The sequence below is a fragment of the Meriones unguiculatus genome, chromosome 5 (genome assembly GCF_030254825.1).
Source record: "Meriones unguiculatus strain TT.TT164.6M chromosome 5, Bangor_MerUng_6.1, whole genome shotgun sequence".
In the NCBI taxonomy this organism is placed as follows: domain Eukaryota; kingdom Metazoa; phylum Chordata; class Mammalia; order Rodentia; family Muridae; genus Meriones; species Meriones unguiculatus.
The window spans coordinates 119644378-119716466 of NC_083353.1; the positions used below are offsets into that span (position 1 = coordinate 119644378).

Here is a 72089-nt window from a genome sequence, read left to right on the forward strand (position 1 = left end):
TCTGGCCCTGGACTTTTTTTAGCAGGGAGACTTTTGATGGCTGCTTTTAGTTTCTCAAGGGAAATAGGACTATTCGTTCTATTTATCTGATCTTGATTTGATTTGGTAAATGGAATCTATCAAGAAAAGTGTTCTGTCATTTAGATTTTCAAATTTTGTGGCATATAGGCTTTTGTAGTTGGACCTAAAGATTGTTTGGATTTCCTCAATGTTTTGTTTTGTCCTCCTTGTCCTTTCTGATTTTGCTGATTTGGATAGCTTCTCTCTGCCTTTTTGTTAGTTTGGCTAAGCGTTTTCTATCTTGTTGATTTTCACAAAGAACCAGCTCTTGGTCTCACGGATTCTTTGAATTGTTTTCTTTCTTTCTAATTCATTGATTTCAGCTCTGAGTTTGATTATTTCCAATCCTCTACTCCCCTTGGGTGTGTCTGCTTCTTTTTTTTTTTTTCCTAGGGTTTTCAGGTGTGCTGTTAAGTTGCTTATATGAGATGACTCATACTTTTTTTCTGGAGGCACTTAGTGCTATAAACTTTCCTCTTAGCATCATTTTCACTATGATCCATAAGTTTGGATAAGTTGTGCCTTCACTTTCAATGAATTTTAGGAAGTCTCTAATTTATTTTTTTTTTTCATTTCTTCCCTGACCAAGCTGTCGTTGAATAGAAAATTGTTTAGTTTCCTTGTATGTGTAGGCTTTTTGTTATTTCTGTTGTTGATGAGGTGTATTTTAGGCCATGGTGGTCAGAGAAAAGGGTTTATATTGATCTTGTATCTGTAGAGGCTTGCTTTGTGACTGACTATATGCTCAATTTTTGAGATGTTTCCAGTAGGTGCTGATAAGAAGGTATACTCTTTTGAATTTGGGTGAAAAGTTCTGTAGACATCTATTAGCTCCATTTGATTTAGGACCTCTGTAACTGTCATTATTTCCCTATTTTGCTTCTGTTTAGATGATCTGTCCCTTGATGAAAGTGGAGTGTTGGGATCAATGGGTGATTTCAGCTTTAATAATGTTTCATTTATAAATGCAGGTGCTCTTGTATTTGGAACATAGGTATTCAAGATTGTGATGTCCTATTGGTGGATTTTTAATGAAGTGGCTTTCCTCATCTTTTTTGATTTTGGTTGAAAGTCTGTTTTATTAGATATTAGGATAACTACCCCAGTTTGTTATCTGGGTCCATTTGATTGAAAAACAGTTTTCCAGCCCTTTACTCTTAGGTCGTGTTTATCTTTGAGGCAGAGGTGTGTTTTTTGGATGCAGCAGAATGTTGGATCTTGCTTCTGCAACAATTCTGTTAGTCTGTGTCTTTTTATTGGAAAGTTGAGTCCATTGATGTTGATTGATAATGGTGACCAATGAATGTTAGTTCCTTTTATTGTGGAGTTGGTGTTACTATTAATTTGTGTGTGTGTGTGTGTGTGTGTGTGTGTGTGTGTGTGTGTGTGTGTGAAGTTATCTATATCCTGTGTTTTCTTGGGTGTAGTTATTTGGTTTGATTGGAGTTTTCCTTCTTGTATATTTTGTAGGGCTGGATTGCTGTGTAGGTATTGCTTAAGTTTAGTTTTGTCATGGAATATTTTGTTTTCTCCATCTATGTCGATTCAAAGCTATGCTGGGTTTAATAGTGTGGGTTTTGGGTTGGTATCTGTGGTCTCTTATAGTCTGCATGACATATTCCCAGGCCCTTCTGGCTTTCATAGTTTCTGTTGAGAAATCTGGTGTGATTCTGATGGATCTACCTTTATATATTACTTGCCTTTTTCCCTTGCTGATTTTAATATTTTTTGTTGTTGTTGTTCTGTAGATTTTGTGTTTTGACTATGATGTGACATGAGGAGTTTCTTTTCTGGTCTAGTCTATTTGGTGTTCTGTAGGCCTCCTGTATGTTTATAGACATCTCTGTATTTAGGTTAGGAAAATTTTTCTTCTATGATTTTCTTGAAAATATTTTTGACCTTGGAGCCTAGAGTCTTCTTTTTTGTCTATTCCCATTATACTTAGATTTCGTATTTTCATGGCACCCTTAATTTCTTGAACGTTTTGTGTTTCAAACTTTTCTGATTTTATTTTATCAATTTCTACAATTGTATCTTCAGTGTCTGAGATTCTCTTTTCCATCTCTTGTATTCTGTTGGTGATGCTTATCTTTGTGGTTCCTAATCTTTTCTCTAAGTTCTCTAGCTCCAAGATTTTCTCTGTTTGTATTTTCTTTTGTTGATTCTAATTCTGTTTTCATGTCTTGCACCGTTTCCTTCTTCTGTTTGAATGTAGATTCCTGTCTTTCCATGATGGCCTCTATTTTTTTTTGTTCATTTCCTCTATGTATGCCACTACTTGCACCTCTACTTGTGCCTCCATTTGTTTGGCTGTAATTGCCTTTATTTCTTTGAGAGATTTGTTCATTTCCTTTACAGGTTCCTCTATTTGTTTGGGTATATTTGCCTGTATTTCTTTGAGAGCTTTGTTTGTTTCCTCTTTATGTGCCTTTAATATCTGGGTAAGCATATATTCAAGATCATTTTCCTGTGTTTTTGGTGGATTAGCATATCCATTGATTTGGGGGGGTTGCTGGTGAAGCCATGATGTCCTGATTTTTGTTGGATGTGTTCTTATGCTGACCTCTAGGCATCTGCTTATCTTCAACATTTGGAGTCTGTACTTCAGACTGGGTCCATCTTTCTCTGGAGTATTCTTCGGGAAAATGTGAGGGGTCCATTGGTTTGAGAGTGGATGTTGGTGTTTCAGCTGTAACTATGGGAGAAGATACAAAAGAAGAAATTGATACACTGGTAAAGAAAATGTCAATCTAAAAAGCTTCTAACTCAAGACATTCAGGAATTTGGGACATTATGAAAAGACCAAACTGAAGAATAATAGAAATTAAAGAAAAAGAATGTTGCCAGCTCAAAGTCCCAGAAAATATTTTCAATAAAAATCATAGAAGAAAATTTCCCTAACCTAAAGAAAGAGGTGCCTATAAATGTAGAAGAAACTTACAGAAATCCAGGTAGATTGGGCCAAAAATAAAATTCTCCTGCCACATAATAATGAAAACACTACATGTACAGAACATAGAAATTATTTTAAAAGAAGCAATATCTGAAAGGCAAAGTGGCTTACCTGCTGGAAAAACAGAATCTCATCCTATGTGACCTCTGGAGATAAAACAGGATGAATAGATAATTCAGATCAAAATTATTCAATATTCCTATAAGAAAATATAACCTCCGGAGTCAAACTTTCATGCACAAGTGAGTTCATCAGTCTCTAAGATACTTCTGGAAAGGAATTGTGAGATCCAAGAGCATGTGAGGTTTCAGTTGCTTGTTAGCCTCCAGCTCAAAACATAAAATCTTTTTATCCTCCCTGCATATCTATAAACCCAACTGCTCCCCTTTCTTAATTATACTGCACACCTGAAGTCACCTTGGGAATATAGCTCACCAGTTTCATGAATACTGAGTCCTCTCAAGAGAAAAATGACATTTTACATATCATACAATGTCATGGATTCTGCTTTAAGCATATTAAAATCTGAAAGTGGCCTGTGTAAAAATATGTAGATTGTGCTTTGATATCTTTACTTCAGTGTTAGAATGTTAAATTTATTGTATTTCAATATTTTTGAACTAAGACTGATGTTATTATATGCTTGTATCTTGCCTTTACTCTCTAGCAAGGCTGGCTTTATTTACATGATTATGTCAATAGATTCTCACCCACGGATTTCCATTCCCTCCTCAGGTCCTCACCTTACCCAAACCAGATCTTCTGACACCTGATCCCATCCTGTTACCCCCACCCCTTCTTCCACACAGCTTCCTCCTTCCATCTACTTCAGACATGTATTTAATTTCTTCTTCTTGGTGGGATTCAAAAATTCTCCTGTGGGCCCTCCTTGAGTTCTTTGGGTCTACAGGTTGTAGCATGGTTATCTTGTACATTACAACTAATGCCTAATTATAAGTGACTATACTTTATGCTTGTCTTTCTGGATATGGTTATTTCACTCAGGATGATATTTTCTAGTTCAATCCATTTGCCTGAAAATTGCAAAATGTCTTTCTTTTTACTAGCTGAGTAGTATTCCATTTTGTAAATTTAATGCATTTTTTCTATCCACTCTTTGGTTGAGGGGCATCTACATTGTTTTTATTTTCTGGATATTATGATCAAAGCTGCTATGAACATATTTGTAAAAGTGTCTTTGTGATATGGTGGAGTGTCTTTTGGGTATATGCCCAAGAGCGGTATAACTGGTTCTTAAGATAAATCTATTCCAAATTATCTGAGAAACCTCTGAATTGATTTCCAAAGTGGTTGTACAATTTTGCAATCCCACAAGCAATGGAGGTGTGTTCCCTTTTCTCCACATCCTTGCCAGCATGTGCTCTCACTTGAGTTTTTTATCTTAGCTATTCGGATGGGTGTAAGATGGAATTTCAGAGTTGTTTTGCTTTACATTTCTCAAATGACTAAGAACACTGAGCATTTCTTTAAGTTCTTTTCAGGCATTAAAGATTTCTCTATTGAGAATTCTCTGTTTAGCTATGTATCCAATTTTTAATTGGGTTATTTGTTTTATTGGTGTTTCATTTTTTTGCTTCTTTATATATTTTGGATATTAACCCTCTCCTGATTTCACCCAGAAGTTGATAGAAACAGATGCAGACCCACAGCCAAACAATAGGCAGAGCTTGGGAGTTTGTGGGAGAGTGGAAGGACTGAGGGAGCTGGAGGTGTTAAGGATACCTGATGGTATAATGTTCTTGTAGAATGTATACAGTTTACCCTTGTTCATTCAAATGCTGATTTCTCTACCACACTATCAGGACATTGCATTGCGATGCTTCTCTAAGCATCATCTGTCTCAAGTTTATGTAAACATGTCACCATTTCTTCTCTGCTATTTCAATAAAACAACTAGCCAATGCTGAGCAATTGAGAGAATAGGGTAGGACATCCTGGTCTGGAGGGGAGGAGAAGGAAGTGAGTGGAGGAGTCAGGAGGGGAGAGATAGGCAGGAGAGGACTTGGAACAACGAGGAGAGAAGACTGGACTTAAGATATGACTAAAATCAAGTATAATGTGAGAAATCTGAATGGGAGGAAACTATGCAGGCTTGGAGGTTTTGGATGAAATAACTATTGGCCAGCATTGTGCCCTAGATTAATTAAATAAATCCTAGTCTCTGTGTGGTGATTTGGGTGTGCAGCTGATTTAGGAATAACCACTGATTAATTAAAAGATAAATCAATAATAAATATTAATAATCCACAACAGATACCACAAAAAAAAAACCTACAAAGTAAATTAACCTGGGCTCATGGGGGATCACAGAGACTGAACCACCAACCAAAGAGCTTGCATGGGCCAGACCGAAACCTCCTACACATATGTGCAGAATGGTCATCATGTGGGTATCCCAATATCAGGAGTAGGGCTGTGTCTGACTCTCTTGCCTGCCTTTGAATCCCTTTCTCATAGCTGGGTTTCACTGTCTGGCCTTAGGGAGAGAAGATGAACTTGGTCCTGCCTTGACTTGAACGCCAGGGTGGGTTGGTACCTTTTAGAGGTTTCCTCTTCTTTGAGAAGAATGGGAAAGGGGACCGGGGGGGTGGGGGTGGAGGGAGTATAAAGGTAGGAATGGGAAGATAAGAGGGGGGATGGGCTCATAATATAAACTGATTAAATAAAATTAAAATTAGTAAATTAAAATTTAAAAAAAAACAGTTTTATTGACTGTCACTGTGAGGGCTTAGGCTGGTCAATATAGCCTTTGAAAATATTATGTCTCTAAATTATGGACTGTTTTTACAGCACTCTTCTGTGCTGCTCTCTGATTGATTTTCAATGTAGAGGGTTTTCTACCAAATCCTGATTTTTTTTCTCCATTTCTCTCATGAATTTTGTTTTATTTCCTGTCCTGAATTAATTTCATTTTCCCCATATATTCTATTTATTCTTGTACAATCCCTGAATTTAGCATTCTGATATAATTGTTAATGTTACCTGCCTTACCTTATTTCTATTCTTAATTTGGAACACAAGATATCCTGTGTACTGTCATTCCTTTTTGAATACATAGTCGGATAGCTCTTCTATTTCTAGCTCTTTGCTTCATTATACCAAGCCATTCATACTTTTTCAGCCTGTTCATACTTTTCTTGGATAATGCAAATTAGTTAGAAAAAGGCAGATGCCTCTATCATTCAATACATTGTAGAGAACTTCATGATGTTCAATTTAGTGCAGGATGGTGGTATGTGAGGGACTATAGATCAAGGTAAGGTTACTAGGGCATTGTGGGAGGGAATCCCTAAGGAGTGTCTCTTGACCACTGTAAATCACTCAGTCTGGAATTCTTCCTATGAAAGTCAAAATGTGCAAATTACTACAGAAAGGCCTCAACCACTCTGTTAGCCACTGATGATGCAGTAAAGTCTGACAATGATAGCACAATTCCTCTTGGCCACATGAGTGTGTATTCTGAAGGGTACAAGCTAGTACTTGGAAAATCTGCTCCAGTTATGACTTCGTAGTTCACCCTAAAATTAAGGGTGTTAAGGGAGACAGAGAAGGTGCTTTGTCCTGGCAGCTTCTTCTATTTAAGTCAGGGCAACTTATATTTTCTCCACTTAATTGAACCTGAGAATGGCCTGAACTGTCTTCAATGCATGGCTTAGGGATGGTTTCAATTGGAAAAGGGAGGGAGAAACTGCAGGGGGAAGAGGCAGGCTGCATGTCTCATATTTTGTTCTCCAGGAAGGAAAAGTCCTTGGTGGAAGCCAGCCTTGAATTTGGCTTGGTGTGTCCAGAAACAGAGTATCTTCTGCTGACTGTCAATAAGTTAAGATTACTTTCCTGACCTTCTTCAGTGTCAGCAATGAGTGAAGAGGGTAATGTATCATGGGAAAAAAAATCACCTCTGAACTCAATGAACATGGAAAAATCAGATTACAAATGAATTGAGAAGCAAAGGTATTAGGGAGGAACAGGGGGATGAAGAATGAAGTTACTCATCATAAACATTTTGCTCTGCTTTAATTTCATGCAATTATTGTTTCATGGAATGTTTATATTTATTGCTTGAGATTTCTGTATATGTATATACTGAAGTTTGATCAAATCTTCTGCCTTTTTTCTCCTCTCTAATTCCCACACTACCACCCACTGGTAATATTTTCATAATTTCATGTGCTCTTTTTTGAAATGTGCAGTGGTGTAGTGTTAGATTATTTAGACTAAGACGGTGATGCCAGTTTTTAGCCATTTTCCTGAAAATGACAAAATTTTATTCTCTTTCCTTATGCTTTTTACATAGTATTTTATTCATTCAAAATATGGCTTTTCTTGTGCTATATTCATATGTACATATCACTGTTCTTTTATCATATGCATTACTGAAACTACCTTCTTTCATTCTTCCTAATAGCAATGTTCTCTTTCTATGCTTACATGATGTATATGTGTGAACACGTGCATTTGTGCTTGTTTTTGTTTGTGTTTGTGTGTAATCAAGAACAATTTGTGCCACTCAAATATTCCCAAATCTGTAGGTTTTTTTTGATGGAAAATGGTAACTACACTCTTAGACAAAACTGACCCTTCCTTTCCCAGATGTTAGAATTTCCAGTATGTCTGAAGGTAGGGATGGAATTTTGTGCCCTACACTCCCCATTTTATGCTGGGATATTGTTCATTAAACCTCTGACTTTCACAGGAACATGCTGAAACACACTCTTTCATTTTTAATTTTATTAATTTATGTCTTTTGTTAATTTTTGTAGTCATTTGCTTGAGTGCTATTTTTTTTTCTATTTTGAGACAAGGTTCCATGTATCTGTGGCTGGCCTCAAACCCACTATGAATCCAAGGATAACCTTGGACTTTTTAATCTTCTTCCTCTGCATTCTGAGTGCTAAGGTTAAAGTTTCATCATCAGAGATATTTTCTATTGCTAGTTATATCTCCAAAATGATAGGTCAATTCATTTATATAAAAATGTTCCCTAAAGTAGCAGGACCTGGTACAATAAATTCATTGTCAGCAAAGGCAGAGGTTTTCTTTCACTGTTCATCCTGGTAAACCCTTCTTCAATTTCCAACCACACCAGGGAGTAATGACTTGAAGTATAGGATATATTCTACGATTTGAAGCATTTGAAGGGTTTGCAACTCTTCCAAAACAGAGATGGGTAGCTCAGATCTAAGATTTGAATTTTGCAACTTACTTACAGCATAATTGGAAAATGGAAGATGATTCTAAGCAAGAACTAGATCTAGTCTAATCTTCACTTTGAAAGGACAACTCTGGTGCTTGTGATGAGAACTGATAATCAATGGACTTTAAGGGAAGAATAATACCATCCTTACTTGGAGTAAAGAAATTTTTTCTGGAAAGGGAAATAAAAAAGAGGTTATAAAAGTTATATATTTTGAAGGTAAAATCAAATTGATTGGCAAACAGATCACACATGTGGTAATAAAAATTAAAATGTCTTTTATAACTAGGCAAAAATTGTGAATTTCAGAGAAAAGTTGGGGAAAAAAGGATCTAAACTGTGACTATATTTAGTAACAGCTTGGGAAAAGTGATAAAATTCAAGACTTTTAGAGGAGTCATAACCTATTCTGAATGGTCCTTTTAAGACTCTGACATTTTAATAAATCAGAATAAGAATATTCCTGCATAGAGAAAAATAGCAAGAAACACAACTCTGGACTCTAAGAATGGACACCTTTGAAGAAACATAATTTTCTTCCAAAGAAATCCTGTGAATCCAATGTAAAATGGAAATTATACTTGTTTTCACTTAGTCTGAGGGATTGCACATTTTTGGTTTGTTTCACTTTACTTTTTTTTAATTTTTTTTTTTTTTACTATTAATTACACTTTATTCATTTTGTATTCCCCCATAAGCTCCTCCCTCTTTACCTCCCAATCCCACCCTCCATCTCATTTCCTCATGCATGCCCCTCCCAAAGTCCACTGATAGGGGAGGTCCTCTTCTCCTTCCTTCTGATCTTAGTCCAACAGATCCCATCAGGAGGGGCTGCATTGTCTTCCTCTGTGGCCTGGTAAGGCTGCTCCCCCCTCAGGGGGAGGTGATCAAAGAGCAGGCCAATCAGTTCATGTCAGAGACAGTCCCTCTTCCCATTACTATGGAACCCACTTAGACACTGAACTGCCATGGGTTACATCTGTGCAAGGGTTCTAGGTTATTTCCATGCATGGTACTTGGTTGGAGTATGAGTCTCTGGAAAGACCCCCGTGTTCAAATTTTCTGGTTCTGTTGCTCTCCTTGTGGAGTTCCTGTCCTCTCCAAATCTTACTCTTTCCCACTTCTTTCATAAGATTCCATGAACTCTGTCCAACAGTTGGTCATAAGTCTCAGCATCTGCTTTAATAGTCTGCAGGGCAGAGCCTTTCAGAGGCCCTCTGTGGCAGGTTCCTATCTTGTTTCCTATTTTTCTTCTTCTTCTTCTTCTTCCTCTTCTTCTTCTTCTTCTTCTTCTTCTTCTTCTTCTTCTTCTTCTTCTTCTTCTTCTTCTTCCTTTTCCTCTTCTTCTTCTTCTTCTGATGTCCAACCTCTTTGCCTTTCAGGATGGGGATTGAGCATTTTAATAAGAGTCCTTCCTCTTGATTAGTTTCTTTAGATGTACAGATTGTAGTAGGTTTATCCTATGTTATATGTCTATATGAGTGAGTATATACCATGTGTGTCTTTCTGCATCTGGGACAGCTCACTCAGGATGATCTTTTCCAGATCCTACCATTTACCTGCAAATTTCATGATTTCCTTATTTTTCATTGCTGAGTAATATTCCACAAAGCCCAAGTGGATCAAAAACCTCAACATAAAACCAGACACATCCAATCAGTTAGAAGAAAAAGTGGGGAAGACCCTAGAATACATTGGTACAGGAGACAACTTCCTGAACAGAACACTAACAGCACAGGCTCTAAGAGCAACAATCAATAAATGGGACCTCATGGAACTGAAAAGCTTCTGTAAAGGAAAGGACACCATCATTAAAACAAAACAAATGCCCACAGATTGGGAAAGAATCTTCACCAACCCTTTATCTGACAGAGGGCTAATATCCAGTATGTATAAAGAACTAAAAAAGCTGAAAAACAACAGACCAAGTAATCCAATTAAAAAATGGGGAACAGAGCTAAACAGAGAATTCTCAATAGAAGATACCAAATGGCCAAAAAATACTTAAAGAAATGCTCAACCTCATTAGCCATCAGGGAAATGCAAATCAAAACGACCCTGAGATTTCACCCATCAGAATGGCCAAGATCAAAAACTCAAGTGACAACACATGCTGGAGAGGTTGTGAAGAAAGGGGAACACTCCTCCACTGCTGGTGGGAATGTAAACTTGTACAACCACTCTGGAAATCAATCTTGCACTTTCTCAGACAACAGGAATAGTGCTTCCTCAAGATCCAGCCATACCACTCCTAGGCATATATCCAAAAGAGGTTCAAGTACACAATAAGTACATTTGCTCAACTGTGTTTGTAGCAGCTTTATTTGTAATAGCCAGAAGCTGGAAACAGCCCAGATGCCCCTCAACTGAAGAAGGGATACAGAAATTGTGGTACATCTCAACTTTACTTCTATTTTGTTTTGTTTTTGACAACCATAGTAAACTCAATCCAGAAAAGGTAGAGCTATAAGAGAGGAAACAACAATTCTATCTGAGGCATGTTGACTTTGAAAGAGATTTAGAAGACAAATAACAGTTAGAGGACACCCTGCCTCTCCTTAGTACTAAACGGCCAGCTCCATAGTGCTCATTATTTCAACACACACACACTAACTCATTTTTTTCTCTCAGATTTAATCTAGATTCTGTTTTCACTATCTCTGATGAGTTTACAGCTCATAATTCTATTTCATGAAACATTTAAGCTCTTCATTCATTGTTGACAGTAGAAAAATTCCTGGTAAGGACTTCAGCTGAGTGAGGCTTGGCAAAATCAAATGCTCTTTTGTAAACCAGGAAATGATGGAGTGTGACGATTTCCTCCAGCACTGCCATACCAAGGTCACCCACATAACATGAGTGAGTCTGCCTGACTCTCTCATTTGGCTCCTTTCTCTAGCTACTTTCTCACTTGAGTCCCTGGTCAAGATCACTCATTTCCAGATTCCCTCCCAGGTGCTATCTTGGACTAAGTGCTTATATTCTATCACCTGACAAACTCATAAATATGGGGAGAATTTTCACTAAATTTCAACAAAACTTAACTAAACATCCTGCCTGTGCTTCTGACCTCCACTGTCTCATGATCCTTTATTCTTTGTTCCCCTTCCCCAACCTGTGATCAATTCTGACAACTCATTGAGCAGTTTCTCTTTACTATGATGCCACAGGACTTCCCTCTCACTTGATCCTGTTACCTCACTTCATACCAGTGCTAGGTGTAATGGAGTGAGCAAAGTCCTCTGAGGTTTAGCCTCTGTTTTTATAGGTTCTCTGTAGAAATCACTTTTATCTACCTGTTTCAATTGTCATCTGAAGCTTACTGCTTAATGATCTCACCCTTTCTTGTTCTTCCTGAGCTCTGGGCTGGCTGGTTCAAGTCTTCACCTGTGTCTCATTCAACCTCTCTCTGTAAAACTCTCCCAATAAAACTACTTCTCTCTCTTGGTATTGCCCTTATATAGCCTCCATTTCTTCTCTTTTCTCCTGAGAGTTGGGCATGCTAACCCTAACCCTAATATATTTTATTCTGTCAAGTCTTTCTCTTATTCATCACCTTTTCTGTGACTTTCAAAGAGAGTGTTTCGATCTATTAACTATCTTTACCTTCATTGTTTGGAATTGAAGGCATGTACCACCATGCCCAGACCTAAGCTTTCCTTTACCTGAAACTTGCTCTATACCAGGTTGGCCTTGAAAACTCTGATCTGCTTAACTCTGTCTCCTGTATTAAAGGTGTGTTTGAATTTCAGGAGGAACATGCAGATCTTTGAGGTCTATGGATGCAGTCATGTTCTAAATTAAAATTCCTGCACAACTTTCTACTTTTTGTTTAAGCTAAATAGTGTACACAGTTTAACTTCTAGGATAGAAACAATTGTCAATCCCACTTAGCAGTCTGAATGTCCTTATTAACATTCATTCAGCTATTGATGCGATGGATGATCCTCCATAGTTGCAGTCCTGATCATCTGTCCTTCAGCAACAGCACATTTCAGCATCAAGGTTTTCCAGACTCTTTTCCTTGAATCCTGCCTTTCATTTGGATTTATTTGATCTTTATTTAAATTGGATCTTTATCAATCATGAGGCAATGTATAGTCTTTTGTCTCCTGTGCATACATAGGCAAACTACCACCACCCTGTTCATTGTAACTCTATAATTTAGAAAAAAAAAACCTAATTTATAGAGATCACCTGTCTCTGCTGGGATTAAAGGCATGGGTTTCCAACACCCTGCTAATTTTTTTAGCTCCAAATTGTTCAAACTTTTAGAGATTTAGAAAACAAATTTGAACTGTGGGAGGAAATAGTTCATCATACATCTTGATCATTCAGTTCAAAGTAACTTATAAAGACTAAAGTTTTCTTTTTAAATAGAATTGGGTATTTTTGTTGTTAGGTATTAAAAACAAAGGTAAGAGATTTAAAATGTTTTAGATAAATTCAAAGGGTACTACAGTTCAAATTTGAACAGGGTGATGGTAGTTCTCACTTTTTAATCCCAGCATTTGGAAGGCACACTCCTATAATCCTCCCCCCCCCCAAAATGATGGTAAAGTTAGTTTGTAGAAAGAAGCGCCCATGTTAGAGGGTGATGTTTAACTGAGTGGCAGAAATATTGACTCAGCCTTTAACAACAGGAAAATCATGAAATTTTTGAGCAAATGGATAGAACTAGAAAATATCATCCTATGTGAGGTAACACAGACCCAGAAAAGCACACATGGTTTATACTCACTTTTTAGTCAGAAGTACAGGATAGACATACTGCAATGCAGAGACCCCAAGCAGGTAACCCAATGGGCATCTTAGACTTCATGTGGGCTCACTAGTTAGGGGAGTGGGGGATATCTCTGACATGGACTGTGTAGTTCACTTCCCCATGATGGGACTACCCTACCAGGCCACAGGGGGAAAGACAGAACTCAGTCCTCATGTGAATAGATGATCTGAGGTTTCTGTATAGGGGGCTTCCCTATTTTCCAGAACAGGGGATGTGAGAAGGAGGTTTGGACTATGATTGAAATTTGAATTTAATTAATTAATGAAAAAAATTTAAAAAACTAAGAATTAGCGATTAATCAAAGAAAGATCTAACAGGTTAGAATATGCCCAACTCTCCTGAGAAGAAAGATTAAAGGGAAGGTACTTAAGGGGCAATGCAGAGAGAGGGGAGGCACTTTTACCCAAAGAGTTTTACAGAGATAGGGGGCAGTTTTATTGGGACACTAATAGGAAAAGGTTGCAGAGAAAGAACACAGGTGAAGACAGCATGATCCAGAGAATGAGATATAACCAGAGATTAAAGCAGATTGCTTGAATTAGTTTAAGGCCAAGCAGATCCATTCAGAGGCAGAGAGAAAAGCATAATTGAATCAGTTAGCTGGGAGACGAGTTTGAGCAAAACCAGCTGGTTGCACCAGCCAGTCCAGAAAACTGAACAAGAAAGGGTGAACTTTTAAGCAGTAAGTCTCAGAGGCTGAATATATTCTAGGCCTAGGTTAGATGATACAGAGGCTAGAAGCTTTCAGAACTACGCCTAGGTGAGCAGACAGAGGCAATAATCCTCTGAGATGACAATTACAACAGGCAGCTATAAGTTTGCTTTATATTCCTCTACTTGCTGTGCTGAGGACCAGTTGCTACCTGTTCACAGGCTAGTTCATTATTTCCTGTTGTTCCCACTTCATTTGTGAACAGTTGGAAGCACACCGGGTCTCTTACTCACAGATGCTGGCTGTTTATTCTTTGAATTTAAAACAATTGTTAACATGAAGGGTCATGGAAATACTTCCAAGGGTTTCTAGGTTTGCTGTCTAGTTAGTTGTTCAATCAGTTTTAAGTGATCTTTTAAAATACTAAATAAACAAAATTTTGTTGTCAGTGCATTTCTATAATTCCATGGGAATAACTTTTACAGTTAAAAATCACTTCACTGTTGATTTTGCTTTACCTCTCTGGGCTAGTTAGGCTATCTGTATACATGTGGAGGTTGTTTAACTTGTGGGTTTGGGGGGACCCCTAACGGTATGTACAGCACTATCTGACTATTTTGCCTGCTCATGAGACCATTTTATTCCTACTGGGTTGCTTCACCCAGCCTTGATATTAGGGTTTGTGCATCCTCTTTTGTTTGTTTGTTTTTCCATTTATTTTTTTCTTTTTACATTTTTATTTATTATTTACTTTATTTCCTGATAGTAGCCCCTCCCTCTTCTCCTCCTGTTTCCCCCATCCCCACTCCCCTACTACTCAGAGAAGGGATACTTCCCCACTCTCCCACTCTAGCACATTATGTTGCTTCAGGACTGAGTGCATCCTCTTCCCCTGTGTCCTAGCCAGGCAGCCCTGCCAGGGGAAAGTGATAAACAGCAGGCAACAGGATCCATGCCAGAGTTAGCACCCCCTGCCCTTATGAGGGACCCATATGAATACCAAGCTGCCGATTGTCTACATGTGTGTATGGGAAGAGGTTCAGTCCATGTATGGTCCTTGGTTGTTGTTTCAGTCTCAACAGGACCCCTTGGTCCAAGGTAGCTAGCTCTGCTTTTCTTCTTGTGGAGCTCCTGTCCACTCCAGGTCTTTCTATCCTTCCCAGCACCCTTCCACAGGACTACCTGTGCTTTGCCCAATGTTTGGCTGTGGGTCTGCATCTGCTCCCATCAGCTGTTGAGTGGAGCCACTCAGAGGACAGCTATCCTAGGCTCCTGTCTGCATAGCAGAGTATTGTTAACAGTGTCAGATGTCTGCTCTCTCCCATGGAGTGGGTCTCAGGTTGAACCAACAAAGGTCAATAGAGAGGACTTTTGTTCCCACTCTAGGGGTCCCAGGTAGGAAAGAGAGGGGGGGGAGAGGGAGAGAGAAGGCTGCCTGGAATTGAGGAGCAACAAGCCATGAGGAGGTGCCCTGAGAACAAAAATGAAGTAGGAGCAGATGGTGTGAGACTAGGTCACAAGGAGCTTGGAGCACATGACTGGGACATATCCAGGAGAGTATACTGATAAGAGGAAATCAATATCAGCCCAGCTGTAGTGCTATAAAGCCTATTAATAAAGGAAATAGGTCTCTACCTCATTATTTGAAAGATAGAGCAGGCAAGAAAAAATATCTTTAATCTAATACCATTCTCTTACTAAGAAGAACAGACAACAGTCATAACTTCATGCACAGAATTTTACTGGAATAGTATGAATCAACAATGAATTAATGAATCAACAGGGGTTCATTGGCCTACGTGTCTGGAGGACATTTTCTTCTCAGGCACTCTCTGAAACAGAAAAAGAAGGAAAGTTATTGAAAAACTGAGACATACCGGAGGTTCCTCAGTTGCTACTGGTACCACATTATTGAAAGAGATGCAAGCCCACATCCTCTTTTGAAACATCTCCTCTTTCCTTCCTCATTTTGTCAGATTTAGTCTTGTCAGAACAATAGAACTAAGTTGCTTCTTTGTAGATGAAAGTAATATATCCTGGAACCTATTAAATCACATGGACTTAAATGGATGGACAATCTAAGAACACTCATACACAAACACACACACACATACACACATATATCACCACCAGCAAAGCATGCAATTGGAAGACCCATGCAGTTGTATGAAGCTATGAGTTTATATAAGAAATGTGTTTTTTGAAATAATAAACCTAGAGGTCAATATAGAATATCAGACATGTAATTTTTAATTTTACAATATATAAACACTCATGTACACAAACTAATATTTGTAAGAGAATTTAAAAAGGATTAAAAGTAGTGGCTTCCAAAGACAAGAATGAAAATTGGGAAAATACATAGCCATAATATTCAGCCATGTTTCCTCCTGGAAAGGCAGATTCTGAGCAACTAGGCTATACACAAATTTAGAATAACTTTTTAAAAGTGTGGACAAGGATTGAGTTGTCTATAAGGAATCACTTAGAGACAAAGGAGCTGTGTCCCTGGTGTGATAGGGCAGAATGTACAGACTTAAGATGAGAGGTCAGTGAGGTTGAACACAGAAGGATGTTGCTTCTGTCTTTCTATAAGCCAAGTCAACTCAACTCATTGAGAGACAGAGAGAGAGAGAGAGAGAGAGAGAGAGAGAGAGAGAGAGAGAGAGATGGAGCTATGTTCTTCAAAGGCGGGAGCCCTGAAGAGAGCTTATCCAGGGTTGTTCTATTGCATCACAGATAGCTTTCCTATCTGAATGCAAAGATTTGAAATGGGGCGAAGGACAATGTCTCATATGCTCCCAGGTAACTCGTTTTCACAATTGATTTGAAAATATAGAAGAGAAAGGATTCATGTTTCAAAGTGTGACTTACGACTGTTATTACTTCTATACTACTAGGATGATCAGCCTCAAAATCATCTTACCTAACCAAACCGATACAGTATTTCATCCGTGAAAAAAGGTTGGGCTATTTTATTTAACAATTTTTTAAAAGTAAGTGATGGGTGTTCTTTGCCAGAAGGAGGAGATTGAGGAGTTTTCTGAACTTCCGCAACAGAGGAGTACTGCCACAGTCTTCTTTGGGGGGCTCCTTTTGGTGCTTTTTCGGGAGTAGAGACACTTTGCTCTGTAGCCAATTGTACTTGATGTTTCTGCTCTTGACTATCCAGTGCATTACCAGCAGTGGCAGAATTCTCTTTATCCTCTCCTACAGATGGTTCCATAAGTTTGCTCTTCTTTTCATTCCCATAAACATCCGAGGAGTCTGAGGCGAGGCTCTGTGTTCCTTTTTGGAGATCTGCATAGGTAGGGCCAAAATATATTAGCACATTATTAAAAGATATCCCTCTTGTTTTCTTTCCTTCATCTGATCACAAAATTCTTTCTCTCAGAACCTGTCTGCCAACTTCTAACTCCCTCTTCCATACATGCTCAGTTTGGGGTTTTATATTCCACAACCCAAAGATTCAGAAGGTTGTGTGTTTGCATTCTTAACACTAATATATGCCACTACATCTGTCACTCAAGGCTCGCGACCCCATTTTATTATGAGTTATCTGCAGAGACAGAAGGGGAGCACTTTAAAAACAAAAACAGATCAACGGCAGGAGGGTTGCCAGTTGTACTTCAGGACACCATTATGAACTCTCTCCATGTACAAGGGGTTCTAGGAACGGTTTCTGAACCCTAAGATGTAATTTGAGTTAGCTGTTCAACACCTTACACTTGCACACTGAAACCCTGAGAGAAATGAATAACAAGGGTGATCTCCACCAAATTCAATAAGTGCATGTTGTCATTTGTTTTTAATCAAAGACAGTTACATAGTAAAAGGGAAGGGAAACAAAAAAATAGAAAAGCCAAATATTTTCCTATCATATACAAGAAGTCCTGTAATTATATACAGAAACACCAAGAAATGAGAAAACCATAGGCTTTCTCACTACCAGAGGAGTCAATGACAAGGCACTTTGGGATTTTGCTCCATCTCCCACTGGTCATTTTTTGGGGGAATCAATTTTTCTTTTTGTTTGTTATGAAAGCTAGGTTTCTCCTTCATTTAGTTTGCTGAACTCAATCCTGTACCCAGCATCAAGGCTGGGCCTTGTCTATTTACATGTTTAGAGAAAGTAGAATTCATTCATTCCTAAGACAAAAAAAACAATATGATAAGATGATACACTAAAATAGGCAATTAAGCAGCAAGCAAAGATGATATATTGGGTTTTGCCTGCTGGGACAAAGAAAGACTCATCATTCTTGACCCCTAGAAATAAAGCATAAGAGGAAAATAATATTCAGATCACAATCTGTGACAGCTCATAGACATCCTACAAGAGAAAGTGACTCGAAGACTCACTCAAACTTTGAAGCATGAGTGAGCTCCAGAGTCAGTCTCCTAGCAGCTCCTGGAGAGACTGGGATGCAAAAGAACATAGAGTTTCCCTGTGCTGTTACCCTCAAATTCAAAACAGAAATAATTTATCCTCCTTGCATATGTGCAAAAAGAACTGCTCCCTTTTCATAGGTATGCTCCAGATTTCAGTTATCTCGAGAATAAATTTCACAAATTTGTTTTTTCTTTCATAAACCTGAGCTCTCTCAGAAGGGAAATCCCATGGTGCACATCATACACTATCAAGAGATATGCTTAAAGCATGTTAAAATTCTGAATGCTGGCTGTATATATTTATATATTATATCATATTATATTATATTATATTATATTATATTATATTATATTTGTATATATTAGGCTCTGATATTTATACTGCAGTGTCTATATCATTACATTTATTCTGTGTTTCTGTAGTTATGAGCTGATCTTGATGTGTTTATCTGTATCATATATCTGGCATCCACTGTGCAGTAAGCATGGCTGCTCCCAATATTTGCTCTGATAATGAGAATATGCTCACAAATCTGACCATTTTCCAAGCCTCTTTACTGCATGCAGAGAATTTTCCTAAACACAAAATGGATCAGCTTAGTCCTCTGCTCAAGCATTTTAAGGTTTTCAGAGAGAATATTTAACGAAATTGCGATGATGTATTCTGAGGACAAAACAATTGTACCTCTATCAGAAATTCTACGGGTCTGTCATTCTTTTTACCCATTTCCATTACTTCTCTCCTGCTTCCTCTTTTTGTCCCATCTTTCTTTTGGAAATCTCTAGCTCCCACCCTGAATTTATTTATACCTTCTGTTGTGCTCTGAGCTGAGCTCAGGGCCAGCAAGACCGCTGTGAGCAGGACCACCAGCATCTTGAAGGAGACTCTGAGCTTTCTCCCAAGTGTGTGCTGAGACATGCATGGCCATTCCTTTTATAAAAGGAAGCCAAACAATGGCATCTTTGAGACTCAATTGGGTGACCTTGCTCCATTATTTCTCCTTCTGGACATTAGCCCTGTAGGGTGGAGTATGGGAGAAGGAAAAATGCCCTAGCTAGGAGTAACTCATAATGTCCTGATGTTGTTAAAGGAAAACTCTTTACAGCCAGGTAGTATTCCCTTGTGTGTATGAACCACATTTTCAGCCCATTCAGTAGATATCTGACATTTGGGTTGTTTTGTTTTCCTAGCTGTTGTGAATACAATGGCAATGAACATGAGGAAGTATCTGAAGACTAGGATGGTGAGTCTTTTGGGCATATGCCAAGGAGTGATATATAGCTCAACCATATGGTAAATTCACTTTTATGTTTTCAGAATTTTCCACCCATTCTTCCATACTGATTGTACTAGGTTGCGTTCCCATCAAAGGAGTGAAAATTTTCCCAGCATCATCTCCTGTATTTGTTGTCATCTCTTTACTTGCTCTTTGCATGATGGTTTAAGATGAAATCTCTAGGTACTTTTAACACTACCTTCTAAGAATGTTGAACACTTTCTTCAATATTTATTAGCCACTTTTATGTCTTCATTTTGACTCCTCTATATACACCCCTTGCTAGTTTTCTTGTGAGCCATTTGCTTTCTTGGTTGAGTGTTTATTTGTATTGAGTTCCTGGTTTATTCTGGATATAATCAGCCATCAGAAGTATAGATGGCAATATTCTTTCCCATCCTGTGGGCTTTAGCTTTACTTGAATGATTATTTTATTTTCCTTAGAGATTTTCAGTTTTATGTGATCATGTTTGCCTTAATTCCTGTATGAATAACCACTTATGAAAGTTCTTTTCTACACTTTATCTTGTAGGATATTCCTATGTTATCTTCTAGTAGACTTAGGATTTCAGGTCATCTATTTGGAGATAATTTTTCTGTGCAGGATGGTAAAGAGATATCTAACTTCATCCTTCTTCATAGGACAGCCACTGCTTCCAGTACCATTTGTTGAAGATGTGGTCTTCCCCACACTGTGTATTTTGACATCTTTGTCATATGGCTATAGCAATGCACACTCGTGTGAGTGTGTGTGTGGGATGTTCTCACATTTTATTCCACTGATCCATGTGTTTGTTTTTGCTACTACCATAGCTTTTAATATTATAACTCTGTTACACGGCTTAAAATAAGACATTGTAATTCCTTAGGATTATTTTTTTCTCTCAGAATACTTTTTAACAATCCAGGGTGTTTTTAGACTCTATATGAATTTTAGAGTTTTGAACTACGTCTATGCTGCAAATTCGGACTTGCCAGTCTTTTGTATATACTGTGCATTGAAAAACAAGATGCAAAGATATAAGGAACAGTAGCTAATCTTGCAATTCTAAAATTATATTAATAGTAGACCTTTCATATGTTCTCTCTTCCTTACTTCCAAACCAGCACAAGGCTGTATTGCTCAGAAGAGGTTTTATCCATTGATTTCCTGAATACAGTTCACCATGAGCTTAAATGGGAGAATTTAACACATGTATCTCATGTGCTCAGGTTATAGTTTAATTCTCAGGGATTTTTTTTTTTATGGCTGCTTCCATCTCCAGAATTTAAATCAATTAATTTACATAAAATTGCCTCCTAGATAAAACAGTGGGATTTGATGCATTTAATTCACTGCCAACACAAACTATGTGGCCCTCTCCCTGCTCACCCTAATCAACCTCACTCCAATATTAAACCACACTAAGGAATAATGACTTGAGAATGAGGTAGGCTCCACATTTTGAAATATTTGGAGGAGTTACACCTCTTCAAATATCGAGGAACAGGTGGTTCTCAGCAGAGCTGAGGTTTGAATTCGCAACTTGCTTTAGGCACAACTGGAAACGGATACCAGATTTTAAGCAAGAACCAGACAATAGTGGAATCTCTACTTGGAAAGGACAACTCTGGCTCATGTGAGGGGGGGAGCTAAGAGATGTAACTGCAGGGAAGAATGGGAGCAGCCCTCCTAGAGACAAGGAAATGTCTCCTGGAAAGGGAACAAAATACAGATTACACGGTGATGTCACCTAGGATAGATTTTGAAGGTAATATCAAATGAAATTGCTAAAAGATCATCCCTATGGTAATAGGAATTAAAATGAAACATAACTGGCTAAATTTGTTTTATTTACACAGAGAAAGTGAAAAATATGGAATCTCAATTTCACCCAAAATGTGACTATATTTGGGAAGAATACTGATGAAAAGTGATAAAACTCTAGACTTTATGGTAACCATAACCTCTTCTAAATGGGCATTGTAAAACTCAGACATTTGACCATGGGCAGAAGAGGGAAGGACATACATACAGGGGAACAACAGGAAATACTACTCTGGAATCTACACAGGGAGGACTCTAAAAGAGACAGAACTTTCTTGTAAAGTAATCCTGTCATGTGTGCTTAAAACCCATGTGAAAAAGACACTGTTTTCCTCCACGTAGTCTGTATGATTGCATCTTTCTCTTTGTATCATTGTACTGACTGGGTTTTTGTTTTGTTTTTTTTTTTTTTTTTTTTTGTTGGTTTTGGTTTCCTGCAGCCATAGTAAACTAATAGAGAAAAGGGCAGGGCTGTGATGGGAGGAAATTAATAATTCTGTCTGAGGCATGTTGCCTTTGAAATAGGCTTAGGAGACAAATGACAGAGGACTTCCCATGCTGTTAGTGCTAAATGCCACCTCCACAGTGCTCATTGTTTCAACACCACACACCCTAACTCCATTTTCTCTTTTATTTTTTCTCTAGATTATATTTTCATTATCTCAAATGAGGTCACAGCTCGCTTTTCTCTTTTATGGTACATTTAGCTCTTCACTCATTGGTGACAGTAGAATATCCTGGTAAGGACTTGAGTTTAGTAACACTTGGCAGACTCAAATGCTCTTTTGTGAGCCAGGAAATGATGGAGTGTGATGATTTCCTCCAGCACTGCCACATTCAAGGTCACCCACATAACATGAGCAAGTCTGCCTGGCTCTCTCTTCCTGTCTTCTCTCTAGCCTACTTTCTGACCTGAAGATCTCCTATGTTCCCCTTGGCTAGACCACTCATCCCCAGCTTCCCTCCCATGGACTATCTTGTACAAAGTGCTTATGTTCTGTCCTCTGAGAAACTCCTAAACATGCACATAATTTTCAGTAAATTTCAACAAATTTTCCTAAAACATCCTGCCTGTGTAGCTATCCTCTTCTATTCTCATGAACTTAGGATTCATTGTTCTTATTCCCCACTTGTGGTCAATTCTAATAACTCATTGAGAAGTTTCTCTTCACTGTGAAGCCATCAGGTGTCGGCTTGCCCCTCACATGAGTTAGCTCATAGCAAAGCATTGCGTGCCCAGCTAGCAGCAAAACATGCCATGACAAATCTGAGTCTTCAAAGAAAGCAGAGACTTCCACTTCAATAGGGCCCCCCTCTCAGGGGTTCAGGTGGCAGAAGGCTCACTTCAGACCCCGTGCTGGGTGGAACTGGAGTGAGCAATGTCCTCTGAGGTTTGGCCTCTGCTAACATTGGTTCTCTCCTCTCTGTGGAGAGGACTTTTCACCCCCTATTCACAGGCTGGTTTCTTATCCTCTTTACTCCCACTGCTTTTACAGACAGCTGGGAACACACTGGATTTCTGACTCTCAGCTATTAGCCTTTAGTCCTTGGATTTAGGGACATGTTATTACGTAGAGTTGTGGAAAATCTTCCCAAGAGTTTTTGGGTTAGCTCTCTATTTGACCAATCAGATTTAGGTGATATTTTAAATACTCAAGAAACAAGATTCAGTTGCCAGTACTTTCCACAATTCAATGGTTTTAACTTTTAAAATAATAACTAAAAAAAAAAAATCACCTTTCTGTAGTTTGTGTTTTTACCTGATTTTACTAAAGGGAAATACATATTTCATCTTCAATTGCATAAATTACAAAATTAAAATCTCAGTTTCTGATGAAAATATAAATTAATTTTTCTCAGACAGGAGAAAAAATGAAAGACATAAAACACAGTTACACAAATATAGATGAATTCTTTATGTAAATTACTAAATACTAATTTTAAGTGAATAAAAGTAACTAGGATTTAAAAGAATTAAAACTTTAAAAGCATGTAATCTTGTCTAAATCAAGATGTGTTTCTTTTTGTTTGAAGTTTGAACAGTCAAAAATTAAAGAATATTTAGGTACATAATGATGCAAATATGACATGTAACTAGAAAGTATAAAGACAGGAAATGAGGTATAAATTCATAGAAAATATAACTTTTCATAAGAAAAAGAAATAATTCCAGCAAATACCAATATGTGAACTAAACAAAATAAGAAAGCTGGAGCTTCAACAGACATTTGACATATTTTGCAAAATGGTCACTGATTTGTGGGGCAAGAGACATTCATTCCAGAGAATGGTTTTATTTTATTCACTGTTGGCAATGATAAAAGGCCTAAATAAGAGGTAGAGCTGAACGACAATTGACATAATCATGTGTTGTGTATTGAGAACCAGGAAACTATAAATACAGTTTTTATTTACTCAGATGAGGGGAGGAGTTAGAGTCATTTCGAAGCCTCTCTAGCTCTACCTGAACTCTAGGTGACTTGTTCAACTCAGCTGTTCTGGCCCAAAATCCACTCTCAACTGACAGATTCAAACTGGCTTCTCTTAGCTTCTAACTAAATTGCTCTGGTGACCTCCAGCGAACTCTGGCAATATGTTTTAAACTTTTGGTTCATTTTCATTCTTGGCTTATTTCTGACTTCACGGATATCTCTGTAACCTGTCTCTGCTTAAAATGTCTCAGTTTAAAACTCTAGGGGGAAGAAAATAACCTCATTAAATCAAATCTCCTTTCTTCCTTTCTACTCTGAGGTAGCTTCTCTTTCCTGTACTGTACTCATGAGAATTGGGTGTATTCCTTGTCTGACTCATTCTGTCAAATATTTTTTTGATCCATCACTTTCTCTGCCCCTTGTATTTGTATTTTCCCTACTATATTGGGCTCTTTTTCCTACCTTGCTATACAACATCTATCTCTTAAACCTCACAAACACTGGGTAGGAGAGACAGAAGGTTAAAGGGAAAGGAGCCATCAATATTGTTAGAATACTTTCTGCTGATTAGGAGCATTGAGTTCTCAGGGTTAATTCAGATCTTCCTTGTCAGCATATCTCTAACCAGCAACCAGAGATCTACTGAACAGCAAAGAGCAACAGCAGGAGGAACAAAGAGCAACTAGCAACAGCACAAATAGCAGCAGGGGAAGAAACAGCTGCTGTCTTACTTATGGTTCTGTCATTATTCTACCCTCAGAAGAGTCCCCAGAATTTCAAACATAAACTATGCACAGCTGGCAAAATCATACACCTAATAGAGCATGAGACAAATTTTAGGTAGCTGCTGTGCGCAATCTGAAGCAGGCCCATATGCTACCCCTGAGATCAAGACAAAAACATTACCATAACATTTCTACATGTTTTTTTTAAAAAAAACCAACATTCTACTAAGGCTCCTCAATTAGACATAACTTTCAAACATAGCTGCTTTCTTTTCTAAATGAACCTTACCTTCATTGTCTAGCCATAACATATTGTAATCAGAATGTGTCTGTATTCCACTGGATCACAAGGACCTAGACAGCCTTTGGATGTGTTCCCTTGTCAAAGCAACCATGTTCTTGGTTGAAAATTTTTCTACATCTTCTCCATATCTGTTTAAGCTAAAAAAAAAAAAAAAATACACACACTTTAATGATTACAGCAGAAACAATTATCAATCTCATTAATGGAACAGTCCATATGATAATCTGTTGATGTGATGATCCCTCATAATTGCGGTCCTCATCATCTGTCCTTCTGAAAAATGTCCATTTCATCATCAAGGTTTTCCAGTCTACCAGTCTGCTGAATAATATGTCTTATTTTTTCTTTTTTTTTCCATTGGCCAGTTTGTTGAGCTGTTCCCATGCAGCGGGATCAGTTATCTGTATTTTCACTATTGCTGTCTCTCTGCATCTCTTCTTTTTGAGTTGTGTCTTTCATGCGCAAGGTTCTTTATTCAGATTGTATCTTTATCACTTTTGATGGAAAGCATGGCCTTTCATCACCTGTGGAAATAAAAGCAAAACTTCTTCTCCAACATAACCCATTACCTGACTTCCGTTCTCATGCTAAAACATCTTTAAAGTATACAAGTTGATGTAAGTCAGCAAATGTTTTCTATTATTATTGTTGTTGTTGTTGTTTATTCATTGAGAATCCCAGTTGTAATACCCTCTCCCCTCCTTACATTCCCAACATCCCTCCCTTTGCATCCCCTATTCCTCTTCCCTAGTCCAAAAATAGCAGAAATTCTCCTCCCCTACTGTTGGACCCTAGCCTAACAGTTAACATCAGGATTGCCTGGATCATCTTCCTCTGTGGGTTGGCTAGTTGCCCACTGCCTAAAAGTAAAGTTCAAGTGGATCAAAGATCTCAACATAAAAGCAGATACACTAAATATGTTAAAAGAAAAAGTGGGGAAGAGCTTTGAATACATTGGCACAGGATATAACTTCCTGAACAGAACAGCAACAGCCAAACTCTAAGATCAACATCAATAAATGGGACCTCCTGAAAAATAAAAAGCTCTGTAAAGCAAAGGACACGGTCAACAGAACAAAACAACAGTCTACAGACTGGGAAAAGTTCTTCACAAACCCACATCTGACAGAGGGCTAACATACAGAATATAAGTCACTCAAGAAATTAAACACCAATAAGCAAAATATTCCAATTAAAAAACGAGATACACAGTAGATGTTTTCTAAAATCCAATGTTATCTCCATTTTCTGTTTATCAAAGTAGAATTAGATTTTTATGAATCCATTTATATCAAAAGCCAGCTTTTCTTCCCCTTTAAAGTAGATCTAGACACTTAGGTGTTTTCATTCCATGCCTAGCTCCAAGTCAGTGACTTGGCCTCTGACCCATTTAAACACAGAAACGATCAAACAATATCACTTAAGATGTCAACACGCAGTGTCAGTTAACATAGGTACACTTTGTTTGGGATTGAAAGAATATTAATCTGAGCTCCCCATTGTTGCAGTAGAGGTCTTCCCCATAGGGTGATGGCCATACCTGCCCCATAAGACTTCAATATTCCAATGTGACCTTCTGGTTCCACACATTAAATTTGGCTTACACTTTTTTCTTTACTTGGGATAATGTTCCTATCCCTACAAACTATATGAATTTCTAGATTCTTATGACAGTATCGGTATAGGTATATCAGCTTCTGTGCACACATTCAGTTTCACTGTTATTTCATTTTCATTTTGGTCTCTGGTCATTGATGACATTGTGCCTAACATCTTCTGTCTTTCCAAATCCTCCTCGTTTTTCCTATTGGAGAAGTTTTGCCTTTGTCATATTGAAGCAGTAAAAGCCGTTTAATCCTATCTCTCACTTTAAACTGCGTATTTTCTTATCACAACCCACAATCTCAATTTCTCCCCAGAAGTCTCCCACATTAGGGATTTTCCTGTATTTAAAGAATAATCTCATAGGTAGTTTCCCATTGGTAAGGAATTCTCCAAACATGTTTTAGTAATCTTCATTCATTACTCCGGTGGCTACCCTTACCACACCCTCTACAAATCATAGAAGCCTGAGGTCTCCTAGAAAAGTCTCTAGAAATGACTTCTCTACAATATCTTTTCAAACGACCCCACCTCTCACAGTTAGAAGAATGAAAATTATGATCTCTTTGATTATTGGTTATTGCTTGCTCATTTACACAATCATTAGGGTCAATATAACCAATCATTCTAATCTATTCATCCACAGGTGCTGATCAAGCTTTGAAAGGTCTAAAAACATCCTTTACACTCTGCATTTGCATTGTCAAAAGCATAAGTTTCAATTAACACCTATATCGCCTCCCTTTCTTATATTGCCCTGTTTACAACAAACATTAATCTATGTAGGAAAGCAATAAAAGTCTCTGTGGAGCTTTACATAAGCTTTTTGAATGACAGAGACATGTTGCTTGTTCTTCTACCTTATCCCAGGCTCTTAAACTACTAACGTATATTGTATAATAAGAGTCATTAAATTACATCTGCTTTCATAAATCAGCATATTAACATTCACCTAACAAGTGAATCTTCACAATATCAACATCATCATATGTGTTATGATTGTCCATGATTGCAGGTTCTTCTCACAACCTTGTCAGCCATTGTAATTAAGAACCAGCTTCCAAGAGAGCTGCTACTAAATCTTTCCAGTCTTCCAGAATAATCCTATTTTTGTAGCCCAGTTATTTAACACCTGTTTCAGATAGGGTCAGTGTATTCCCTCAATTACTATCGATTCATTAAAATGATTTCAATGCTTTCTGGCAGTATTATGTAGGTACCTGGGGAAGAGAGTGGGGGTGGTCACCTTTCTCCAGTTTCATTAAGAGGTAGCACTGTAGGTTCATGGGGATCTCTATTGTGATCCTCAATTTCAATTAGGTAGCAGAGGTTCACAATTAAGCAGTTCCTGCTGTCTTACCTTGCCTCTCTTGTCTTTCCAGGCTTCATACTATATAACTACATTTTTCTTGTAGTATGGTTATTTTTTTCAATCATTTTCCAGAAGAGATATATAAAGATTGCAAAAAAAGATGAAATTGAGGAGGAGCATACTCCAGCCGTCACAGTTGCAATAAGTATTGCAATGGCTTTTTCAAGTTACATTTCTATCCCTTCAAATCCTACCCTTGCTCTTAAGGGATCTGACGTGGAAATTTCCATATTTAAATGCAAGAAAAGTCTGTCTATATAATTAAAATCATCTTTTGGGGAATCTTAGGGTGATCTGCTGTTTTAGAGGCTCTTATAAGTCTTGAGTCTCTCAAGTCTCAGAGTTTCCAGCTGAATTCAAAGAACTGAGGCTCTTCTGGACATTATCCGGGTGAATTTGTCCTCCTGAACTTTCTGCTGGATATCGTCTGCTTTATGCAACATTGGTGGGCTTTCTTTTCATCCAGTCACATTGGGTCTAACTTCCAACCACATTGGGTATGAGATATGTTTTTATTTATATGAGAGTAAGAGATGAGATCCATATCCTCAAACTAATTGAGGCAATTAGTTTGTTTTATTCTTATGGATCTTTTTCTTTCTATCACTCTGTTTTTATTCATTTCTAGCTTGTTCTTTCTGCAACCTTTCTCTGTAAAGCTGTTCCAGAAACAAACAAACAAATAAAAAACCTCTCAGTAAAAAAAAAAAAAAAAAAAAAATCTCTGTAAAACAAACAAACAAACCCTATTCTCTCTCCCCCACTGCTCTTAAGTAGCCTCTCTTTTCTGTTCTATTCTTATGAGAGTTGGGTTCATCATATCTCCAACTCATTCTGTCAAATCTTTCTTTGCTTCATCAATTTTTCAGCCCCTCAAATAGACATCACTTTTAAACGTGGCTATTTTCTTCTATAAACTAACCGTACCTTCATTATTTTGGGTAAAGGTGTGTGCTAAGGGTCCATCAGTATTTGAGCTAAATCATATTGTAATCCAGATTGGCTCTGCATTCTAAACATATCACAAAGACATAGCTGTACTTTGGTGTGATCCCCTGCCAGGGAAGCCATGTTGACAGATTAATATTCCTTTACAAAACCAAATCTCCATTTTCCAGCACTTATTAGCTGTGAGTAGTTCCTTGGCTTGGAGTGGGACCCCATATTCACCTTGCCTCTCTTGCTTGCATCTTGGTTGACTGCTTCCAAACTGTTCTTTTCAGGTGTTAACCAAGTCAAATAATAGACTTTTTAAGAAATGACACACTGACAACCTACACAGAAAGCCCAAATACTGGGCTAAAGTCTCAAGGAGAAGTCAGATTAGAATGATACCATTCCGCAATGGGCATGAGATCATTCATTTGGAATTCAATGTCATCATTCTTCTAAACCTCCTTAATAAGGACCTATTTCCTCCATCACAGTGTTAGAGAAAACTCAAGAGCCTACTAAAAGGTGTTTGATGTCCTGCTCACACTGGCCTTCCTGGCCCTGGATCGGATCCGGGACCAAAGGAAGGTATGACAGTGTGAGTGTGATAGTGAAGGGGCACTGCAGTGCAGAAAGGGAATGGATACTGGAAGGCAGTTTGGTGAAGTACTAATTTTAATATGTATCCTCATGATTCTGTTAATTGCCTGTGTTTGTTCTAACCTCTCCCCTTTTTGCATCTAATCTTATTTATTGAGATCCTCTTCTTTTAGTTTTGCCAAACTTTTTTCAACCTGGTTAATCTTTTCAAGGACAGAATCTTTGTTTCAATGATGCTTTGTAATTTTCCTTTCTAGTTCATTAATTTCAAGTCATGTTTTTATCATCTCTTCCAATCTACATTTTTGAGGGTATTGTTTGTTTTTGTTTTTTCATGGCCTTCAGGCAAATAATTAAGTTTTAAATTTTAGGCCTCTCAAATTAGATGTACTTTGTTTTAGGACCAATGAAATGAGATCCACATAGACTTTATAGGAAAGCAGTTTATTGGATGAAGATGAAAAGAGAGGGAGAGAAGGAGAGAGGAAGTCATGATGGGGGAATGGAATGGGCACGGAGATGAGGAAAGGGGAGAGCAAGAGTAAGAGGGCAACAGGTTAAGAGGGCAAGAGGGCAAGAGAGCTACAAAGTGGTGGGTTGATCCTTTTAAAAAGCAACTTAACTATGCCTGCCAGGTGTGGTTTCCTGGTGGGTGATACATGATGACATCATAGGTGGCTAGGCAACCCAAAGGCAGGCTGCCTAAATACTAACATTCCTCCCTTGGGCTGCTTCTCATGCAAGGCAATTTAAAATATATAAATTTAGGTTCATTGGAAGCAGCTCTTGGTTTACATTCAAGGGAGGAAGAGAGAAAGAGAGAGAAAATAATATCAACACAATGTCCAGATTACATAGTCAAGAGGAGAGGAAGCCCCTGCCCTGGACATTTCAGGGCAGAGAGTTGCCAATAGAGAGTTACCAGCCATAAAAGAGAGAAGGTAGGGTCTGAGGAATGCTGGGAGAACCAGGATCTACTTGCCTTGGGCCTGAAGCATACCATTCCAGCCTTTTGTTAGTAATAAATGAATAAAGGGCAGAGATTCTCTTCTAGCTACTTCCTGCTGACACTGGGGGTGCTATAGAGAGGTCAAAAGCCTGAAATGCTGAAGAACAGGCTGTTTCATTGCGTTCCAGGGTCAATGAGAACATCCATATCTGGGGGAAAAGTGCAGATACAGCTTGACAGAAGTCTATGAGCTCAGACAGAAACACCTGCAGTAGCTGCGTTGGCACTGTTGTGGTTGTAGGAAACACCTGGGTCTGGCAGGATACTGAAACATATATCTAGGCAAAGGTTATGGAGAAAGTTTCTTTAGGTGTACATTTAAAACTCTTTGGAGAGCAAACAGAGGTGGGAAGTTTCCATCAAAGAGACTTGAACATGGGAACCTCCATTTTCCCGAGGGAACCTCCATTTACCCAATCACTGGCAGTACTTACAGACACTTTGCTTTCCATCTGTCATCTAAGGAATTTGAGCCAAGTTTGGTTACAGAGATGCATAAGATTAGGGGCGCTTAAAGTGGGCACTAGGTATAGAAATCTGAAATTCTCCAGAAGATGTCCCAGAGGAGAATCTGGAGGAAGGGACAAATGGACTATTCCCAGTGTGTAAGTAGGAGTCAGTGACTTGTTAAGGCTTCCCAAGAGCAAGGTATGATAGATTGGTACAATCTGTTCCAACAGCTTGTCAGGATTGGCCAGAGACCAAGGGCACAGTTACCCATAGCAGACGTGGTTTACCTATTGCTAGGATTTGGGGAGAGAAGCAATAGGGTGAGGGAGAGAAACTGTGACTGTAGAGGCTAAATCTTACCCAAGGAAGAAGACAGTTCTAGATGAACGGTTTGGAGGTAGGTTGGCAAGAGCTGTAGAAAGCATTTCGCCAACCAAAAGTGAAGACTCAACAAATGGCTGGTGTTGGTATACAAATGTAGCAATAGGTAACCACGAATTGATACCAACCATAAGGGAAGTCTCTCCATTCAGCTGATATAGGATATAGGATTGTAGCAATCAAGGAGCCAGGATAGGGAAGTCTCAAATCCAGGGAAAGGGGAGGAATCCCACTCTCTGAGATAGGCAATAGGTGCAGTACTTATATGGAGGACAATTGACCTGAGAGGTGGATTCCAGTGGATTTCCCGCAGCTTACAAGAATTACTTTTAAGTTTTACAAAGGAGAAAAACCTTTAGACACGTTAGCCTCCTGATTGAAATTTGCAGTGAAATATACATTATGGAAAATAGCAGTAGACATACACATTTGTGTTAACAGCATAAGCATTCTTTAAGTTGAGCTCTGAAAAGGCAGAAGCCTTTTGTGATGTAGAAGGGACAAAAGTTCACTTGATCTTAACATTTACTATGTTACACATTGTGAAAATTTAAAGGAGAGTTAAAATCTTGAGCTTGGAATCAGAATAGTGGGTGTTATAGTGGAATGTTTTTGTATTAGAGTTTGATTAATAAATCAGAGCTCTGTTGATAAAGTTCAAAGCTCTGGACAGTTAATATAAGAGTAGCATAACAAAGGAGGAAATATTAAGCATTTTTAACTATTTAGGATACCTTAAATCACCTTCGACCTTGCAACCATTTTACCAAACTTAAAACACTTTTTCAACCCTCAAACATTAATAGCTTGTGATTACCAGCCTTAAAATACTTTCTTAGACCCCCATACATCTATAGCTTGTATTTACCCACCGTAAAACACTTTCTCAGACCCTCAAACCTTTGTAAGTTGTATATACCAACCATAAAAAATTTTCATAGACCCACAAACAATATTTTTCTTAGGCCTTTTTATCGAGTTATTTACCATGAGACATAGATGAGTCTGCTATGAACATTAATTGTCCTTTAGCTAAAGGGGTGGTAAAAGGTTACATCTGAGGCCTGTTTTGTTGAGTCTGGTAACAAAGCATATTGTGTCTAGACCTGATGTAACAGAGCTAAAAGTCTTAAGGCCTGGTCTCCTGCATATGAAAAGAACTGAGAAGACTTCTGACATTTCCCAAGACAAAAGTTGGCAATATGTCCATGGGTCCTGAGTGTGAGGCCAAAGCAGACCTTCAATGTTGCCCTGGGCTGGGTGATGGTGGTGGAGATTGCTGAATCTAGGTGCCATTTGTCTTTTGCCAGGCCAAGGAGCTCAAAAGCTGGAAGTGTTTGTGGGTTTTATAGTGGTTGGGCCTCCATGGCTGGGCACAGAAGACAAGCATGCATGGCAGCATTTTCACTTCCAAAAGCCAGTCTGCCAGCAGGAAGTGTGTGACTTGTTGAGGCAGCTGTGAGACCAATGTCCCCTTTGGCTCCATTTGAAACAGTTACCTGGCAGAGTTGGTTTCTGGCTATACCCTGGCGGGATAGGGCATTGCAGACCTCTTGTATTTTGTGTGGGAATGCCAACAGCCTCAGAGAAGCAGCCAAGGTCTGGAGCATAGTTTTCGTGCTGTAGATGAGGCTAGAGAGAAGACTCTTCTCTTATTAAGTTTACCAACTCCTGTATGGTGACTCAGAGACCATTCTCAGCTGTTAATTTAAGATGGTAGTGAGGCCATATCTGCATCTGTAGGACTATAAATATATTTTTGAACATGTTAAAGGACTTAATCATCTATGAGATGACTGACTATAAACTTGCATTTGTTAAGCATTAAATATAAGGACTTTAAATTTTGTTCTTGTTAAGTTAGAGCCTTAAAAGTCATAAATATAGTCCATTAAAGTAAGGACATAACATTTCCTGTAGGATTTAGTATATAAAAAGTTCATATGTTATGAAAGTCTAAGGCTATACTACAGATTAGTAATATTACCATTTGTAGAAAACAAAACCAAGCATATTTTAACCTTTTGATAGTGAAGCTATAGCACAATGATCAAATTTTGATATAAACAAACACCTCTAAAATTAATAGATCTTAGAGTATTGGTAAAAACTGGATCGTAGTAACCCCTGAGTTATGAGTTTTAAAACCAACATAATAATAAAACAGTATAAAACAAATTTAAAATTACATTTGAATTTATTACAGCAAACCTATTAGCCAGCAAGCCTAGTGGTGAATCTAGATCATAGGCAGCTCATGGCAGGAGAAACTGCATTTATTAATTTAGGAATTGACAAAGACATAGGTAGTTAGGCATACATTTTAAATTAGCTTAATTTGAATTGCCTTTACAACTTTGAAATTTTAGCATTATATAAAAATTATTTTGTACCAGGGTCAAATCATATATGTTGTAAAATGTAACTCTGAATTTTTATAAAATTCCATACAAATTTAAAATGAGACTTGTTGCTATCCTAGGCTAAAAGGAGATAAAATATACAGAGAATTAATTATGATCAAAACAGTTCATACCACGTGGTCACCTTAAGGTTTACAGTTTAATTTTAAGTTTCTTCTTGAGAATTTAGAAAGAAACCAGAGAGTATATTTAGGGAGATAGCAGGCAAAGAGAAACAGACAAGACTTTGAGAAAAGAGAAATAGGGCATTGTTTTTTACTTCACTTTTTTTTTCAATGCAGTTTATTCAGGAACCTTGAACAATCTTCTGACCCTGGGGAAAGCCAGCCCACAGCTTAAATAGCCTCTGGGTAGCCAACCCGAGCATGCCACGTGGGCAATGCAGATAGGTCCACATACATGGAAGCAAGCCAGATCCTCAGCCTTAGACAAATGTGGAGTTGTTCGTGACAGAGAGCACTCACCATCGGAAAGGTGGAAGGCGGAAACCAGCTCCATCTTTTTTTTTTTTTTCAATGCAGTTTATTCAGGAACCTAGAACAATCATCGGACCCTGGGGAAAGCCAGCCCACAGCTTAAATAGCCTTTGGGTAGCCAACCCCAGAACCAGCTCCATCTTTAAGGCGTGGCATTACGCAGCTCTCTACAGTTCCCCCTTTTTGTTTTAGACGCATCAGGCAAGAGTAGAGGTCTGATCTCTGATATTAGAAATAAATTGGGACTTTGTACTGATGTTCATTTAGGTGTCATCCACCCAAAGAGCATCAGACCCGTCCGATACCTTTTTCTCAGAGGCGGGTCCTTGGGCATCAACCCGCATGCAATCAGACATGCTCTTCTCTGGATCCAAAGCGGCTGACCCTGAGTGCAGTGCTTAGCCTCGCATCCTGAGCGTAACATTTTAGCTTTTTATGGTAGCCAACCATGCTTGGGGAGACTGTCCTGCTTCAATGGCTGTAAAGGCCTGAATGGTCATGGCTGCATTGCGCTGTTGTGAGACTCTAATCTTGCATATATACCACAGGCAAACCAAGGAGACCAACACCAGAAGGCCTGCTAATGCTCCCATGCCCGCCCATTCCTTCAGATGATTCATGGCTGCAGCAATCCATGATGATAATCCTGTGACTAGTCCTGCGTCCACTCTGGTAGAATTTACCGTGACAATGGCCACTCTCAGCTGCTCCATCGTAGTATCGAATTCTCCAGTCCAATTACCTAAAATATAGCTCGACAATTGTTTAGACAGATTTGCAGCATAGGGAAAATTCTCATGTTGTATGCTAGTGACTCAAAGTCCAGCATACTTTCATTGACAGCCAAGTTGAGCGATTTGCCATAGGGTATCAATTTCGTCCTGCACGAGGTCAATCCTCTGATTGAACACCATCAAGCCTCCTTTTAGTTGAGCATTAATTCCTTTTTGTACATCTAAGGCATGAGCTACATTGGCTAAAAGATTATTCAGGGTCTGAGCAGTCTGCACAGTATGACTCCTGGCTAATGTGCGGTGGTAGCTCCAACAGCCGCCAATGAGATGGCAGTAACAATGGCGGCTGTATTTCCAAGATCCCTTTTCTGTCTGAAGAGAGTCATAGTGTGAGGGGCATCAACGGGCACAGGCACCCAGCGAGGCATGCGAGTAACCAGCTAGTAAATTTACTAGCATTCCAGCATTGGGCAAAAAAGCAAGTATCATTACCACAATTACTTGGCTCTATCTGGCTAATAATGAATAGAAATGGGGGATATAAACAAAGAGGTGTGGGCTTATAGGAAATATTATGAGAAGCCTTAACCCCCTCGTTGGAACAACCTGCAACACTTCTAGAACTAGCAGTGGTGGTGTCCGAGGTCTGAGTAGGTTTAGGAGACCATTGCCCCCAGGGGCGAGACGTGCTCCATGTAAATTGACTAACTCCATGTTTTCCTCCACTTTTGAAAGTCATTTAAGGTTCTTAAATTATTTTTTCCCTTTTTTTAAAAATTTTTCATCAATTACACTTTATTCATTCTGCATCCCCCCATAAGCCCCTCCCTCCTCCCCTCCCAATCCCACCCTCCTTCCTCCCTCTACATGCATGCCACTCCCCAATTCCACTGATAGGGGAGGTTCTCCTCTCCTTTCTGATCTTAGTCCATCAGTTCACAACAAAAGTGGCTGCATTGTCCTCTGCTATGGCCTGGTAAGGCTGCTCCCCCTCAGGAGGAGGTGAATAAAGAGCAAGCCAGTCAGTTCATGTCAGAGGCAGTCCCTCTTCACATTACTATGTAACCCAATTGGACTCTGAACTGCCCTGGGCTACATCTGTGCAGGGGTTCTGGGTTATCTCTATGAATAGTCCTTGGTTGGAGTATGAGTCTCTAGGAAGTTCCCTGTGTTCAAATTTTCTTGTTCTGTTGCTCTCCTTGTGGAGACCCTGTCCTCTCCAGCTCTTACTATTTCCCAGTTCTTACATAAACTTCCATTCACTCTGCCCAACAGTTGCCCATCAGGCTCAGCATCTGCTTTGATAGTCTGTAGGGCAGAGGCTATCAGAGGCCCTCTGTGGTAGGTTCCTAGGTTGTTTCCTGTTTTCTTCTTCTTCTGATGTCCATCCTCTTTGCCTTTCCAGATGGGGATTGGACATTTTAGTTAGGGTCCTCTCTCTTGCTTAGTTTCTTTAGATGCACAGGTTTTAGTGGGTTTGTCCTATGTTGTATGTCTATATGAGTGAGTATATACCATGTGTGTCTTTTTGCTTTTGGGACAACTCACTCAGGATGATCCTTTCCAGATCCCACCATTTACCTGCAAATTTCATGATTTCCTTATTTTTCATTGCTGAGTAATATTCCATTGTGTAGATGTACCACATTTTCTGCATCCATTCTTCAGTTGAGGGGCATCTGGGTTGTTTCCAGCTTCTGGCTATTACAAATAAAGCTGCTACAAACATGGTTGAGCAAATGTCCTTTTTGTGTGCTTGAGCCTCTTTTGGATATATGCCTAGGAGTGGTATGGCTGGATCTTGGGGAAGCACTATTCCTAGTTGTCTGAAAAAATGCCAGATTGATTTCCAGAGTGGTTGTGCAAGTTTACATTCCCACCAGCAGTGGAGAAGGGTTCCTCTTTCTCCACAACCTCTCCAGCATGTGTTGTCACTTGAGTTTTTGATCTTGGCCATTCTCATGGGTGTAAGGTGAAATCTCAGGGTTGTTTTGATTTGCATTTCCCTAATGGCTAGTGAGGTTGAGCATTTCTTTAAGTGTTTCTCTGCCCTTCGGTATTCCTTTACAGAGAATTCTCTGTTTAGCTCTGTTCCCCATTTTTTAAGTGGGTTACTTGGTTTGCTGCTTTTCAGCTTCTTTAGTTCTTTATATATACTGGATATGAGTCCTCTGTCAGATAAAGGGTTGGTGAAGATTCTTTCCCCATCTGTAGGTGGTCGCTTTGTTTTGATGACGGTGTCCTTTGCTTTGCAGAAGCTTTTCAGTTTCATTAGGTCCCATTTATTGATTGTTGCTCTTAGAGCCTGTGCTGTTGGTGTTCTGTTCAGGAAGTTGTCCCCTGTACCAATGAGTTCTAGGGTATTCCCCACTTTTTTTTCAAGCCGATTTAATGTGTCTGGTTTTATGTTGAGGTCTTTGATCCACTTGGACTTCAGTTTTGTGCAGGGTGATAAGTATGGATCTATTTTCATTTTTCTACATGTAGACATCCAGTTGGACCAGCACCATTTGTTGAAGATGCTATCTTTTTTCCATTGTATGGTTTTGGCGTCTTTGTCAAATATCAGGTGTCCATAAGTGTGTGGGTTTATTTCTGGGTCCTCTCTTCGGTTCCATTGATCCACCAATCTGTTTCTATGCCAGTACCATGCAGTTTTTAAAACTGTTGCTCTATAGTACAGCTTAAGATCAGGGATGGAGATACCTCCAGAAGATCTTTTATTGTAGAGGATTGTTTTAGCAATTCTGGGTTCCTTGTTATTCCATATGAAGTTGAGAATTTTTCTTTCCAGGTCTGTAAAGAATTGTGTTGGTAATTTGATGGGCATTGCATTGAATCTGTAGATTGCTTTTGGTAAGATGGCCACTTTTACTATGTTAATCCTGCCAAGCCATGAGCATGGGAGATCTTTCCATCTTCTCATATCTTCTTCTAGTTCTTTCTTCAGAGCTTTGAAATTTTTTTCATACAAGTTTTTGACTTCCTTGGTTAGGGTTACTCTGAGGTACCTTATGTCATTTGTGGCTATTGTGAAGGGTGTTGTTTCCCTAATTTCTTTGTCAGCCCTTTTGTCTTTTGTATACAGGAGGGCTACTGATTTTTTTTGAGTTAATTTTGTATCCGGCCACTTTGCTGAAGGTGTTTATCAGCTGTAGGAGTTCCCTGGTAGAGTTTTTGGGGTCACTCAGGTATACTATCATATCATCTGCAAATAGTGATAATTTGACTTCTTCCTTTCCAATTTGTATCCCCTTGATCTCCATCAACTATCTTATTGCTCTAGCAAGGACTTCCAGAACTATGTTGAAGAGATATGGAGAGAGTGGGCAGCCTTGTCTTGTCCCTGATTTCAGTGGGATTGCTTTAAGTTTCTCTCCATTCAGTTTGATGTTGGCTATAGGTTTGCTCTATATTGCCTTTACTATGTTTAGATATGTGCCTTGCATCCCTGATCTCTCCAATACTTTAAACATGAATGGATGTTGGATTTTGTCAAAGGCTTTTTCAGCATCTAGGGAGATTATCATGTGATTTTCTTCTTTCAATTTGTTAATATGGTGGATCTCATTGATGGATTTCCATATATTGAACCACCCCTGCATACCTGGGATGAAGCCTACTTGGTCATGGTGGATGATATCTTTGATGTGTTCTTGTATTCGGTTTGCGAGTATTTTGTTGAGTATTTTTGCATCAATGTTCATAAGGGAGATTGGCCTGAAATTCTCTTTCTTTGTTGAGTCTTTGTGAGGTTTAGGTACCAAGGTAACTGTGGCTTCATAGAATGAGTTTGGTAATGTTCCTTCTGTTTCTATTTTGTGGAATAGTTTGAAGAGAATTGGTGTTAGCTCTTCTTTGAATGTCTGGTAGAATTCTGCACTGAAACCATCAGGTCCTGGGCTTTTTTTGGATGGGAGACTTTCGATGACTGCTTCTATTTCCTTGGGGGATATAGGACTATTTAATTGATTTACCTGTTCCTGATTTAGCTTTGGTAAGTGGAATCGATCAAGAAAATTGTCCATTTCATTTAAATTTTCAAGTTTTGTTCCGTATAGACTTTTGAAGTAAGTCCTAATGATTGCTTGGATTTCCTCAGTGTCTGTAGTTATGTCCCCCTTTTCATTTCTGATTTTGTTGATTTGGATGGTGTCTCGCTGCCTTTTAGTTAGCTTGGCTAAGGGTTTGTCTATCTTGTTGATTTTCTCAAAGAACCAGCTCTTGGTTTCATTGATTCTTTGAATTGTTTTATTTGTTTCTAATTGATTGATTTCAGCCCTGAGTTTGATTATTTCCAGCTGTCTGCTCCTTCTTGGTGTGTCTGCTTCTTCTTTTTCTAGGGTTTTTAAGTGAGCCATTAAGTTGCTTGAATAAGCTGTCTCAAATTTCTTCTTGAAGGCACTTAGTGCTATGAACTTTCCTCTTAGCACTGCTTTCATTGTGTCCCACAAGTTTGGGTATGTTGTGTCTTCATTTTCATTGAGTTCTAGGAAGATTTTAATTTCTTTCTTTATTTCTTCCCTGACCCAGCTGTCTTTTAGTAGCAAGTTGTTCAATTTCCATGTATGTGTAGGCTTTTTGCTATTTCTGTTGTTAGTGAGGTCCAGCTTTATTCCATGGTGATCCGACAGGATACAAGGGATTATTTCAATCTTCCTGTATTTGTTGAGGCTTGCTTTGTGACCAACTATGTGGTCTATTTTGGAGAAGGTTCCATGAGGTGCTGAGAAGAAGGTAAATTCTTTTGTGTTTGGGTGTAAGGTTCTGTAAATGTCTGTTAGGTCCATTTGATTCATGACCTCTGTTAGAGATACTGTTTCTTTGTTTAATTTCTGTTTTGTTGACCTGTCCTTTGTTGAGAGTGGGGTGTTGAAGTCTCCCAATATTAGTGTGTGGGGATCTATATGTGGTTTATGTTTTATCAATGTTTCTTTCACAAATGTGGATGCCCTTGTATTTGGGGCATAGATGTTCAGGATTGTGATGTCTTCTTGGTGGAATTTTCCCTTGATGAGTATGAAGTGTCCTTCCCCATCTCTTTTGATTAATTTTGGTTGAAAGACTATTTTATCAGATATTAGAATGGCTACTCCTGCTTGCTTCTTGTGTCCATTTGCTTGAAAAGCCGTCTTCCATCCCTTTACCCTCAGGTAATGTCTATCTTTGTGACTTAGGTGTGTTTCTTGTATACAACAGATTGCTGGGTTTTGTTTACGCATCCATTCTGTTAGTCTGTGTCTTTTTATTGGAGAATTAAGTCCATTGATATTGAGAGAGAGTAATGACCAGTGGCTGTTAGATCCTTTGAATTTGATGTTGGCTGTGGTCATATGGTTGTGTGCTTGGTTGCTTTTTGTTTTACTGTAGTGGGGTTATTTATTTCCTGTGTTTTCTTGAATGTAGCTAGCTTTCTTGGGTTGTATTTTCCCTTCCAGTGTCTTCTGTAATGCTGGATTTGTTTGTAGGTATTGTTGAAATTTGTTTTTGTCATTGAATATCTTGTTTTCTCCGTCTATGAGGACTGAGAGTTTTGTAGGGTATAGTAGCCTGGGCTGACATCTGTGTTCTCTTAGGGTCTGCATGATATCTGTCCAGGCCCTTCTGGCTTTCATAGTCTCTGTTGAAAAGTCAGGTGTGATTCTAATGGGTTTGCCATTATATGTTACTTGGCCTTTTTCTCTTGCAGCTTTTAGTATTTTTTCTTTGTTCTGTATACTTACAGTTTTGATTATTATGTGGCGGGAGGATTTTCTTTTCTGGTCTAATTTATTGGGTGTTCTATAGGCCTCTTGTATTCTTATTGGCCTCTCCTTTAAGTTGGGGAAATTTTCTTCAATGATTTTGTTGAAAATATTTTCTGGGCCTTGGTGCAGGGAATCTTCTTTTTCCTCTATTCCTATTATTCTTAGGTTTTGTCTTTTTATGTTGTCTTGAATTTCTTGGACGGTCTGTCGCAGGAATTTTTTAGATTTAACATTTTCTTTGACAGATACATTGATTTCTTCCATTGTATCTTCCACACCTGAGATTCTTTCTTCCATTTCTTGTAGCCTATTGGTTATGCTAACCTCTGTAGTTCCTGCTTTCTTCCCTAAGTTCTTTCTCTCCACAATTTCTTCCATCTGTGTTCTTTTTAATTTTTCCAATTCTATCTTCAGGTCCTGAGCTATTTTGTTGGTTTCCTTCCCCTGTCTGACTGTATTTTCATGTTTTTCCGTCGATTCCTTCAGCTGTTTGTTTGAACAATCCACTGTTTCTTTTATTTCATTCAGTGATTTAAGCATTTCCTCTTTAAAGGCCACATACCGTTTGGCTGCAGCTTCTATTTCTTTTCGTATTTTATTTGTTTCCTCTGTTATCATCTTCTTGAGCATAGATGTTAGGTCGTCTCCTTGAATTTCATTTATGCTGGGGTTCTAGGGCTATTTGCCCCTGGATAACTGGGTTCTGGAGATGCCATAATGCTCTGGCTTTTCTTGGTTGAACTTTTACGCTGTCCTCTACCCATTGGGCTATCTTAGTTGTTTGAATTTAGTTTGTGGTTGTTCCTGGACTGTTGTAGTGGAGAGAATCCCTTTGGCAGGAAGATGGTTTTTCCTCAAGGAAGCCTTCCCAGCTTTTTGGGTATAGTCCCTGGATGTCTGGTGTTTTTCAGGAGTTGCTACAGCTCACCTCAAGCATAGAGACCTGCGTGGTAACTGTGGTCCTGATTAGTCAAGAGGGCTCTCCTCTCACCGGGAGAAGTCCTGGGGGAAGCTGCCTCCTTCTGGGTTTCTTGCTGTAAATTTAGTGATCAGCTGCGGTAATCTGTGGCGGGTGAGTACTGCTCTGGTGTCTTGGGGCACTCAGTTCTGTCTGTTTGCAATCTGCAGTCTGCTAGACTTTCCCTAGGTGACCCCAGCAGCACGGTTTCTTCCTTGTCTGTGGGGTCCTCTTCGGACAGGGGTTCCCAGTCCCTGTTGTACTGGGGCGCGCAGCTTGTCTGTACCACTGAGCTGAGCGCAAAGCTCTCTGCGCTCGGCAGGAGCTCGGCTGTGATGGCGGCAGAGACCTTCTGGGGAAAGACTGGGTGACCTGCGATCAGACCCGCAACCCTGCTTCCCCGTGGGGTCCCCCCGCGACTGGGACTCCCAGTCTCAGGTACCCACGGATCAGCCTGGGAAAGTGGCTGGGACATGCCCGCTTGCGGCTCCAGCCCAGAGACCCAAAGCCCGAGTTACCCGGGATTTCTTCTGGGTTCTGGCTGGGTAGCCGTGAGTGGACCCGACCGATTCCCACGCTGTGGGAGCCTCCCCTCACCTGGGAAACACTGTAGTTTCAGGGCCCCGAGTTCAGTCTCCCCTCACCTGGGAAACCTGTAGTTTCAGGGCCCCGAGTTCAGTCTCCTGGTCTCTGCATGGAAAGTGCTGTCCTGCTCCTCAGACGCGCTGTTTTCCTGGCACCGCCATCTTGGCTCTTACTTCACTCTTACTTCACTGGATATTATTGAATATTAGACATTGGAGTAGGGCAAATACAGGTGTAGAAGCCAGAGGTTTCCCTAAGAGGAGAGAATATGCGGAAGCTGTTCCTGTGAATGAGGAAGGTTTCCCCACCTTTGAAAAGAATGAGAAGAGGGTATGGGGAGAGGAGGGGATATAAGAGTAGGACTGGGAGGAAAGGAGGGAGGCGGCTGGGCTAGTACTGTAAAGTGATCAAATATATAAAATTAAAATTAAATAAAAAAGAAAACAGGAGTTTTATTCACTCTCACGTGCAGCCTTAGGCTGGTCTATACAGCTTTTGAATAGATTATATTGGTAATTCAGGGACTGTTTTACAGTTCTCTTCTGTGCTGATTTCTGACTGATTTTCAGTGAAATCCTAATTTTTGTTTTTCTCCATTTCTCTCATGAATTTTGTTTTATTTCCTGTCCTGAATTAATTTCATTTTCCTCATATATTCTATTGATTCTGGTACAATCCCTGAATTTAACCTTCTAATATAATTGTTAATGTTACCTGCCTTACCTTATTTCCATTTTTAATTTGGAACACAAGATATCCTGTGTACTGTGATTCCTTTTTGAATACATAGTGGGATGGCTCTTTTCTTTCTAGTTCTTTGCTTCATTATACCAAGCCATTCATACTTTTTCAGCCTGTTCATACTTTTCTTGGATAATGCAAATTAGTTAGAAAAAGGCAGATCCCTCTATCATTCAATACATTGTAGAGAACTCTATGATGTTCAATTTAGTGCAGGATGGTGGTATGTGAGGGACTATAGATGAAGGTAAGGTTACTAGGGCATTGTGGGAGGGAATCCCTAAGGAGTGTCTCTTGACCACTGTAAATCACTCAGTCTGGAATTCTTCCTATGAAAGTCAAAATATGCAAATTACTACAGAAAGGCCTCAACCACTCTGTTAGCCACTGATGATGCAGTAAAGTCTGACAATGATAGCACAATTTCTCTTGGCCACATAATGAATGTGTATTTTGAAGGATACAAGCTAGTACTTGGAAAATCTGCTCCAGTTATGACTTCGTAGTTTGCCTTAAAATTAAGGGTGTTAAGGGAGACAGATAAGGTGCTTTGTCCTGGCAGCTTCTTCTATTTAAGTCAGGGCAACTTATATTTTCTCCATTTAATTGAACCTGAGAATGGCCTGAACCGTCTTCAATGCATGGCTTAGGAATGGTTTCAATTGGAAAAGGGAGGGAGAAACTGCAGGGGGAAGAGGCAGGCTGCATGTCTCATGTTGTGTGCTCCAGGAAGGAAAAGTCCTTGGTGGAAGCCAGCCTTGAATTTGGCTTGTTGTGTCCAGAAACAAAGAGTATCTTCTACTGAATGTCAATAAGTTCAGATTACTTACCTGACCTTCTTCAATGTCAGCAATGAGTGAAGAGGGTAATGTATCATGAAAGAAAAATATCACCTCTGAACTCAATAAACACGGAAAAATGAGGTTACAGATGAATTGAGAAGCAAAGGTATTAGGGAGGAACAGGAGGATGAAGAATGAAGTTACTCATCATAAACATTTTGCTCTGTTTTAATTTCATAATATTTAATGCAATTATTGTTTCATGGAATGTTTATTTTTATTGGTTAACTTTCTTCATAGATATATTTTGATGCTGATGTGAATCTGAGTATTTCCATGTTTGCTCATTCAGTGTATTTGTTTTTAGTAAATAGAAAGGGTACTGATTTTTTTTTACTAAGTTGATTTTGTTTTCTGCCACTTTGGTATTAATCATTTCTCAAAGTTTTAGCAGGTAAATGGCTGGAATTTGAAAGTATTATACAGAGTGAAGTGACCTGAACACAGAAAGGCAAATGCTGCATGTACTTTGTTTGTGCCTCATGGCTGTGATTCTTTAGAATTTAATATATAACCTATTGTAATCACTTCAAGCAGGGAAGTAAAAAGGACCAAAGTGTGGTGGAGAAAATGAAGCTCTAGAGAAGGCAATGGTATGATAACGGTGCTATGAGAGAAAATGGCAAAAACAAAGAGAAATTAACTGGGAAGGAGGACAATACAGAGGTAGAGGAAAGAAAGTGGGTAAATAACAATAAATATGTCTGAAAATTAATAGAAACATATTTTATTTTTACTTAAAATCAATTAGAATACATAAATGTGTATTTTCCAAAAAAAATGCATGCATAGTTTAAATAAATCTGACCACTTTGTTAACAATGCTCCCCACAAGAGACATAGACTACCTAACAAAAACCACAGTACGAGGCATGAGAAACCCCCTTATGTTGTTGACACAAGAAACATGATAATAATAATATCAGCTATTGTCATTACGCCAGGTTGTCTTTCAGAACTGGAATGTAAGACCCTATTACAGATAACACTAGACAAGTTGGGCATAGGACATGGAGGAACAAAGCTTGAACCATACTGGAAACCTCCTGCCTGAAGACTAGCTCTCATAGCATTCCAAAGGTTCTGAGAATGTTGCTGAGGAAGAAAGGCAGTCAACAGTCTCCATTAAGAAAACCAACTACTTTCACTGTCCTAAACCAGTAGAGTCTCTAAGTACATTCTGAATACTTATACTCACAGACATGTGCAGCTTTCCTCTTTCATCAAAGAAGCTTCTTTTAAAACTGATTATACAGAAATGTTCTATTGATCAAATTCTAGAGAAAAGACCTTTCAATGCCCAATACAAGCTTATACCTCTACAGCAAAACCTCTACAGCTAAGGCTCAGAAAACTTAACGGGAGCAGAAACAAAGACTATAAGAAAACAAAGGACCAGGGTATCTGCAAATAGTGCCTTTTGCATCTGCAAATAGTGCCTTTTGCATCTGCAAATAGTGTCTTTTATATATGACCAGAAACACCCGGATGAAGTCTCAGCAATCCTTACCTAAGTACAACCAGTGCAATGACAGCACCACTTGGCACTCATGTGTAGATGCAGAAAGTCACACAAAGCCCTTCTCCTAGATGAAGAACTACAGCAAATCAGTGGATGCTGAGAGGGAAAATTAGGCTTCTACAAGGATGAGTTCCCCCATATACACAATGTCAAATGATCTACATAAACGCATGTACCTTCAAGCAGTACCAAATGGGTTCATTCATATTTGTAATTATATCTGTATGTGTGTGTGTCAATAATGACTGAAGAAAGTGTCATGATCATGAGAGGCCTTAAATGCAAATCAAAACGATCCTAAGATTTCACCTTACACCCATCAGAATGGTCAAGATCAAAAACTCAAGTGATAACACATGCTGGAGAGGTTGTGGAGAAAGGGGAACCCTCCTCCACTGCTGGTGGGAATGTAAACTTGTACAACCACTCTGGAAAGCAATCTGACACTTCCTCAAACAACTTGGAATAGTGCTTCCTCAAGATCCAGCTATACCACTCCTAGGCATATACTCAAAATTTGCTCAAGTACACAATAAGGACATTTGCTCAACCATGTTTGTAGCAGCCTTATGTGTAATAGCCAGAAGGTAGAAACAGCCCAGATGCCCCTCAGTGGAGGAATGGATACAGAAATTGTGGTACATCTACACAATGAAAAAACAAGGAAATCATGAAATTTGCAGGTAAATGCTGGGATCTAGAAAAGATCACCCTGAGTGAGTTATCCCAGAAGCAGAAAGACACACACGGTATATACTCACTCATATAGACATATAATATAATAAAGGATAAACCTACTAAAATCTGTACACCTAAAGAAACTAATCAAGAGGGAGGGCTCTTGCTAAAATGCTAAATTCCTATCCTGAAAAGCAAAGAGGTAGGAAAAAAGAGGGAACAAGTCAGGAGCCTGACACAGAGGACCTCTGAAAGGCTCTGTCCTGCAGACTATCAATGCAGATGTTGAGACTTATAGGCAACCTTTGGGCAGAGTGCAGGGAATCTTAGGAAAGAAGTGGGAAACAGTGAGATCTGGAGAGGACAGGAACTCCACAAGGAGAGCAACAGAACCAAAAAATCTGAGCACAGGGATCTTTGCTAAGACTGATACTCCAACCAAGGACCATGCATGGAGATAACCTAAGACCCCTGCACAGATGTAGCCCATGGCAGTTCAGTATCCAAGTGGGTTCCGTTGTAATAGGAATAGGGACTGTCTCTGACATGAACTGATTGGCCTGCTCTTTAATTACCTCCCCCTGAAGGTGAAGCAGCATTACCAGGCCACAGAAGAAGACGATGCAGCCACTCCTGATGAGAACTAATTGACTAGGATCAGAAGGAAGGAAAGACCTCCCTTATCAGTGGACTTGGGGAGGGGCATGCATGCAGAGGGTGGAGGAAGGGAGGAATTGGGTTGGGAAGAGGGTACCACAGGGGGGGTACAAAGTCAATAAAGTGTAATTAATAAAGAATTTTTAAAAAGATTTAAAAAAAAAGAAAATTACAAAGACAGGTGATTCCTAGCAGAGCCAAGGTTTGAAATATGAAACTTCAGGCACAATTGGAAAAAGGTAGTGAATTTGTGTGTGTGTGTGTGTGTGTGTGGTTGTTTGTTTGTGTGTTTTCTTAAAAGAAGCTTCATTTATTTTTTTAAATGTGAGCATTACAGGAAACAAAGTAGAAGAAGCCAAGAAGAAAGATACCCAATCACAAAGAGATAATCTTGAAGTGTAGATCTTCCAGATCCTGCAAGTGACCATTCATTTAGTTAGTTAGTGTCAGACCGTGTGTACCACACTGTGTGTGTGTGTGTGTGTGTGTGTGTGTGTGTGTGTGTGTGATCACAAAGGACCCAAGATTTTAGATTAGGATTACAAACTATTTTACAATAAAAATTCTGTATTGCCTCATGCTCAGCTTTTACGGAAACATAAAGCAACTTACCAAACGAAGAACATCATTCCTAAATTTGATATCATATCTATATACCAATACAGGGGGAAGCTGTGATCCAGTTCAATAAATGTATTGCTATGGAGTAGCTGGAAGATGCACCAGCGGCAGGAGTTCTCAGGATGTCAGTCTCCACACAGTGAGTTAGATCTTGCTCCATAGGCCTCCCTCTGCCCCTCCAGTCACCGTGGTAACATGAATCAACTCTCAGTTTCCAGACATGGCTTAACATTCCTATGTTCAAGAGAAAATTTTCTGTCAATTCTACCATATTCGCTAGCTGTGCTCTTAGCCCATGTTCTCTCCATTAGGACACTTAAGACTTCAAATGATGTGGAATTAACTCTGTACCAAATGAACACAAATATTTTGCCAAAAATACATATATGGACCCCTAAAACAGCTGTAAACTGTCCTCTAGATGTGGTGGTTCTAGCAAGGAGCCCTTCCCTTACCACCCTCTTCTTTGTACAACTCCCAGTGTGCAGATGATGCTAGTAAGAGGATTAGCGAAGACCATGCCAAAAAAGCTAGCAGTACAATTTGAGTGATTATTTTGGTACTTCCCATATCCTTTGGGCACTAGGACTTACCCTCTAATTCCTGACAGCATTAACTACAATGTGCATCTAAAACAGTGTCTAGACTACCTGAGCCAAACCCACAGGTACAGTGCCTTTTTTCCAGCACTATTTCACCTAGCACACCTGGTAACAACCTCTACTCAAAGGCCACATTTAACAATTCCATTAAACTGTAGTTTAACCATTCCTCTGAAATTACAAAATGATCCAAAAAGATGGTGCGAGCGCTCTACTTTTACCATGTTGTGAATGTTTTACATTTATGAATCAGTGTCTGCATGTGAGCACAAGCATGGCTTTGGGGAGGCGACAGGCCAAGTTCTTAATCACTTTTCTCCTCCTATCATATGACACCTAGAGAGCAAACTCCGGTCAACAGATGGGTGGCAAGCACCCTTACGTGCTGAGCCACGCTACCAGTTCACGATACACAAATTCTTGTTTGAGACAAAGTCTATGTAACCCTGGCTGGCCAGGAACGCAGAGATCTGCCTTTATCATATGCATTTCCACATCAAGTCGACTCTGCACTTGAGGTCTAAGAACTAGATGTTTCCAATAAGCACTCCATTTTCCCCAATGCATGTACAGTGCACTGAATATACTGTGCACGTGATAAAGGCTAGAGTCAGAAACTGCTGTCTAAGTAGCAATGTTCTTGTTTAGAACCTCTTTCACTTCTTTCAGCATACACAGATGTATGTATCATGTTTTTGTGGGGAAATTTAAAATTTTCAGTTACTAAATGGTTTTAAGAAGAGTTTTCTTCCTATGAATTTTAACATGGTTTACCAACATGTCTTTTCGCTAGCACTACTTTGGCTTTTTGCTGGCTGCCTCTTGACAGTCTAGGATGACTAGGTGCTGCTTATCCGGACTTCTCAGTCTTTTGTATACAGTGTGCATTGAAAAACAAGATGCAGAGATACAAGGAATGGTAACTAACCTTGCATTTGCAAAAGTTTTATTAATAGTAGGCCTTTCATATGTTCTCTCTTCCTTACTTCCAAACCAGCACAAGGCTGTATTGCTCAGAAGAGGTTTTATCCTTTGATTTCTTAAACACAGTTCACCATGAGCTTAAATGGGAGAATTTAACTCATGTATCTCATGTACTCAGGTTATAGTTTAATTCTCAGGGAAATTTTTTTTTTCCTCAGGAGAATTGTTTTAATAATTTACGTTACACGCAGAATGCAGCTGTTCAAGATGATGTGGTAGGTCAGCATCTTCCGAACCCTCTTAGCAGTACAAGTATTTTATCAGTGGGAAAAGTGGATACAAGAAGAACTCCTGTTCGACATGGGGTGAAGGTGCTAAAACAATTGACTCTGTTTTGATAATGCTCTGTGCCCTTTGAGAATGAAATGTATCATGTGCCCACTAACATAGAAAGGGTTTCACAATAGACTCTGAGAAACAAAAGCTAGCTACAAGATACTTAAAATTGTTCCAAAATACCAGTGAATAAAAGAAAATAAAGCTAAAAATCAGGTGCCTGATCCTAACATCTAGCACACAACATCTACACCTAAGGCTCAGGCAACATCCTGAAATATGGGAAAGATGTATTTTTTTTTTCAATGCAGTTTATTCAGGAACATTGAACAATCCTCGGACCCCGGGGAAAGCCAGCCCACAGCTTAAATAGCCTCTGGGTAGCCAACCCCAGCGTGCCATGGCTACTTACATCTCCAGAATTTTAATCAGTTAATTTACATAAAACTGCCTCCTAGATAGAACAGTAGGATTTGATGCAATTAGGTCACTGCCAACACAAGCTATGTGGCCCTCTCCCTGCTTACCTTGATCAACCTCACTCCAATATCAAACCACACTAAGGAATAACTTTTGAGAATGCAGCAGGCCCCACATTTTGAAATATTTGGAGGAGTTACTCCTCTTCAATTATCGAGGAACAGGTGGTTCTCAGCAGAGCTGAGGTTTGAATTCACAACTTGCTTTAGGCACAACTGGAAACTGATACCGGATTTTAAGCAAGAACCAGACAATAGTGGAATCTCTACTCGGAAAGGACAACTCTGGCTCATGTGAGGGGGGAGCTAAGAGATGTAACTGCAGGGAAGAATGAGAGCAGCCCTCCTGGGGACGAGGAAATGTCTCCTGGAAAGGGAACAAAATACAGATTACACGGTGATGTCACCTAGGATAGATTTTGAAGGTAATACCAAATGAAATTGCAAAAAGATCATCCCTATGGTAATAGGAATTAAAATGAAACATAACTGGCTAAATTTGTTTTATTTACACAGAGAAGGTGAAAAATATGGAATCTCAATTTCACCCAAAATGTGACTATATTTGGGAAGAATACTGATGAAAAGTGATAAAACTCTAGACTTTATGCTAACCATAACCTCTTCTAAATGGGCATTGTAAAACTCAGACATTTGACCATGGGCAGAAGAGGGAAGGACATACACACAGGGAAACAACAAGAAACACTACTCTGAAATCTACACAGGGAGAACTCTAAAAGAGACAGAACTTTCTTGTAAAGTAATCCTGTCATGTGTGCCTACAACCCATGTGAAAAAGACATTGTTTCTTCCACATAGTCTGTATGATTGCATCTTTCTCTTTGTATCATTGTACTGACTGGGTTTTTGTTTTGTTTTGTTTTTGTTGGTTTTGGTTTCCTGCAGCCATAGTAAACTAATAGAGAAAAGGGCAGGGCTGTGATGGGAGGAAATTAATAATTCTGTCTGAGGCATGTTGCCTTTGAAATAGGCTTAGGAGACAAATGACAGAGGACTTCCCATGCTATTAGTGCTAAATGCCACCTCCACAGTGCTCATTGTTTCAACACCGCACACCCTAACTCCATTTTCTCTTTTATTTTTTCTCTAGATTATATTTTCATTATCTCAAATGAGGTCACAGCTCGCTTTTCTCTTTTATGATACATTTAACTCTTCACTCATTGGTGACAGTAGAACATCCTGGTAAGGACTTGAGTTTAGTAACACTTGGCAGACTCAAATGCTCTTTTGTGAGCCAGGAAATGATGGAGTGTGATGATTTCCTCCAGCACTGCCACATTCAAGGTCACCCACATAACATGAGCAAGTCTGCCTGGCTCTCTCTTCCTGTCTTCTCTCTAGCCTACTTTCTGACCTGAAGATCTCCTATGTTCCCCGTGGCTAGACCACTCATCCCCAGCTTCCCTCCCATGGACTATCTTGCACAAAGTGCTTATGTTCTGTCCTCTGAGAAACTCCTAAACATGCACATAATTTTCAGTAAATTTCAACAAGTTTTCCTAAAACATCCTGCCTGTGTAGCTATCCTCTTCTATTCTCATGAACTTAGGATTCATTGTTCTTATTCCCCACTTGTGATCAAGTCTAATAACTCATTGAGAAGTTTCTCTTCACTGTGAAGCCATCAGGTGTCGGCTTGCCCCTCACATGAGTTAGCTCATAGCAAAGCATTGCGTGCCCAGCTAGCAGCAAAACATGCCATGACAAATCTGAGTCTTCAAAGAAAGCAGAGACTTCCACTTCAATAGGGCCCCCCTCTCAGGGGTTCAGGTGGCAGAAGGCTCACTTCAGACCCCGTGCTGGGTGGAACTGGAGTGAGCAATGTCCTCTGAGGTTTGGCCTCTGCTAACATTGGTTCTCTCCTCTCTGTGGAGAGGACTTTTCACCCCCTGCTCACAGGCCGGTTTCCTATCCTCTTTACTCCCACTGCTTTTACAGACAGCTGAGAACACACTGGGTTTCTGACTCTCAGCTATTGGCCTTTAGTCCTTGGATTTAGGGACATGTTAACACATAGGTTTGTGGAAAATGTCTGGGTTAGCTCTCTATTTGACCAATCAGATTTAGGTGATATTTTAAATACTCAAGAAACAAGATTCACTTGCCAGTGCCTTTCCATAATTTATTGGTTTTAACTTTTAAAATAATAATTAAAAAAAAATCACTGTACTGTAGTTTATATTTTACCTGATTTTACTAAAAGGAAATGCATTTTTCATCTTTAGTTGCATAAATAATACAACTAAAATCTCAGTTTCTGATGAAAAATATAAATTAATTTTTCTCAGATGGGAAAAAATGAAAGACATGCAACACAATTACACAAATATGGATGAATTATTTATGTAAATTACTAAATACTAATTTTAAAAGAATAAAAGTAACTAGGATTTAAAAGAATTAAAACTTTAAAAGCAAGTAATCTTGTCTTAATCAAGGTGGGTTTCTTATTGTTTGAAGTTTAAAGAGTCAAAATTAAAGAATATTTAGATATACAATGATGCAAATATGACATGTAACTAGAAAGTATAATGACAGAAAATGATGTACAAATTCATACAAATATATAACTCTTCATAGGAAAAAGAAATAACTACAGCAAATACCAAAATGTGAACTAAACAAAATAAGAAAGCTGGAGCTTCAAAAGACATTTGACATATTTTGCAAAATGGTCACTGATTTGTGGGGCAAGAGACATTCAGCCCAGAGAATGGTTTTCTTTCAATATTTTGTTCATTGCTGGCAATGATAAAAGGCATAAATAAGAGGCAGAGCTGAACGACAATTGACATAATCATGTGTTGTGTATTGAGAACCAGGAAACTGTAAGCATTGTTTTTATTTACTAAGATGAGGGATAAGATGAGAGCCATTCCCAAGCCTCTCTAGCTCTACCTGAACTCTAGCTGACTTGTGCAACATAGGTGTTCTGGCCCAAAATCCACTCTCAACTGACAGATTCAAACTGGCTTCTCTTAGCTTCTAACTAAATTGCTCTGCCTGATCTCGGGCTAACTCTGGCAATATCTTTTAATCTTTTGATTCCTTCTCATTCTCTGGCTTCTTTTTGTCTTCATGAGTTTCTGTGTAATCTGTCTCAATAAAACTGTCTCAGTGTAAAATCTTTGGGGAAAATAACCCTCAGTAAAACCAACTCTCTTCTGTCCCCCTCACTACTCTGAAATAGCTTCTCTTTCCTGTACTGTACTCATGGGAAATTGATGTAGTCCTTTTCTAACTCATTCTGTCATATCTTTCTTTGATTCATCACTTTGTCTGCCCCTTGTAGTTGTATTTTCTCTGCTGTATTGGACTCCTTTTTCTACCTTGCTATACAATCCCTATCTCTTCCAATCCCTAACACTAAGTAGGAGAGACAGAAGGTTAAAGGGAAAGGAGCCATCAATATTGTTAGACTTTTTTCTGTTGATTGGGAGCATTGAGTTCTTAGAGTTAATTCAGATCTTCCTTGTCAGGATATCTCCAACCAGCAACCAGAAATCTAGTGAAGAACAAAGAGCAACAGCAGGAGGAACAAAGAGCAACTAGCAACAGCACAAATAGCAGCAGGGGGAGAAACAGCTGCTGTCTTTTATAGGGCACTGATATTTTATACCCTCAAAAGACTCCTCAGAATTACAAACATAAACTATCCACAGCTGGCAAAATCATGAACCTGCTAGAGCATAAGACAAGTTATAAGTAGCTGCCATAGGCAATCTGAAGCAGCCCCAAATGCCACACCTGAAATCAAGACAAAAACATACTCACATAACATTTCTACATATTTTTTGAAAAACCAGCATTCTTACTAAGACTCCTCAATTAGACATCACTTTCAAACATAGCTGCTTTCTTTTATAAATGAACCTTATCTTCACTGTTTTGGCATAATGGTGTGACTATATTCCAGCCATAACATATTGTAATCAGAGTGTGTCTGAATTCCACTGGATCACAAGGACCTAGAGGGCCTGTGGATGTGATCCCTTGTCAAAGCAGCCGTGTTCCTGGTTGAAATTTTTTCTACATCTTCTCCATATCTGTTTAAGCTAACACAATATACACAGTAAATGATTACAGCAGAAACAATTATCAATCTCATTAATGGAACAGTCCATATGACAATCTGTTGATGTGATGGTCCTTCATAATTGTAGTCCTCATTATATGTAATTTAGAAAATGTCCATTTCAGCATCAAGGTTTTCCAGTCTACCAGTCTATTGAATGATATGTCTTTTTTCTTTTTTTCCTTGGCCAGTTTGTTAAACTGTCCCCATGCAGGGGGATCAGTTTCCTATGTTTTCAGCATTACTGTCTCTCTGCACCTTTTTCTATTTGTTTTGTGTCTTTCATTGAAAGCTTCTCTTATTCAGATTGTATCTTTATCAGTTTTGATGGAAAGCATGGCCTTTCATCACCTGTGGAAATAAAAGCAAAACTTCTTCTCCAACATAACCCATTACCTGACTTCCGTTCTCATGCTAAAACATCTTTAAAGTATACAAGTTGATGTAAGTCAGCAAATGTTTTCTATTATTATTGTTGTTATTGTTGTTATTTATTCATTGAGAATCCCAGTTGTAACACCCTCTCCCATATCCTCACAGTCCCACCCTCTCTCCCTCTGAATTGCCAATTCCTTTTCCCTAGTCCAAAATTAGGGGAAGTTCTCCTCCCCTATTTTTTGACCCTAGCCTAACAGTTAACATCAGGACTGTCTGGATCCTCTTTTTCTGTGGGTTGGCTAGTTGCCCACTGCCTAAAAGTAAAGTCCAAGTGGATCAAAGATCTCAACATAAAAGCAGATCCACTAAACATGTTAAAAGAAAAAGTGGGGAAGAGCTTTGAACACATTGGCACAGGAGATACCTTCCTGAATAGAACAGCAAGAGCTTAGGCTCTAAGACCAAAATCAATAAATAGGACCTCATCAAACTGAAAAGCTTCTATAAAGCAAAGGACATGGTCAACAGAACAAAACAACAGCCTACAGACTGGGAAACTATCTTCATCAATCCTATATCTGAGAGAGGGCTCATATCCAGAATATATAAAGCTCTCAAGAAATTAAACAACAAAGAATATAATCCAATCAAAAAATGGGGTCCACAGCTACTCAGCAGATGTTTTCTGAAATCCAGTGTTATTACCATTTTCTGTTTTTTCAAGGTAGAACTAGATTTTTATGAATCCATTTATATAAAAAGCCAGCTTTTCTTACCCTTTAAAGTAGATATGGATACTTAGGCGCTTCATGTCAGTGACCTGGCCTCTGACCCATTTAAACACAGAAACGATCAAGCAATATCACTTAAGATGTCAACACGCAGTGTCAGTTAACATAGGTACACTTTGTTTGGGATTGAAAGAATATTAATCTGAGCTCCCCATTGTTGCAGTAGAGGTCTTCCCCATAGGGTGATGGCCATACCTGCCCCATACGACTTCAATATTCCAATGTGACCTTCTGGTTCCACACATTAAATTTGGCTTACACTTTTTTCTTTACTTGGGATAATGTTCCTATCCCTACAAACTGTATGAATTTCAAGATTCTTATGAGAGTATCGGTATAGGTATATCAGCTTCTGTGCACACCTTCATTTTCACTACTATTTCATTTTCATTTTCATTTTCATTTTGGTCTCTGGTCATTGATGACATTGTGCCTAACATCTTCTGTCTTTCCAAATCCTCCTCGTTTTTCCTATTGGAGATGTTTTGCCTTTGTCATATTGAAGCAGTAAAAGCTGTTTAATCCTATCTCTCACTTTAAACTGCGTATTTTCTTATCACAACCCACAATCTCAATTTCTCCCCAGAAGTCTCCCACATTAGGGATTTTCCTGTATTTAAAGTATAATCTCATAGGTAGTTTACCATTGGTAAGGAATTCTCCAAACATGTGTTACTAGTCTGCATTCATTACTCCAGTGGTTACCCTTACCACACCCTCTACAAATCATAGAAGCCTGAGGTCTCCTAGAAAAGTCTCTAGAAATGACTTCTCTACAATATCTTTTCAAATGACACCACCTCTCACAGTTAGAAGAATGAAAATTATGATCTCTTTGATTATTGGTTATTGATTGCTCAATTACACAAACATTAGGGTCAATATAACCAATCATTCTAATCTATTCATCCACAGGTGCTGATCAAGCTTTGAAAGGTCTAAAAACATTCTTTACACTCTGCATTTGCATTGTCAAAAGCATAAGTTTCAATTAACACCTATATCACCTCCCTTTCTTATATTGCCCTGTTTACAACAAACATTAATCTATGTAAGAAAGCAATAAAAGTCTCTGTGGAGCTTTACATAAGCTTTGTGAATGACAGAGACATGTTGCTTGTTCTTCTACCTTATCCCAGGCTCTTAAACTACTAAAGTATATTGTATAACAAGTCATTAAATTACATCTGCTTTCATAAATCTGCATATTAACCTCCACCTAACAAATGATCTTTCACAATATCAACATCTTCATACGTGTTATGATTGTCCATGATTGCAGGTTCTTCTCACAACCTTGTCAGCCATTGTAATTGAGAACCAGCTTCCAGTAGAGCTGCTAATAAATCTTTCCAGTCTTCCAGAATAATCCTATTTTTGTAGCCCAGTTATTTAACACCTGTTTCAGATAGGGTCAGTGTATTCCCTCAATTACTATCGATTCATTAAAATGATTTCAATGCTTTCTGGCAGTATTATGTAGGTACCTGGGGAAGAGAGTGGGGGTGGTCACCTTTCTCCAGTTTCATTAAGAGGTAGCACTGTAGGTTCATGGGGATCTCTATTGTGATCCTCAATTTCATTAGGTAGCAGAGGTTCACAATTAAGCAGTTCCTGCTGTCTTACCTTGCCTCTCTTGTCTTTCTAGGCTTCATACTATATAACTACATTTTTCTTGTAGTATGGTTATTTTTTTCAATCGTTTTCCAGAAGAGATATATAAAGATTGCAAAAAAAAAAAAAAAAGATGAAATTAAGGAGGAGCATACTCCAGCCGTCACAGTTGCAATAAGTATTGCAATGGCTTTTTCAAGTTACATTTCTATCCCTTCAAATCCTACCCTTGCTCTTAAGGGATCTGACGTGGAATTTTCCATATTTAAATGCAAGAAAAGTCTGTCTATATAATTAAAATCATCTTTTGGGGAATCTTAGGGTGATCTGCTATTTTAGAGGCTCTTATAAGTCTTGAGTCTCTCAAGTCTCAGAGTTTCCAGCTGAACTCAAAGAACTGAGGCTCTTCTGGAGATTATCCCTGGTGAATTGTCCTCCTGAACTTTCTGCTGGATATCCTCTGCTTTATGCAACATTGGTGGGATTTCTTTTCATCCAGTCACATTGGGTTTAACTTCCAACCACATTGGGTGTGAGATATTAATGTTTTTATTTTCTCATATGAGAGTAAGAGATGAGAGCCATGTCCAAGTCTCTCTAGCTGCTTCTGAGCTCTCTCTGGGATGGCTACTGACTCAGCTGTTCTGACCCCAAATCCTCTCCAACCTGACTGATTCAAACTGGCCTCTCCTGGCTTCTAGCTGAATTCCTCTGCATTGCCTCAAACTAATTGAGGCAATATGTTTTATTCTTATGGATCTTTTTCTTTCTGTCACTCTTTTTTTATTCATTTCTAGCTTGTTCTCTCTGAAACTTCTCTATGTAAAGCCATTCCAGTAAAAAGAAAAAAGAAAGAAAACCTCTAAGAAAAAGCAAACAAACAAACAAACTCTCTAGAAACCAAGCAAACAAACCCTATTCTCTCTCCCCCACTGCTCTTATGTAGCCTTCCTTTTCTGTTCTATTCTTATGAGAGTTGGGTTCATCATATCTCCAACTCATTCTGTCAAATCTTTCTTTGCTTCATCAATTTTTCAGCCCCTCAAATAGACATCACTTTTAAACGTGGCTATTTTCTTCTATAAACTAACCTTACCTTCATTATTTTGGGTAAAGGTGTGTGCTAAGGGTCCATCAGTATTTGAGCTAGATCATATTGTAATCAGATTGGCTCTGCATTCTAAACATATCACAAAGACATAGCTGTACTTTGGTGTGATCCCCTGCCAGGGAAGCCATGTTGACAGATTAATATTTCTTTACAAAACCAAATCTCCATTTTCCAGCACTTATTAGCTGTGAGTAGTTCCTTGGCTTGGAGTGGGACCCCATATTCACCTTGCCTCTCCATGCTTGCATCTTGGTTGACTGCTTCCAAACTGTTCTTTTCAGGTGTTAACCAAGTCAAAATAATAGACTTTTTAAGAAATGACACACTGACAACCTACACAGAAAGCCCAAATACTGGGCTAAAGTCTCAAGGAGAAGTCAGATTAGAATGATACCATTCCGCAATGGGCATGAGATCATTTATTTGGAATTCAATGTCATCATTCTTCTACACCTCCTTAATAAGGACCTATTTCCTCCATCACAGTGTTAGAGAAAACTCAAGAGCCTACTAAAAGGTGTTTGATGTCCTGCTCACACTGGCCTTCCTGGCCCTGGATCGGATCCGGGACCAAAGGAAGGTATGACAGTGTGAGTGTGATAGTGAAGGGGCACTGCAGTGCAGAAAGGGAATGGATACTGGAAGGCAGTTTGGTGAAGTACTAATTTTAATATGTATCCTCATGATTCTGTTAATTGCCTGTGTTTGTTCTAACCTCTCCCCTTTTTGCATCTAATCTTATTTATTGAGATCCTCTTCTTTTAGTTTTGCCAAACTTTTTTCAACCTGGTTAATCTTTTCAAGGACAGAATCTTTGTTTCAATGATGCTTTGTAATTTTCCTTTCTAGTTCATTAATTTCAAGTCATGTTTTTATCATCTCTTCCAATCTACATTTTTGAGGGTATTGTTTGTTTTTGTTTTTTCATGGCCTTCAGGCATATAATTAAGTTTTCAATTTTAGACCTCCCAAATTAGATGTACTTAGTACTGGGACCAATGAAATGATGATGCACACAGATCTTATATAAAAAGCGTTATTGTGTGGAAATGAAGAGAAAGAGAGAAGGAGAGAGTTAGACATGAAAGGAGGAAGGGAAGGGGCACCACGACAGAGAAAGGGGAAAGCAAGAACAAGAGGGCAAGAGGTTAAGAGGTTAAGAGAGCAAGTGAGCAACAAAGTGGTGCGTTGATCCTTTTAAGGAGAACCTGATTCTTTGAGTCTGGTAGCAAAGCATATTGTGTCTATACCTGATGTATCAGAGCTAAAAGTCTTAAGGCCTCGTTTCCTGCATATGAAAGGAACTAAGAAGGCATCTGACATCTTCCATGACAGAAATTGGCAATATGTCCATGGGTCCTGAGTGTGAGGCCAAAGCAGACCTGCAATGTTACCCTGGGCTGGGCGATGGTGGTGGAGGGCCCTTAATGGAGGTGCCAGTTGTCCTCTACCAGCTGAGGAGCTCAAAGGCTGGAAGTGTCTATGGCTCTTATGCTGGTTGGGCCTCCATGGCTTGGCACAGAGGACAAGCCTGCATGGGAGCATTTTGACTTCCGAAAGCCAGTCTGCCAGTAGGCCGTGTGTGACTTGTTGAGGCAGCCATGGGACTAGTGTCTCCTTTGGCTGCTTTTGAAACTGTTACCTGGTGGAGTTGACTTTTGGCTATACCCTGGTGGCATAGGGCATTGCAGATGTCTCTTTTTCTGTGCGGGAATACCAACAGCCTCAGAGCAGCAGCCAAGGTCAGGAGCTTAGTTTTTGTGCCATAGATGAGACTTCTTCGTAGTAACCCTTAGTTATGAGTTTTTAAACCAACAACATAGTAGGATGGTATAAAGCAATTTCAAAATTACACATGAATTTATTATAAGCTAACTTATCAGCCTTAAAGCCTAATGGTGAATCTGGATCATAGGCAGTTCATGGCAGGATAAACAGCATTTATTAATTTAGGAATTGATAAAGACATAAGCATTTAGGTGTGACTTTCAAATTAGCTTAATTTGAATTGACCCTTATAACTTTGAAATCATAGCATTATATAAAAATTATTTTGAACCAGTGTTGAATCATATATATATATATATATATATATATATATATATATTGTAAAATGTAACTTTGAATTTTATAAAAATCCATACCAATTTAAAATGAAACTTGTTGCTGTCGTAGTCTAAAAGAGATAAAATAGAAAGAATTAATTATAATTAAAATAGTTCATACAACGTGGTCACCTTAACGTTCAGAGTTTAATTTTAAGATTCTTTTTGAGAGTATAAAAATAAGCCAGGGAGTATATTTAGTGAGCTAGCAGGCAGAGAGAAACAGACAAGACTTTGTGAAAAGAGAAATAAGGAATTGTTTTATACTTCATGGACCACTCTTAGTGTTCCTGGACATTACTGGATATGAGTAGGTAAAATAAAAGTGGAATAAAAACCTTCCACAAAAATTTAGACTTTGGTTTGAAAATATATTTTTCAGAATTTACATGTGTTTCATATTTTGTGAATTCCTGTGGGGTTCCTGGCTTTTCCAGCATGTTCCATGGGGCTGGGTGTAGATGCTCTTTCTTTCAAGTAGTTTGACTCATTGACATCATACACTATTGATCACAATTAAACATGCACTTAGACTGATCTGTACAGCCTTTCAATCATGTGTCTGTGATTCACGCACTGCTTTACAGCCATCTTTTATGCTTCACTCTGATTGATTTTAAATACAATGGATTTCTACCAAATCCTGATTCTGGTTGTTCTCCGTTTTCCTTGTGAAAATAGTTGATATTCCCTGTCATGTCTTAGTGTAAAGTTTCCCATATATCCCATTTATTCAGGGACAATACCCACACTTATCCTTCTAATATAACTGCCAATGTTACCTTCCCTACCTTATTTTCATTCTTAATTAAAAACACAAGGTATTCTGTGTTCAATGACTCTTCTTTGGGCACATGGTCTAGTTGTTCTTTTCTCTCCTATCATACCCAGCCATTGCCTATTCATAATTTTCTTTTTTTATTCTTTATTAATTACACTTTATTCACTTTGTATCCTCGCCCTGTGGTTCCCTCCCTCCTCCTGTCCCAATTCCTCCCTTCCTCCCCCCTCTGCACACGTGCCTCTCCCCAAGTCCACTGATAGGGGAGGTCTTCTGTACAAATTAGTAAAAGTGTCAGCCACTATCATTTAATATGCTGAGGAGAATTGCAAAATGTTCAGTTTAGTACCTGGTAGTGGTATGTGAGGGGCTTTGGATAGAGTTAAGACACCTAAGACCATATGGGTACAAATCCATGAGAAGTCTCCCTTTATTGCTATAGGTCACTGAGTCTGGACTCTGCCAATGAACATCAAAGGTTGCCGAGATTAATACAGGAAGGCTTCAATAATAGTGTTGGCCAAAGATGATGCAGCCTTTGAAGACTGACAATGATAACACAATTTCCCCATTGTAGATGCTAGGACTTGGCAAATATACTCCAGTTATAACTCCATAGCTCTCCTGGACTTAAGGATTTTAAGGGAAACAGAGAATATGCTTATCCTTGGGAGGTCCTTCTATTTAAGGCAGGACACTGTCTGGTTTCTCTAGACAGTAAATGGACAGTGACAATGGTCTGGGTAGTATCCAATCGGTGGTTTAGGAAGCCTTCAAGTGCTAAATATGGATAGAAATAGCAGAGCAAAGAGACAGGCTTCGTGTCTCATACTCTGTGCTTCTCCAGAAACAGAAGTCCTAGTGGGAGCCAGGCTTGACATTGTTGTGTCCTGCAACAGAAGGGTAGATTCTGCCAAGTATCACTCAGCTCAGATCCTCTCCTGTCCTTCTTCAGTGTCAGCAGTAAGTGAAGAGGGCAATGTACCATGAAATAAAAATATCACCTCTGAGCTCAATGGACATAGAGAAATCAAATTACAGAAGAGCGGACACAAAAAGGTATTAGGAAGATGCAGATGAAGAAAGGGCAGGTATCACCTTGAAGTTACACATCGTAAACATTTTGTTCTGCTTTAACTATATAATTTTATACAATTCTAATTTATGGAATGTTTATTTTTATTGTTTGCAAAGTCCGTTCATGGATATAATGAAGTTTGATCAAATCTTCATTTTCCTCCTCTCAAATTTTCTGTATCATCTACCCAACTAGTATTATTTTCATAATTTTATGTGCTCTTTTTGAAACTTGCTGAGTCCACAGCATGTGCACTGGTTCAGGGCTAAGCTATTTAGATTAGAATTGGTGATGTTCATTTCGAACAGTAAACACTGTTTCTCCAGTACCTGTACAGTTCAATGAATAAACTGTATACCTGATAAAGCCTATCACCTGAACTGTCTTCTAAATAGCAACATTCTAGTCTAGATCATCTTCCATTTCTCTCAATTCAGGGGTCGGGTGTATGCAACTGTCATGTTTGGTGGTGAAATTTAAAAATGTTACTTCCTAAGTGTTTTATGAAGAGTTTTTTTTTTCCCTAAGAACTTTAACACAGTTTAAAAACATAGTTTTCACTAATTCTACTTTGTCACAAACTGTCAGCCTTTTTACTGTCTAGGCGGACAAGGGGCTGCATATTTAGGCTTACGTTGTTTTTGTACACTATACATTGCAAAATAAGATTCACAGATAGAAGGAACAGTGGCTAATCTTGCATTACCCAGTAATATGTCATAAGACATTATGTTTTTCTCTTTCTCCCTCCCAGACAAATATATGCCTGTATTGCTCAGCTGTTTTATCATTCGTATCCTAAAGACAGCATTTCACCATAAGCTTAAATGGAAAAATTTACCACATGCATGCTGAGTGCTTACGTTACAGTTTAATTCTCAGAGATACTTTTTATTGCTACTCATATCTCCAAAATGCTTAGTTAATTAATTTACACAAAAGTGTTCTCTAGAGCAGTGGGATTTAGTGCAATTCACTCCCTGCCAGAGCAGGCTGAGTGGCCCTCTCTGTGCTCACCAGAGTAAATCTCACTTTAATTTGCAATCACACCAGGGAGTAATGGTTTGAAGTATGGGATAGATCCTATACTTTGTAGTATTTGAAGATCTTGATGCTTTTCAAAAACAGAGGAATGGGTGATCCTCAGCAGAACTGACGTCTAAAATTTGCAACTTGCTTCAGGTAATTTAAAATTCAGGGAATTTTAAGCAAGAACCAGAATTGGCTTAATCTGTACATTGAAAGGACCACTCTGGCTCCTGTGAGGAGAACAACTTATATATATCTTTATAAATATAAGGTATACATGTACCTTATAGATATAAATATAAATATATAAATATAAAGGTATATCATAGATAGATGATAGATAGATAGATAGATAGATAGATAGATAGATAGATAGATAGATACAAAGATACAAAGATACAAAAGATATAACTTTTGTTCTGGCTCCTATTCAGTATATATATACTGAGAACAGTATACTGTTCCCCTCTCACACACACATATATCTGTATAAATATAAGGTATAAATGTACCTTATATGTGTAAATATAAAGGTATATCATAGATAGATAGACAGACAGACAGACAGACAGACAGACAGACAGACAGATAGAAAAGATATAATTGAAGTGAAAAATGAAGCCAACCCTTCTGGGGGTAAGGAAATGTCTTATGGAAAATACAAATTATCCAAATGATGTCACTTGTGGTATGTTGTGAAGATAATATCAAATGGATTAGCAAAGAGATCATACCTAAGACAATAGAACTTAAAATTATTCATAATTGCCTAAAATCAAGTTACACAGAAAAGTTAAAAAAAATAAGTATAGGATCAAAACTGTACCAAGAATGTGACTGTATGTGGTAACAGCACTTTGGAAAGAGTGATATGGCTCTAGATTGTTAGGGTAGCTGTCACTATTCTGAATCATCCTTGTAAGGTTTGGACATTTGAAAACAGACAGAGTAAAGATGCACATGCAGAAAGGAAAACAGTAAGAAACACCACTCTACATTCTAAGTGTGGAGGCCTCAGAGGAAACAGAGCTTTCTTCCAAAGTAATCCTGTCATTTGAGCCTCCAACCAATGTTAAAAGGAAATTTGCTTTTCTTCCAATTTGTCTGTGGTGTTGCATCTTTTTCTTTGTTTTGTTTAATTTGTTGGGATTTTGTTGGTAGTGTTTTGTTTATTTTAATTTGACAGCCATATTAAACTAACAGAGAAAAGGGCAGGAGTGTGATGGGAGGAAATTAATAATTCTGTCTGAGGCATGGTTGCCTTTGAAATAGGTTTAGGAGACAAATGACAGAGGACTTCCCATGACCTCAGTGCTAAATACCAGCTCCACGGGGCTCATTGTTTCAATACCACACACCCTAGCTCAGTTTTCTCTTTTAATTTTTCTCTAGATTCTATTTTTATTATCACCAATGAGTTCACAGCTCACATTTTGATTTTATGATAAATTAAGCTCTTCACTCATTTGGTGGCAGTAGGAAAAAAAAACTGGTAAGGAATTGAGTTGAGTGAAACTTGGCAGATGCACGTGCTAGCTTTTGTGAACCAGGAAAGACTGACCATAATGATTTCCCTCAGCACTGCCACATTCAAGGTCACCCACATAAGCCAAACTGCCTGGCTCTCTCCTTCAGTCTTCTCTCTAGCTACTTTCTCACCTGAAAATTAACCATATGCTCCTCGGGTTAAGACTACTCATTTCCAGTTTCCCTCCTATGTATTATCTTGGACAAAGTGTTTACATTCTGTCCCCTAAGAAACTCATAACCATGCAGAGAATTTTCACTAAATTTCAACAAGTTTCACTAAAATGTCCTGCTTGTGGTTCCTGCCTCCACTGTCTCATGAACATTTATTCTTTGTTACTGTTCCCCCAGCCTGTGATTCTGATTGCATATTAAACAGATTCTTTTCACCATGATCCCCCAGGTCTTCCCTCTCAGGCGTTCATGTGGCAAAGGTCTCACTTCATACCCTGTGCTAGGCAGAATGGAGTGAGCAAAGTCGTGTGGCATTTGGCCTCTGCTGCCATTGGTTCTTCACTTGCATTGGTGGGGATTGGTTGCCCCTATTCACAGGCCAATTCTTTATTAACCTTGCTCCCACTGCTTTAATGCACATCTAGGAACACACTAGGTCTCTGGCTCCTGGATGTTAGCTGCTATTCTTTGGATTCAGGGAAATTTTAACGTGTAGGTTGATGGATATATTGTGAAGTGTTTCTTGGTTTGCTACCTAGTTCTTCAGTCAATTCTAAGGGATATTTTAAAACACTTAAGAAACAAGATTCAGTTGTCAGCGCCTTCTCATAATTTCATGGTGTTACCTTTTAAAAAAATCACAGCACTCTACCTTTTTTTAATTATTTAACTAAATGGAAGTGTAGTTTTCATCTTCAGCTGCATAAAATATATAAGTAATAAGAGGCTACACTCTTAGTTACATATACATACACATTTCTATAAAGTGTTCATATATAGAGACTTATATATATAAGTGTTCATATATATGTGTTCATATATATATATATATATATATATATATATATATATATATATAAGCCTATATATGTGAACACTTTATAGAAATTCCTAAATACTAATTTTTAAATGAATAACATTATCTAGCCTCCAGAAGAATTAAATTTTTAAAACATTTAATCTTGTTTTAATCAGCAGGGGTTTCTTATCATTTGAAGCTAAAACCCTCAAAAATTAATAACTATTTAGATACAGGCTATTGTGAAGGATAACATGAAACTAGACAGTATAAAGAATGAAAAAGATGCATAGGACCATTCAAAATGTAAACCTTAATAGAGAAAAAAATACTACAACAGATATTAAATGTGAACTCAGCAAAAGAAGCAATTTGCCTCCAGAAAACATCATAAGCATGGCAAGAAAGTATATCTGTTCCAATATTCAAATATTCATACAATTCTGTATAAAAACAATGGCCCCTTCCTAATACACCCATATTTATATCATAGAAACTATTGTATTCTCATTCCTTTCAGGAGCCAATTCATCTATAATGTACTCAGTTTTTGAAAAAACTTCCTGCAATTTTCTCTGTATCTTTTAAAAAGATCTGGAGCACATCCCTCCAGGCAGAGTACAGCACTCAACCATTTACACTGGACAAGCAAAATTTTTTAGCGATTTGCATCTATAAGAACCTATCTACCTTTCTGACATTGTGTGAAACCTAATGTCTCAGCAACTCTCCACAAGGTGTGAAGCAAGGAGGTAGATGCACATGCTCACAAATTTCCATTTTCCGGAGGGGGGGGAATGAACTCTTGTTTTTAATAAAATCTCAAACTTTTGATTTTACCAATAAAGACTTGGGAGCCAGATGCTGTGGTGAAAGCCTGATAGCTCAGAGAGGAAGAGAAAAATACACAACTGAGCTTTCTTCTCAGATGATGTTGCAAAGGGAGGTGGTTCTTTGCAATGCCATCTCAAAAACCTTCAAAATCAGTGTCTCTTTCTTCTACTTCCTGTGTGTTGGTCTATCTATCCTCCTGACTTCCTCTTACCCTCTATGGTTTTCTCCCCTATATTCACTCCCTGTCAACTGATTGCTTGCTCCACCCCTTGGCTTTATTTAATCCTGTTTACAATATTCAAGCAAAAAGCTCTTGGATTCAAGGTATGTGCCAGTGCTGAGACACACCACAATTATGAACAGGTTTTTCCAGTAAACAACACAATCTTGGGGTACACAGTGTGATTAAATATCCTGCAATATAGTCCCCATTTTTTGTCTAAATAAAAAGAAAATATTTTTACCTCTAAAACAGAAAAACTATTTACAATAATGAAGCTATTTCTGCCAGGTTCTCCAGAATGTCCAGGTTGGCTATGTTTGGCAGTTTTAGGATGAAGTATTTTTGAGTTCAAAGTTTTGTAACCTGTTCCCATCAGTCTCGTATGAATGCAGCAACGTAAATGTCCTGAGAAGATTGTGGTGTGAAGCTGACATGTGGGTGGTATTTGTGAGCTTCGTGGAATCCTGACCAGATAGAAAGCAGCAGTCAACACAAAGGTGTCCACACTGCTTGCACAGAACCTGGAAGAGGAAGCGCCACGAGGCAGTTATGCGCAGCGGTTAGCATTACCACAGTCTGGGTGGATTCACTGGAGTCCTCAAGCGTTAGGAAGGGTCACAGCTTATTGCAGAAAACTTAAACATGTTAAAGGCCATGTCCAGCAACTCTCCAAAAGATCTGAGGACCAAAATGTAGTAAGTGCATCCAATTTTTATTAAGCACAAAAATTTATTAAGTACATAATTTTATTCCTACTTTCCTGCTTCAAACTCAAACCTGAAAATGCACACAGAAAGCTGGATGAAGCTTATTTCTAGGATTAGTCGGTACTCTGTGTGACTACGAGTATCACAACAGAAAGTTTCTTTATATATAATAATCTCATATATTTTGAGATAATATTTATAATTTTTGAGAAGTTTTTTTTTTTTTCTTTCATGCCATGTGATTTGATGTACAGGGGAAGGTTAATATGAGGGGAGGGGATTTCCCTTTTGGGAGTGGTAAAGGAGACAGGAAGTAGGAAGCAGAGAAGGGAGAAGTGGGAGGGAAAGAAGAAGGGTCACCCTTGGGATGCAAAGTAAAGAAACTGAAATAAAAAATATTTAAAAATAAAACAGGCATTAGATATTTTAATTGCTCTAATTAAAAGATGGAAAAAGATGGATGAGTTGCTCCAACACTGATTCAGAACAATGGACTCTAATTTGATATCAGGTCTGCAGGAGGCTCATTGTGTCATTTCTCAATGGCAAAGGGTTACCTTGCCTAACCCTTGTTGATCTGCATTCATTAGTTCAATAACTGGAGCCTTCTTTTTGGATTATGTCTAGAAAAAAAACATTGTTTCTAGGAACAGCTTGACTACAATTCCTTTGCAAATGATGACACATACAACAATTCAAACAAAGATCCACTGGCTATTAAAGATAAATATGAAATATCAGAATTATAATTATCATAATTAGTATTGAGCCTATCTCAGATAAGTCATTTAGCTTCTCATTTTCTGCTTCTATTTTCAGGCCATCTGAAAAAGTAACACTGGAGAGGGTCCTAATGTCTTGTAGAATGGTTAATAATTAATGCCTTGTATTATGTATTATTCTTAACTCTCTACTTGAGTAATACCCAGGTTAGTTACCAGATCAGATGGTTTCTCAGAATACCCACAGCTGGTGTGATTTCTCTGGATGCCCACAGCTGGTGTGATTTCTCTGGATGCCCACACCTGGTGTGATTTCTCTGGATGCCCACACCTGGTGTGATTTCTCTGGATGCCCACACCTGGTGTGATTTCTCTGGATGCCCACACCTGGTGTGATTTCTCTGGATGCCCACACCTGGTGTGATTTCTCTGGATTCCCACAGCTGGTGTGATTTCTCTGGATGCCCACAGCTGGTGGGATTTCTCTGGATGCCCACAGCTGGTGGGATTTCTCTGGATGCCCACAGCTGGTGTGATTTCTCTGGATGCCCACAGCTGGTGTGATTTCTCTGGATGCCCACAGCTGGTGTGATTTCTCTGGATGCCCACAACTGGTGTGATTTCTCTGTCCATGTGGTTGTTCCACACACACAGGAGTGCCAAATGTTTTTTAACAAAATCTCAAACTTCAAATTTAACAATAAAGATTTAGAGGCCAGTTTCAGGGGTGAAGGCCTCCTAGCTCAGAGAGGCATAGAAAGCACCCAGCTGATCTTCCTCCTCAGCTGATGTCCCCAAATAAAAAGATATTTTGCCATGTTGTCTTAAAAACCCCTCAAAATTAATGTTCCTTCTACTATGTTTCTACTTCCTATGTTTCCCTCTATCCATCCTCCTTGCTTGCTCTTAACTCTCTATGCGTTTCCTGTTCACTCATGGTCAACTGATTGTTTACTCCACCTCTTGACCTATAGTTGACTTTATCTAATCTTGTTTGCAACATTCAAACAGAACGTTGATGGATTAAATGCGTGTGTTAGGGATGAGCTATACTACAACAAGGAGGTGGTTTGTTTGTTTGTCTGTTTTTTGCAGTAAACAAAACCATCTTGGGTTTCACAGTCAGCTTAGATATCCTACAACATTCCACCATTTTTGTCTAAATGAAAGGGAAAGATTTTACCTCTAACACAGTAAAACTATTTACAATAATGAAGCTGTTTCTGCCAAGCTTTCCAGAATGTCCAACTTAGTTGTATTTGGCAATCTTAGGGTTAATTATTTTTGAGTTCAAAGTGATGTAAAATGTTTATGTCCATCTTCTATGAATTTAGCAATAAGAATGCCCTGAGCAGTTTATAGTCCAAAGGTGATCTTTGGGTGGTGTTTGTCAGCTTAATGGCAAACCTGCCACAGAACCTGGTGGCAGAAGAGGCATGGGAAATTTTCACTTATTGGTTAATGCTACCCAGATCCAGATAAATTAGTCATTTCAGGGCCCCATTATCTTCTAATAGGAGACCTTGAAGCTTACTGTTTGGAATTGGTTTATTGAAGAAAACCTTTTAAAAAACAAAGCAAGCCTCAACAGATACAAGAAGATCAAAATAATCCCTTATATCCTATCAGGTCACCATGGCCTAAAACTAGACCTCAACAACAACAGAAATAAGAAAAAGCCTACATACACATGGAAACTAAACAACTCTCTACGCAATGACAGCTTGGTCAAGGAAGAAATGAAAAAAGAAATTAGAGACTTCCTAAAATTCAATGAAAATGAAGGCACAACTTACCCAAATTTCTGGGCACAATGAAAGCAGTGCTAACAGGAAAGTTCATAGCACTACGTGCCTTCAGAAAGAAGTTTGAGATGTCTCATACAAATAACTTAACAGCACACCTAAAAGCCCTAGGAAAATAAATAAGCAGAGACACCCAAGAGGAGTAGCTGATTGGAAATAATCAAACTTAGAGCTGAAATCAATGAATTAGAAACAAAGAGAACAATTCAAAGAATCAGAGACCAAGAGCTGGTTATTTGAGAAAATCAACAAGATAGACAAACCCTTAGCCAAACTAACAAAAAGGCAAATCAGCAAAATCAGAAATGAAAAGGGGGACATACAACAGACACTGAGGAAATCCAAAACAATCATTAGGTGTTACTACAAAAGCCTATATGCCACAAAATTTGAAAATCTTAATGAAATGGACAATTTTCTTGATAGATTCCATTTACCAAAATTAAATCAAGATCAGGTATATATCCCCCAAGGAAATAGAAACAGTCATCCCTGCCAAAAAAAAAAAAAAAAAAACAGGACCAGATGGTTTCAGCACAGAATTCTACCAGACCTTCAAAGAAGAGCTAACTCCAATTCTCTTCAAACTCTTCCACAAAATAGAAACAGAAGGAACATTACCAAACTTATTCTATGAAGCCACAGTCACCTTGATACATAAACCACACAAAGACCCAACAAAAAAAGAAAACTTCAGACCTATCTCTCTTATGAATCTTGATGCAAAAATATCAATAAAATACTTGCAAACCAAATCCAAGAATGCATAAAAGATATTATCCACCATGACCAAGTAGGCTTCATCCCATGCATGCAGGGGTGGTTCAATATATGGAAATCCATCAGTGTAATCCATCACATAAAAAAAAAAAAAACATTTAAATGCTATATTCAGCAGATCTCCAAAGGATTTGAGGACCAAAATTTATTAGGTATATCCTGCAACAATGAGCAGGGAACTCTTAAATATAATAGATTTCATAACTGGTAAAACAAAATAAAACTGGCCTAGGTACCCAATGAGGACTTTTTAGAAACATATTAGCATGTTTTTACAGGTTAATGGAAAGAGCTATTAGCAGTTAAGAAAAACTTTCATAGGAAGGATAAATAAATCATCACATGGCATGAGCACGTTAATCCATTACCCAATAACAAGTGGTCAGCCCTAAAATCATTTTCAAATGAGCAACGCTAACTAATTCAACGGGCTACCAATAATTTATATCTATATCTGTGAGTGTGTCTCTCTGTTTTTGTTTCTGTGTGTGTGTGTGTGTGTGTGTGTGTGTGTGTGTGTGTGTGTTTAAAATTAAAGACCTAACATATTTGATGGATGGTGTGTTGTTTTGGAAAAGAATGGTTTCCATAAGCTCGTCTGTTTGAAGGCCTAGGCACTACTTGAAAAAGATTAGGAGGTGTTGCTTGTTGGAGGAAATGTGTTGCTGGGATAGTCTTTGAGATTTCAAAAGCCCATGCCACTGTGATAATAAACCAAACCTCTGAAACTGTAAGAAAGTTCCTGCTATACCAGGAACAACCAGTTTAGACTCTTAACTTCTCCAAAACCCCCTGAGCATCAGGTCTCCTTGGGCCTGCTTAGCTACCCCGAGCTGTCTACTGCCTGCCCTCCTCCGCCTCCAGCTCCAATGTGCAGCCAGCCCTCTGTGCCAGCCTTTACCAAAACTGCCGTACCACATAGCCTTCCTACTGAATCCTAACCTGAGAAATCTGAGAGAATGTCAACTTTGTATGTAAAACAAACCAGGAACACGAGAGAAGGGATCTTTTGAAGAATGAATTAGAACAGATAACCAAGTATTAAAATTTGATCAATTGGTAATAGTGGCAGGGATGAATTACATATTTCCTAAAAAGAAGTCATGGCCAATCTAATGGGCCATTCTGGAAAATGGAAGGGGGTGGATTGTAAAAAAAGTTTTATGATTTTAAAACCAATGATTCATTCCAGGACTCTTGTAATCTCTTCCGCTACACATTCAGAAGAATGATATTAGAACCACACTTACCTCCCTGCATATTTAGTCACCTCCAAGTAGATCACTGAAGTCCTAAAACTACTAGAAGAAAACATAGGCAGTTGCCTACAAGATAAAAAATTTAAGAAAGAACTTTCTGAATAAGTCTTCATTCATACAGGAATGAAAGCTAATAACTGACAAAGTAGATCACATAAAGCTAAGAATCTTTTCAGCAATGAAATGATCAATCAAGCAAAGACGAAGCCCACAGGGTGGAAGAGAATATTTGCCAACTATACATCTGGTAGAAGCTTAGTATTCAGAATCCATAGGGAACTCAAAACAAAGAAATAGTCTACCAAGGAAGCAAGTGGCTCACATGAAGACTGGCAAGAGATATATAGAGAGGATTCAAAATGAAGAAATAAAAATGGCTAAAATATATATATTTTAAAAAAATGTTCGACATTCTTAGAAGTTAGTGAATTTCAAATTAAAATGTGCTTTGATATGTCATTGATTACAGATCAGAAAGGTAAAGATCAAGAAAAGAAATGACAACAAATGCTGGAGAAGATGTTTGGAGAAGGGAACCCTCATCTACCTTTGGTGGGACTGCAAACTAGTTCAATCAGTATGGAAGTAAGGATGGAGAATTCAGGAACCTAAAAGCAAATTTACAGTAAGACCCAGGAATACGACTCGTTGGTATATATCTAAAGGATACAACATCGGACTCTTCATATACTTGCTTATGCTTATTGTCATTCTATTCACAACATCAAGGAAGGGAAAACAAACTAAATGTCCTGTATGTACTGCATGGATTGAAAGTGTGCTACATACACACACAATGGACTAGAACTTGGCTGTAAAGAGACAGTGTTCCTTTAACAACGTCATCTCATGACATGTTGTTACTCCTAGACAGGTCATGTTGACAGTCTCCCACACTCCACCCAGCTGGGCTAAAGTCCCAAAGAGAAATAATGGAGCAAGGTCACTCAGTTGAGGCTCAAAGGTGTCGTTGTTTGGCTTCCTTTTATAAAGGG

General features: G+C 38.6%; 1 protein-coding gene and 1 long non-coding RNA gene across 2 annotated transcripts in view; one reads left to right on the forward strand and one right to left on the reverse strand.

Annotated features, from left to right (window-relative positions):
- Positions 1-16592: 16592 nt before the first annotated feature.
- Positions 16593-18932, reverse strand: LOC110564022 (salivary acidic proline-rich phosphoprotein 1/2-like). Its single transcript, XM_021661296.1, has 2 exons — positions 18869-18932; positions 16593-16966 (listed from the first exon to the last, which is right to left on the reverse strand). The coding sequence occupies exons 1-2, from the start codon at positions 18930-18932 to the stop codon at positions 16593-16595; spliced, it is 438 nt and encodes a 145-aa protein (XP_021516971.1).
- A 28049-nt stretch (positions 18933-46981) lies between these two features.
- Positions 46982-72089, forward strand: part of LOC132654312 (uncharacterized) — a 29045-nt gene continuing 3937 nt past the window's right edge. Inside the window, exons 1-2 of the long non-coding RNA XR_009591987.1 lie at positions 46982-47073; positions 71564-71719. This is a non-coding gene — a long non-coding RNA (uncharacterized LOC132654312). The remainder of the gene's footprint in view (positions 47074-71563; positions 71720-72089) is intronic.

Excerpts from the sequence above, each read along its gene's own strand:
- LOC110564022 (XM_021661296.1), bottom strand. The coding sequence starts at position 18,932 with ATGCTGGTGGTCCTGCTCACAGCGGTCTTGCTGGCCCTGAGCTCAGCT. Across the intron at positions 16,967-18,868 it reads AGCTCAGAGCACAACAGAAG|ATCTCCAAAAAGGAACACAG; the intron begins GTATAAATAAAT and ends CTACCTATGCAG.